General features: G+C 37.1%; 1 protein-coding gene and 1 long non-coding RNA gene across 2 annotated transcripts; both read right to left on the reverse strand.

Annotated features, from left to right (window-relative positions):
* Nucleotides 1-6,510: 6,510 nt before the first annotated feature.
* Nucleotides 6,511-8,591, reverse strand: LOC131695751 (uncharacterized). Its single transcript, XM_058984270.1, has 7 exons — nt 8,484-8,591; nt 8,264-8,424; nt 7,711-7,810; nt 7,305-7,640; nt 7,134-7,248; nt 6,905-7,029; nt 6,511-6,846 (listed from the first exon to the last, which is right to left on the reverse strand). The coding sequence occupies exons 1-7, from the start codon at nt 8,589-8,591 to the stop codon at nt 6,511-6,513; spliced, it is 1,281 nt and encodes a 426-aa protein (XP_058840253.1).
* A 13,022-nt stretch (nt 8,592-21,613) lies between these two features.
* Nucleotides 21,614-23,100, reverse strand: LOC131695753 (uncharacterized). Its single transcript, XR_009306712.1, has 3 exons — nt 22,912-23,100; nt 22,618-22,854; nt 21,614-21,727 (listed from the first exon to the last, which is right to left on the reverse strand). It is a non-coding gene; the product is annotated as an uncharacterized LOC131695753 (long non-coding RNA).
* Between the last annotated feature and the right edge of the window lie 31,043 nt (nt 23,101-54,143).

Genomic DNA, 54,143 nt, shown 5'->3' on the forward strand with positions numbered 1-54,143 from the left:
TATATATATATATAGATATATATATATATATATATATATATATATTATATATATATATATATATATATATATATATATATATATATATATATATATATATATTATATATATATATATATATATAGTAGGTTGGAAGCGAATATATTAGCTAGTGTCCGGGTTGATAGACTGGCCCGAGAATCAGCGTATAAGCAACGCATACATACTGATCTCGTCTGGGTGTATCACCAGTTCTTCCAGCGTATTCAGATCGTTGTGCCCAGTTGTAGGCAGGGACTCGTTATCGCAGAGTAATAACCTGCCTTCCATTGTTCGTTTCCAAAACGAGTATGCACCAACACGTTTCTTATACACGTTAGGTGAGTCAACCCAGTTAAACTCATTCCGGAACCGGTTCGGATTTCTGAATGGAGTCATTATGGATTCCAAATCAAATGCAACAACCGATTCCGACTCAGAATCGGTTGTTGCATTTGATTTGGAATCCATACTGACTCCATTCAGGATTCCGAATCAAATTCCGAATGGTTTGACGGGAAGCTGCGAATTTCTCTTCCCGAGTCACATATGGCAAATTGTTCCAAGATCGAGAGGTGTCTAGTCACACTCGCCAAGAGAAGTGTTGCACCTGTAAAATCAACCAGGACAAGAGAAAAATCAATTATCAGAATATGGTTGAAACATGTTGAAAAAGAATATTTCGCAGTGATATACGTACGAAATATTCTTTGTATATAAACAATTTGCCATTCACGGGACGGCAGTTGACAGTAAGAACTGTCATACGGAACGTGCTATAAAAAGCTCTGAGATGTCATCTGACAGAACGTCATGTGACAAAAGCTTCAAGTGGGTAACTTGAGCTTTTGCATATGGACGCCGCGCATGGATGTGTTGTTTACTATAGGCAGAGGGTATGACAGGGTATGGCAGTCAATAAGGGACTGTGATAAACAGTGCATGAAATATCAATCGATATCGAACTATGTTAGCATTATATAACTTGACGAACAAGAATCAAATAAAGTTATCTCAAACCTACCTACAGAAATACTTCGTGTTTTCTTACGGTATTATCAACAGGTTATGGGCCCAGTAGTTAACTGGAACTAGCCACCTGGACTATTGTAAAATAGTTGTTTTGGAAGATACACGTTTCGGGTAGAAACGGCCGGCGAGAACCATCGTTCCGGTAGCAGCGGCATCCAGCGACGACCAGCGTTTCGGGCAGAAACGGCATCCGGCGAGGACCAGCGTTTCGGGTAGAAACGGCCAGCGAGAACCATCGTTTCGGACAGAAGCGACATCCGGCGAGGACCAGCGTTTCGGGAAGAAACGGCATCCAGCGAGCACCAGCGTTTCGGGAGCAAGCAGAGGATGGCGACCCAGCAGCAAGCTGGAGGATCTGCCGAGAGGATGGCAACCCAGCAGCAAGCTGGAGGATCTGCCGAGAGGGTTACTCTCGAGGACAGAAGAGGTGGTGGCTACGAGAGGGGAACTCTCGAGCGCACCGTGCCGACGACGGCATACTTCGGTAGCGTCAACCGCGAATCGATATTCGACGGTTCGGAGTTGCGGTTCCCAGCCTGGAAATGGCGAATGGAACATCATCTTATAAAGATGAAACTCCAGCACACGTTGCTACGAACGCCCGAAGAAGAGGACTTCTACGAACCAGTAGTAGGTGCCTCGGAAGAGCTAGAAACAGCCAGGAAGACTAAGCTCAGAAAACGGCTTGATGACGACGTCGAAGCATTGGACGAGATTGTCATGATGGTCAACAATGATGTTTTGAATAAACTCATTGGGCTCAACTATGCGAAAGAAGCCATGGATACTCTGGTCAGAACGTACCAAAAGGGCGGTACAGCCGCTATGGTTAATATGCGGGACCGGTTGTATACCATCAAACAAAGACATCACGACAAATTGTCCATGATTTTTGATGAGTACGATCTGATTATTCGCGAGCTAGATCGTATGGGTTCAAAAATGACAGCATCGGAAAAAGTTCATGCTCTACTGATCTCCATGCCAGACAAGTACCGACACGTCAAAGGCGCTCTGATGGTACTGACGAATGAAGAACTGTGTGCCAAGCCGATCATGGAGATCAAACGAATGTTTATTGATGCTGAAGCTGGGGAAGAGAAGCAGACAGAAACGAAAAACGTTGCGCTGTCTTCAAAGTACAAGCCAAGGAGAGAGGTAACCCGATGCTTCGGTTGCAACGAAACTGGGCATTTTAAAAATAAATGCCCACTAATGAAAAAGTTTAACGCGAAGGAGAAAGATAAGTTCAAGAAGCAGCAAAAGATGGAGCCTAAAAAGAGCTTTGCAATGATGACCAAAGCGGATCGTGGTAGGAGAGTCAGATTCGTAATTGACTCAGGAGCAAGCGACCATATGGTTAATGACGAGAAGCTGCTGGAAGATGTCCAAGAATTAGAGAAGCCAATCACCATTTCGACGGCGAAAGCGGGCCAGAATTTACGGGCAACAAAAGTTGGAAAAATGCGATTAAAGAGTGTTGTGGGTAACAATACAATAAAAGAATTGAAATTGTACAACGTTCTTTTTACTCCGGGTCTTGAAGAAAATCTCCTTTCGGTTAGAAGGGTTAGCAAAAATGGTAAAAGGGTTACTTTTACGGATGAAGAGGTTATCTTTGAATTTGAAGATGAAGTAATTGCTTCAGGAATCTTCGTTGATGGTTTATTCCACCTTGATCTATTTCGGGAAGAAAAGTCGGCGGAAGATGGAACAAACTTAGCATTGTTCGGAAAGAAGGTGAGTTTGGAAACATGGCATAAAAGACTTGGCCATATCAGTGATACGAGTTTGGAGAAACTAATTAAGAAGGGAATGGTTGAGGGTATCAATCTAACTTCTGGAAATATTAGTGAAACAAATGTATGTGATGGTTGTATGGCGGGGAAGCAGGCTGCATCCAAATTTAAACACTTGCAGCTGCCAAGATCAAAACGACCACTGGAACTCATACATTCGGATGTTTGTGGAAGCATGGAGCAGGAAACCTATGATGGCTATCGTTACTTTGTAACCTTTATAGATGATTATACGCACTTTCTCGTGGTTTACCTCATGAAACAGAAATCGGAGGTTTTCGAGAAATTTAAAGAATTCGAAGCAATGGCGACAGCATTCTTCGAAAGACGTATTTCAATGCTAAGGTGTGATAATGGAGGGGAATATACAAGTAACGAATTTCAAGCTCATTGCAAAAGAAATGGTGTTAGAATGACGTTCACTGTTCCATACACACCGCAGCAAAATGGTGTAAGTGAACGTATGAACAGATCTTTAATGGAAAAGGTCAGAGCTTTGCTTTACGAAAGTGGATTAGCGAAAGATATGTGGGGAGAAGCATTATATGCAGCAACATATCTAATCAATAGATCTCCAACAAGTGGGATAGAAGAGGACAAAACTCCGTATGAAAAATGGTTCAAAAAGCGACCAAACTTGAATCATTTAAGAGTTTTTGGGAGTAAAGCATTTAAACAAATACCTAAAGAGAGGCGTCAGAAATTAGATTTCAAAACAAAACCTTTGATATTTGTGGGGTACGCAAATAATGGTTTTAGATTATGGAACAAGGATACGCGTTCAATAGAAATTGGCAGAAATGTAGTATTCAATGAATCTACCAGGGCCAATCAAGATATTGACCACACAAACATGGATTTCGTAGAATCATCTGGTCAAGATTTAATTAGATACACACGCTTAAACCAAGGAGAACAGAACGAAGACGAGAATGCTGCTATACATCCTTCTGATGAAGAACAGCATGAAGAATACACACTCATAGAAACAGAGCAAGATAATCTAGATTCACTTGAAGAATCAGTTGGCGAAACAGATTATGAAAGTACAAATGAAAATCCAACAGACGAAAGAGAGGACGTCGATGATGGTCAATCATTGCGTCGAAGCAAGAGGGAGAGAAAGATACCGGGTTGGTATTCCGATTATACAGCAAAAACAGCAATGATTTTCAACGAAGAGATTCCGCAAACTATTGAGGAATTGAAGAAAGTTTCTGATTGGCAAGAATGGAAGCATGCTATTCAAGAAGAGTTTGATGCATTACATCAAAATGGCACTTGGGCAGTGGTTAACTGTTTGCCAGAAGGAGTTAAACCGATTAACTCAAAATGGGTTTTCTCAATGAAAGAAGATGGAAGATATAAAGCACGATTAGTGGCAAAAGGGTGTTCACAGCGCCCTGGATTCGATTACTGTGAAACATTTGCACCAGTCGCCAAACTAGAGAGTGTTCGGTTAACCCTAGCCCTTGCTAACGAGCATAAATTGTTAGTACATCAAATGGATGTCAAAACTGCATTTCTACATGGGAAGATAGAAGAAGAAATATACATGAAACTTCCACCAAACGTAAATGGGCAAAGACAAACTGTTCGTCTACACAAATGTTTGTATGGATTGAAACAGGCAAGCAGATCTTGGAATAAACATTTTGATGATGCAATGAAAACACTAGGTTTTGTCCCTCTCAAAAATGACAACTGCATCTATAAGTCAAAATCTAGAGGCATTATAGTAATACTATATGTAGACGACATTTTACTACTTGCCAAAAACATCGAAGCAATTACGTGGATTAAAAAGAAACTTGGAAGGTTATTCCAAATGAAAGACATGTTAGAGATTAAGCACTTCCTGGGAATGGAGATAAATCGTGATTTGGAAAGCCAGACTATTGAAATTTCTCAAACAATATACGTGGAGAAACTTCTTAGTAGATTTGGGATGGCTGATTGTAAACCAGTGGGGACACCATTGGATATCAACACGAAATGGTCAAAATCTGAGGCAAAAATCACTGAAGAGCCATACAGAGAACTGCTGGGATGCTTACAATATCTTTCACTAACTTCTAGACCTGATATTTGCTCTGCGGTAAACACCCTAAGCAAATATGCTAACTGCGCCACCGATTGGCACTGGTCAGGATTAAAACGAATATTGCGATATTTGAGGGGAACGAGCAATACAAAAATAATTTATTCATCAAATACCGAATATCCAGCTTTAGTAGGATTTGCCGATGCAGATTTTGCAAATGATCCTGATGATAGGAAATCAGTTTCAGGATACGCATTTCTACTATACGGTAATCTTATTTCGTGGTCAACGAAACGACAACCGACTGTAAGCTTATCAACAAGTGAAGCAGAACTGATAGCACTTTGCGCTGCTACGAAAGAAGGAGTGTGGTTAACACAACTTCTCAATGAATTGGATGTAAACATAACACCATTCATCATAATGGAAGATAGCATCCCATGTATCAACATAGCACAGGAGCCAAGATCACATCAACGGATGAAACACTTGGATATCAAATACCTTTTCATCCGGGATCTCATCAAAAATGGTAGAGTAAAACTACAGTTCATCCCAAGCGTCGATCAACCTGCAGATGCCTTCACTAAGGGGTTACCTAAAAATATACACAGAAAGTTATTCGGTGTATTGAATGTGCAAGTGTTGAAAAAGAATATTTCGCAGTGATATACGTACGAAATATTCTTTGTATATAAACAATTTGCCATTCACGGGACGGCAGTTGACAGTAAGAACTGTCATACGGAACGTGCTATAAAAAGCTCTGAGATGTCATCTGACAGAACGTCATGTGACAAAAGCTTCAAGTGGGTAACTTGAGCTTTTGCATATGGACGCCGCGCATGGATGTGTTGTTTACTATAGGCAGAGGGTATGACAGGGTATGGCAGTCAATAAGGGACTGTGATAAACAGTGCATGAAATATCAATCGATATCGAACTATGTTAGCATTATATAACTTGACGAACAAGAATCAAATAAAGTTATCTCAAACCTACCTACAGAAATACTTCGTGTTTTCTTACGGTATTATCAACAAAACACAGAGAACAGACGTCCATCTTTAGCATTCAACTTGTGTAAAATCTCTAACGGTTTCGAAGGTAGTTGGGATATCCAAACCAGGTGCGCTACTGTTAATAACTTCTTCACCAAACCCCTCGTTCGCTGTGATCACCGTTTTATCTATTCAATGCGGCGTCGCTTGGGTATGCTGCACGGTAATCACAACAAACTTTATTATTACTATGAAGTACGCATTTTGGTGGGAAACTGGGACTACCCATAAAATGAATATATTGTTTTTACTCTCTTTTGCGTAAACAGAATATACGTCAGAATCTGCATACTTTCTACTCCAGATTACAAAGTAAAAAATGCATAGTTTTCACTCTTTCAACAAAGTATAAAATGGGCAATTTATACTCATGCCTGAAAAGTTAAATGCATAGGTTTTACTTTCTTAAAAGAGTACAAAATACATATTTTTTACTTCTTTTAAAAAGTCAATAATGCGTAAATATTGTACTACATTTGTATTTCCATTTCTTTTCGAGAAGTAAAAAAAATCAAATTCATTTTTATTTTTCGAATTTATTCAAATAGAGTCAAATTTATAGGTCATGTGCTGTAATTGACTCACGCATTTTGTGAACTAATTGATTGACCGAGAGTCTGGAGCTGTCATTTTTTACTTTATAGGACAAAACTTCAATTAGTTCCACCAGCTTTATAATTGTAGCTGGTACCTTGCAGTTGAACACACAAAAAGATTTAACGAATGTATCTATAGCTTGAACTGAGTTCGTACCCAAGGAAATGATGTGGCCCTGTACAAACATCATGAATACGTCTCCCTGGTTAACAATGTGCGGAGGCACCGGCTCACCATGCTCCACCGCGTACGCTGCATATGTTCCTAGTTGAACAGCTAAGGCTGATGGCGATTCCTGGTTAAAAAGGTAACAATTTTTTTTGCAAAATTGAGAATTTAAAAAAATAATTTACACCAATCCATCGAATTAGTGGCGCTGCCAACTCTTCCTCGACTTCCAATGGCATTATAATGCGCGGCTTTCTGACGCCTTTTCTGGAGAGTTGGGCCATGATTCGAAGACATCCACGGACATGATCTAAAATTATATTATGATTTTAGTTAACAAATAAGGAATTTGGGATTAACAAGAGTAAGATTAGGTATCAGTGGCTGAATTTGTTCACGTTGATTCTAACTTACCATCTTGAACTTTTTTAAACGTGCCGCCTTCAAGGATCAAGCCCAGGCATAAAACTTTTTTTAAGTCTGATTCCGCATCATAATTAGGGTTCATGCGTTCGTATGCCTTTCGAATCTAAAAAAAGAATAAACTTGATACTTAAAAAAATAACAAGAATGAAACATACGTACCATAGCACCATTATATGATTTATAATGAGGCAATACGTTAAGAATATCAGTGACTGTTTTCTTGCCATTTATTAGAAGGTTATGAAACGGTTGAGCATCTGCCATCAGTTTAGATATATTGTTAAAGTTGGCCGGCGTCGCTTCTAGTTGTGCACATTCTTCGGATAGCGAGATTATTTCGGATGACACATTAGATGCTTTGCTCGTTTTCGGCCGTCGAGAATGCTTTTTTTTGCTTGGCGAAAGCAATTTGCAAGCATTTCGAAGATGGGTATGTATTAGGCCAGAATGAGCATGTCCCGGTCCCTTACCGCTATTCTTCCAAAAGAACAAAGACTAGAAATTATAAGTAAATTGAGAACGATGAACAAAATTCAACATGGAATGAAAATTAGGAAATACTTACGTAATCAGGCGCGTTTTCTGATATTTTCGTCGACGTTAAAATAGGAAACACCGAAATAATTTTACAGGCCAGCTCTTTCTTTTCGTTGGTTGTAGGGTATCTGTAAATCATAAATGGAAGTCAACATTACACAAGCCAAATAAAGTTTAAAAATCAAAGCATGCCTGATGCAAAGGAATAATATTGCTGAACCAAACAACTTATTTTATTTATGTCACTTTCAAAATTTAAAATTTGTTTATTTAATAGTTGTTGAATTCTATCAGCACGGATAACGTTCAATTTACAGTAAGTGTTAAGCAGTTTTAACGTTCATTTTAAGTAACTGAATATTAAGCGAATTTTCTTACATTAGGTTATGGACCCTTTTGAAATATTCTCGTCGAAATATTTGACGTTGTGAAAACAGGCCCTTATGAAAAATGCCTGTAGAATTTTCAAATCAAAACAAAATATTTAACAAGTAGAAGAATTAAACAGAAGAGTGAAAGAATTTCACATTGTTTTGACCATTATTAGTGTTTTCTAGTTCTCAAATATATTCTCTACTTACATGTTATCGTTCAGCATGCTGGAAACCAAATCGTTGCAGAGAATAATTCGAATTATTCGTACCATCGAAAGCAATTCTGTATGCAAAGGAATTATATTTGCATCCAGCTTGGTGTAAAGAATCTTCCTGGATTTTGCATTTTGTTCTAGCAAATCACGGATCTAATTGGAGTTAAGAAATTCTATATAACTGAAGGTTAGTGAGCATAGTTTTGTATTACATGAGTCGTAGCTGAACAATCATATTTTATAGATGACGATGTTGGTCCAGGATGTTCTGATGAGCAACTTGGTATATTTGGAGCTGGTGAAAACTGCTTGTGCTTCATTTTTTCGATGAATGATAGAATCATTAGCCGAAGTCCCATTTCTACTATGCCGATGGAAGTAAAATGTGTATCGCTGAGCAATAACAGGGATTGATCTGAAATCTTTTGTGCTGTAAATTGTAAAGATGAATTAACTTTTAGCTAGGATAAGATATTTGAACTACGAATGAAAAGGCTGATTGTCGTTGGGATTTAGAACCGACTTGGTTCTAGCTTAGCAACGACGTGTTACCAAAGATAAACTCAAGATTACTAGGTCCTATACCAACCATTAGCAAATGATGGTACAGTAACCGTGAACCGGTGAACTGAATAATAGTATGCTTTTGCTGCCCCCTCGTTAATAGGCGTCGATATTATTCAGAATGCGTCGAAAAAATGCTATGGTTACGAAGCAAATCAATGTAGTAAACAATTTTTTTTATAAAAGAAACACGTTGTCTATATTGGCGTGTAAAATTATTATTATAGTCATACTGACTTCTAAAGGCCTCAAGAAAACCCTTAAAATGTATGCTTCTCAAATATTCAACCAAACTAGTACAATCGAAATCGGCATTAGTCACATCAATTAATTACCGAACTTTAAAAACCTCAAAGTTTGTTTATTTTCCAGACGAAAGCTTGCTTGTTATTTTCGAAATAACGCATAACAATATGAATGGGTATTTTGGTGTAAAAAGCAGAATTTTGGTAAACTTTCCGGTCCATTTTACCATGAGGCATCCTTAAATCCGGGACTGTTCCGCCTAATCCGGGACTGTTCCGCTTAATCCGGGACGCCTGGTCACTTTAACCTAGAGTGACACTAATCTAAAAACGAAATCGGCATTAGTCACATCAATTAATTACCGAACGTTAAAAACCTCAAAGTTTGTTTATTTTCCAAACGAAAGCTTGCTTGTTATTTTGGAAATAACGCATTGTCATAGATACGACGCAAATATCGACGTTGGTTCTATTTCGCAAAGCTTCGCTTCAATTTATTATTGAGCTGTCACACTGACGGTGAACCAAATTCATCGAGGGGTCGCATTTTGATGGTACATGGGAATCATCCGACCACTCTATCTTGAGTTTATCTTTGGTGTTACTGAGCTTCGCACTTGCTTCCTTAATGGATTTGATAAAGAATTTATTTTATTTTTGGTTTTTAAAATTTCTTTTACCCGGAGGGAAATCTAGCAGGTCATAAGCCGGAAGTACGACTTATGATGACTACGGTTTTCCTAGCGGGTTGTACCTTGGAAAGGAGAAAAAAAGAAATAGATTATATGATAAAGGATACTTCACTACCAACTCCTCTGTTGGTTTGATTGACGTCTGCTGGGCGCTGGTAGGGACCTCTTTAACTGCGAATCACTACAAAGGAAAAACGTGTCATCGGTTTCTACTTTTCTAGAAAAACGACTAAACACCTGCTATGGGAAAAAGCGACTGAACGACTAATTTAATTTCATATTCTTAAAACTATATATACAAATTCCTAATCTAACTATTCACCTACCTACTTAGTTCTAGCTATCCACCCTTTTCGCTCACTCCTACCGTGATGTGTTTTTTATTCCCTTCCGCCGTCCATTCGGTACGGCCGGCAAATTATGTTCCTGCCTTCTAGACTGTTTTAGGGTGGGTAAACAATTCAAATCCTAAACCCTTTGCGCTGGTAAACAAATCAATTCTATATCTTTCGGCGCGGGTAAAATTATCTATTTGGTATCGGTCTAGGCCGGATACCTTTACGTTGGATTTTTTCTCAGGACCGTCGCTAGATCACTTTATTATTATTTTTTTTTTCTTTTACGGCCTTCGTGGCGGTACTTGCGCCTCGCCGGGATCGCCTACGTACACAATGCTGTATTATTTGGCAACCGTCTGAGAGTTTTATTACTATCGTCCCTTCTAGACGATAATTGCTTTCTTCGCATTTCCTCATGGTCCTTGCCAAGTAACTTACTATCATAAATTTCACCAGTTACCTGGAGTCTCGTCCCTGGTGGAAGCTTAGACCACCGTATGAATGGTGCAATTAATGCAGCTTGGGACACGAGCGTCGATGAGTAATTACGGCTATCATGAGGCCTTTTGTTATTATTGGGTAATTCGCCCACTCTCAATATAGTGCTTCCTTGAGCAATTTACTGGTTGATACATGAAGGCTTTCAGCCAACTTCAAACGTATGCATATATGTACCGTGAAGCGATCCTGAGCTCGACATTCCCGGCCCCGTAAATCTTCCTGAAGGTTTACTACTGTTCATGATCGAGCGACTGTCGCAGAATATAAAAATAGTTATATTTTTTTTGTCTAAATTGTTTGTTAATTATAATAATTATAGCTCGTTATTATTGTTTACAATGAGCTTTCTGTAATGTTTCTAGAAGTGGAAACAGATGAGCCACTGTACTTCTGGTTTTACATTGTGGTGCCAGATATACAGACTTTTGATAGTCTGATACAGACGCGGCTAGACATCTACAGGATTTTACACTAGAATAACTGTATTTGAATATTTTGATTTCTTTAGTTTAAATCTAATTTTATAGCAATGTCCCAAGATATAAAGGCTTTACATAACCATCTAAAGACTTCTACATACATTTAATTATTCTTCTATAGTCACCTAAACATGTGGAATCCCTGATTGTAGCACAAGTTTTTTTTTTCTTTTTTTTTTTAACTCGTAATAAATGAAAACAATTTTTTTTTTCTTCAAATCTACATACTTCAACAATATAATTCTTATCAATTCTACATACTCCAAAATATGATACTTATCCATTCATTAATAAATATTCCAAATATATATAAATATAAATTCTACATACTTCAAATATGCTACTTATCAATCCTGTACTCATCACATATTTCAAAACAGGTTGATCTACATCTTGCTCTGTCAATCAGCTGGGGATACCTATCCATCTGACGAAGTCTTAATACTTAATTGAAACAGCAAAGTTTTATAATCTCTCTTTTAAATCAATAGGAATTTTCACGAAATTCGAAAACGTCTTCTTCTACAGTGAAAGAACGTATCTGTCAATTTTTCTTCTGCTAGCTCCTTTTGTATTTCACGTGACACATTCTGTCACGATTTTCTGGTAATTTTCTTGTTGATGAGAACTACCATTGTTGATGCTGCCATTGCTGGTGGAAGAGTAACTTCCGGTGCTGGAACATGTATGATACTGGTTCGTTATATCCAACTGCGGTACGGTGAAATCTGGGCTGTAGTAGGGCAACTGATCTCAGTGGCCTTTGCGATGCTCTGAAGTCCAATAGTGATAAAAGACACGAAGAATCCATCTCTCCATTGTTCAATTTTGCGACAAACGTTGCCTGTTGTATTTGCCGGCGGCGCTTCAACATATCAAGCTTGCAGCGGTGAGGATACGGTTGAAGATTTAACGGATCACGCCACGGAAGATTCCATAATACCGTCCGGATGAATCTTCTCTGGACACGTTCAATTATTTGGCTCCAAGTCAATTGGTACGGGCACCAAACTAGAGAGACGATTTCGGCAATAGGATGTACAAGCGAGCAATATAAAGCATATATCGTGTTCATATTGGTGCGCCATTTATCCTGTTTCATCAGACTCGTGCCTATGTGGTCGATAAATACTCCATCCTGGACGACTCTGACCAACAATGAATTTGCCATACTGAGAACTGTTGCCGCAGTTACCATAGCTGTGAATATAGAAATTGGAGAAAAGCGAATGAATGGCCTAATTACCTCATTTAATATATTACTTTTTCTCCTCTCTGCTTGAGAAATTCTCACAATTTCTCGTTTTATTTTAATTCGGTGATCTTTAAAAGTAGGATCAACGGATCCAAGTTCAGATGCATGCATTACACCATGCTCTGATTCCTGTCTATTCTTCGCCGATTTTGGGATTAAATCCTTTCCTTCGACGTCTAAAACTGCTAGTTCAGCAATCGCGTGTTCACAGATTGCCCCATTGCTTAGGGTCTCAGCCTGTCTAACTTCGCCTGCCATTCCTAAAATCGCATAGAAGGAAGTCAAAGATTGATCATTCACATCCTTCAATGTTTTATGGATTAGTGGTCGCGAACTGACAAACCACTCTGCTTGAATGAAGGTTGATCGCAACACTTCACTTATAGGTGTCTTTTTAGACATATCGTCTATCTTGGCACAGAGCACTTTCTTTATAGCTCTGCTCAACCTTTCCCAGACGGCTCTAAAATGTGGAGCTGCTGGAGGGTTGGAAATTTCAAACTCCGTCGGCTCTCCTGGTTTCACTGTTGAATTGAGATATTGGAGAAGCCGCTCTAAATCTCCTTCGGTCTCAACGAAATTGGTTTCGCTGTTGCTGTAAAGCTGAGTTACTTTACCACTATGCCACTTGAAACATAGGAAGAAGGCATTGGTACTAATATTGCCTGCCAATTCAATACGTATCTCACGAGTAATTATGCAATTGAAAATTACTCTCCATTTATTTTCTTTGACATTTCTAGCTTTTTGAAAATAGAAAGGTCCAAAATAATCCTTTCCGCTATATTCAAACAGAAACGCGTTTAAATTAGTTCTTATAAGCGGGATATGAGTCATCCCTGGAACTGTTACATGAAAAATATTCACAATACATTTGTATTCCAATCTACTTCGCGCTCTCATGACTCCAGTGTTAATGTCAATGAGGGGATATACTTTTTTAAAATAATCATCTTTGGGCACATAGTCCCTTATTTGCTTTCTTTCTTCATTATTTTGGATGTCATATTTTAGCATCCTTTTCATTTCTTTCGCAAATGCTTTTATTTGAACATTTACTATCTGTGCGCGTGACGGCGAGCTAATCGACACGAAAATCATTACTTGCATTTCGTATACATCACGCTCTTTGTCGGTTCGGCATCTCTGCCATAAAAATCGTTGAGCTTGCTGATCAACCGATTTTATATGGCCTTGGTGGAACATTTTCTTAATGTCTCCACAAACCGCCACCTTCAATAATACTTCGTATAGAGAAGCATCTAGTCCCGACAACAAATTGGAGTTAAACAATATACCTTGAACCTTTTGTGCCGCATCAAAATCTAATCTTAATTTTGGCGGAATTTTACTAAAATGAGGTATACAAAGTACTCGTTCAAACGGATACTCAATTTCCTCCTTACTCAATTCTCTAATGAATCTCTTTGATTCATAGTTATTAAAGGATGCCATTGCCCATTCCTTTTTGTTAACATTCAAATTTTGTTTCATTATGTTGAGTCTGTTCAAGGCATAAGTCTTTGGAAATTTGACATCATCATTTTTCCAAAGCTGTCCAATTTCATAAATGCTCTCCTTCTTTTGGAGAGAACTTCGAATTATTTCCTTTGAGCACTTAGGCTCTTTAGTTTCAGGCGTATTTGGAATTGCTGTAGCTCCGAAATACCCTGTGGTAAGTAAACTTTTTACTATCTTCCTACTCTGAAAGGAAGGTTCGAGAGGTGATACTGTCCTCTCGCTTGTTCGCATCAACGTCTCGCGTATTTGCGTCAGCTCAGCCATTGCTTCACTGTTTCTATCTTGCGCTTGGAGTGTCACATTTTTCATCTCCAAGTCTTTTGCTCTTATCTTATTCTGAAAAGAGTTCATGATGGATAACAAATTCCTCTCATGAATTTTCAACAGCTTAGACATAGATTTGCTACCATCTAATGCTAATGCTTGAAGTGCACTATCATTCATCTTCAAGTCTTCCATCCCTCTCTTATTTAGAAAGGAGTTTACGAGGGATAATGTTTTCCTCTCGTTCTTCTGCATCAGCTCAATCATCATTTCGCTGTCTTGGATGGACTTTTTAAACATCTCGATGCCTTTCTTCAGCTTAACCTCTTCTTGGTTGCGCTGCTGGCATTTTACACAGAACCAAACATCTGGTATTGCGGGTCGTTCATTCATCTTTACGCAACATTTATGAAAATATCTATCGCAATCGGAGCAGGTTACCATATCGACCATTGCTCGATCTTTCTTTGTGCAAAGCCGACACTGGCCGTTGGGATTCGACACGAATTCCATATTTGCTTAGAAGTATTTATCAATCAATCTTTCCAATTGTAGAAAACGTAACTTAAATACTCAATTTTAAATAGTTGAAAACTATTCAAAATACTTTTAATAAAATTTTAAGGAAGATTGTGCTCCGCTCCTCTCTGGAGCCACCAAAATGTCGTTGGGATTTAGAACCGACTTGGTTCTAGCTTAGCAACGACGTGTTACTGAGCTTCGCACTTGCTTCCTTAATGGATTTGATAAAGAATTTATTTTATTTTTGGTTTTTAAAATTTCTTTTACCCGGAGGGAAATCTAGCAGGTCATAAGCCGGAAGTACGACTTATGATGACTACGGTTTTCCTAGCGGGTTGTACCTTGGAAAGGAGAAAAAAAGAAATAGATTATATGATAAAGGATACTTCACTACCAACTCCTCTGTTGGTTTGATTGACGTCTGCTGGGCGCTGGTAGGGACCTCTTTAACTGCGAATCACTACAAAGGAAAAACGTGTCATCGGTTTCTACTTTTCTAGAAAAACGACTAAACACCTGCTATGGGAAAAAGCGACTGAACGACTAATTTAATTTCATATTCTTAAAACTATATATACAAATTCCTAATCTAACTATTCACCTACCTACTTAGTTCTAGCTATCCACCCTTTTCGCTCACTCCTACCGTGATGTGTTTTTTATTCCCTTCCGCCGTCCATTCGGTACGGCCGGCAAATTATGTTCCTGCCTTCTAGACTGTTTTAGGGTGGGTAAACAATTCAAATCCTAAACCCTTTGCGCTGGTAAACAAATCAATTCTATATCTTTCGGCGCGGGTAAAATTATCTATTTGGTATCGGTCTAGGCCGAATACCTTTACGTTGGATTTTTTCTCAGAACCGTCGCTAGATCACTTTATTATTATTTTTTTTTCTTTTACGGCCTTCGTGGCGGTACTTGCGCCTCGCCGGGATCGCCTACGTACACAATGCTGTATTATTTGGCAACCGTCTGAGAGTTTTATTACTATCGTCCCTTCTAGACGATAATTGCTTTCTTCGCATTTCCTCATGGTCCTTGCCAAGTAACTTACTATCATAAATTTCACCAGTTACCTGGAGTCTCGTCCCTGGTGGAAGCTTAGACCACCGTATGAATGGTGCAATTAATGCAGCTTGGGACACGAGCGTCGATGAGTAATTACGGCTATCATGAGGCCTTTTGTTATTATTGGGTAATTCGCCCACTCTCAATATAGTGCTTCCTTGAGCAATTTACTGGTTGATACATGAAGGCTTTCAGCCAACTTCAAACGTATGCATATATGTACCGTGAAGCGATCCTGAGCTCGACACTGATCACTGAAACATTTAGTAACATTTTATTCAAAGCAATGCTTAGTCTACATATTTTAAACTTATGAATAGTGTTTCATCAAAACCGTTACATTTCCACAAACTGTACGTTTTTTTAGTCGAAATAGTTTCAATTGGAACCCGCACGATTTGATCCATCAAACTTACTCCGTAACTGTTATACATTTCCCAGTATTGTGTTATTTCTAAAACCTGAATAATACAAATTAGGTCATTGTCGTTCCCAATTATCGCTTTTAAGATTCCATGTTTCAGAGGCATTTGACTTATACTTGACCACTGTGTCAGCACGCAGAAAAGTACCGTTGATTTATAAATTCTTGATGTGTCTGATGTTTTCAGGTAGATCGAATAAAATCAAATGAAAATCGAAAAACGCCTTTTTCTGGTTCACTGCTGACACAACAGTAGCTTTATCAGTATCGTATTCATGATGCAAAATGGAATTGATTTGTTTAAGATTAATCCTGCCAGTTAAACTTAATGTGATATTTTTAAAATTTCCACAAGTTTTTGATTGCGCCTTTGATATTTTGAAGTTAGTCTCAAACTGTAGACAATTCATCTTCCCTATCGGCCCATTATCTTCTATGATTTTAGGATAGTGGGCAATATGGTGGACTTTGTTAGTTGGCTTGATTGAAGGAAAACATTTCTCGAAATTAGAATGAAAATTACTTATAGCACTTCTGAAATCTTCGATCATATCTCTTGATAGTGAATTCGAGAACGAATAAAATGTAATTTTTAGAACATCGCGTAAAACACTAAGAAAATATTCATTTTTGGTCAAAAGGTCTGTGAAAAGGAAAGGGGTAGCCCTAAGTAAAAGCCAGGTTTGCGAGGCAGACTGAGCTATCGCATGTCCAGATGTCTTCAAGCTCTTAGCTGAGAAATTACCGCATGGTTTATCCTTACTCTCCGCAATACCGTATTCAAAGTTAGTGATTCTTGCGTTCAGCTCATCTTCAGATATAGATTTTGAAACATTGACAAAAAAATTATAAAATTGTTTGATGACTAACGGAACTATGCCTTCCAGTACATCGTGCATGGGATCAAAAGAAATGTTTTCTGAAATATGGTAGTATTTCAATGAACTGAAAACATTATCCCGAATGATGCCACATATTGCTGGTGTCGTCGAACCATTATTAACAGCGGCTACGTCAAGCTGATAACTTTCACGGGTTCTAGGCGTATGTTCTATTCCAAATTTTCCGCTATGGAGGTCTTGTCGAGATATGTAGCAAGCTCTACAGAACATTTTTGATTGAGGAGGCATTAATTGCAGTAGTTCATGGATGGCAGCAGTATCACCCAGGATATGAATCAAAGTAGCCCGCAAAGTGTAATTTTGACCGTTTATCTTCATTTTGATACCTTGATCGGATTGCAAGGATACTAAATCATTAATTAGAGGTTTCAAGATTCGCTCAATTCCGTACAGTTTTACCAGCTTTGCTTTAACCATCAGGCATACATATACGCGATCAACTGAACTGTTGATTTTGTCATCGTAATTTTGAATTTTAAATGAAAAAAAAACTAGGAGTGGGTAATGTCCGGGACATAACCGCGGTGTTGACGTAGGACTAAACTTGGGCATATCATATGACATTCATGGATAATTTGAGCCAATGCCAATTTTGAATGAATGTTTACTGGAAATTTCATGTCGAATGAGATTGCCACATTCACTGATTTTCTAGGACTTGCAAAAACCTTCGGGTTTGTGGATTAATTTGATAAACATTTGCTTATATGAATCACTGGTACATGTACAGAAGAATTAACAGGGGCAAACTCAATCCAAGTTATTAAATGGAACTTTCTCTATTATGTTTTCATCCTAATAAGAACGGTTTTCAGATAACTATTTTTGGTGATACCAGACGAGAATCCTTTCCAACAACTCGAACCTTGCCCGAATTCGCTTCTGCTGCGTACATACACGAACATTCCCCTTTTGCAGCTCACATCGAATGAGCATTGTATATCGCAATGCGATCTCTTTTATAAACTTCTTAGTGCAGATGGAAGTCCATCCTTTTGTGCGACAAATGGAAATATTTTCATCATTCTTTTTGGTGTGGCTTTCGCTTAGTAGCAGGGTTGCCACATTCACTAATGTTCTTGAAAGATTTGCAAAAACCTACGGGTTTGTAGATTAATTCGATAAACATTGGTTTATATGTGTCACTGATAAAGTACAGCAGACTTGACAGGCGCAAACTCAATCCAAGTTATTAAATGGAACTTTCTAATTCAATTCTTTCTCCATTATGTTTTCATCCTAAAAAGAACGGTTTGCAAATAACTATTTTTGGTGATGCCAGACGAGAATCCTTTCTAACGATTCGAACCTTGCCCGAATTCGTTTCTGCTGCGTACATACACGAACATTCCCCTTTCGCAGCTCACATTGAATGAGCATTGTATATCGCAATGCGATCTCTTTTATAAACTTCTTAGTGCAAATGGAAGTCCATCCTTTTGTGCGCAAATGGAAATATTTTCATCATTCTTTTTGGTGTGGCTTTCGCTTAGTAGCAGGGTTGCCACATTCACTAATGTTCTTGAAAAATTTGCAAAAAACACCAATCAAAGCAGGCTAATTAATGCTTTTACAAAATCTATCAAAATTTACGGTAAAATCTACGAAATCTACTACACAATTGTTTTGATTATTTCCCAACGAATCGCGCAAATATCTGTTTGTTCCGTACAGCACAGCGCAAATAATTGACGTTGAAAAACAAATCGGCAACTTCAGCTGCCAAACACTTAGACACGATCGAAGCATTTTTCCGTCAATGTCACTTTTCTGACTCAAATTTTTGTAGGTATTTTCTTGCTTCCGTCCAATTGGTCAGTTTATTAGTTTTATCGTACATTTTTCGGATATTATTATAGAAAATAACTAACCCGATAAGAGGGAAGTTATTTTCCAAAGCACGAAATGGAAATTTCAATTATGATTCTTCTGAGAACGATTTTGTGGTCCTAATAAGAACCGTTTGTTGTGAATATTATTTCGCCGTTTCCCGCTCGGCATGATGATTATTCGCTTGGTATGGATAGCGCACAGATTGGTATCTTCCAACAAACAAACCAGGCAGGCCTCGCTGGCTTCTTAGAGGGCCATTACGGCTGAGCTCCGGAAGAGTAGATCGGTTTTGAAATGCTGTGCAATCTCACAGACCATCACGGAAAACCCCGCAATCACAAAAAATGAATATTGCAATTTTTGATTTTTTCTTGATTGTTTCAACTAAAAATTGTTGATTCAACTAACTGTCCTGTTGATTTTCGCATCATCAATTGGCTGAATATATTAGTTGTTTTTGAAAGCTGTCAGTTTTCAGAAAATAAAGACAGCAAAAAGGAAACAAAAATTTGCAAATTTTATTTAACCATTTCTTTAGTTGAAAAGGATACGTCAGTTTTCTCGCTATGTTCATTTTGTAAAATTTTTGAGGCTAACATAAAAGAGCTTGATTTTGAAGTTTAGATTAATAAACCAGTTATAATACTTAGATGTGCCTACCTAATTTAGTGATATATATGTGAATTTATGGAAGTATTTTTATATAATACATCAGGTAGACAACAAATTGCATGATTCGACTGATGTTCGAACGTGAGCAAATCTTCTGGAACCAGGTGTGTATGTTTCATGTGCTTTTTACAAATCAGCCATCCAATTTTCTCACATGTTAACAAATGTTAGACATTAGAATAGGACATTAGTCTCCATCAGTAAATTGATCTGTATATTCTATCATTGCATAAATAATTGTTCCATGCAAATAGAGAATCTAGTGGAACATGGAACCATAATTCGTATAGAAAGTCAATGCTATATATTTTTTTATAAACTAGAATAATTGTTAACGTATTGGCGCTGAACAGTGTTAATATTTATATTTCCTAGTGATACAACGCGTTTGGATAAATCAAGCCATTGATATGATAGCAATAAACTTCTTCGAAGATAATTTGGCTTTTTATTACTGGGTAACAAATCCTCCTTATAATTAACAAAATCGTTAGCTGTTACAACTGGTTGGGATATTTTTCAATAATACAATTGATTGAAACAACCATCTTGGTTTTTAGTTTCAACACACACCAATCTTGAAATCAACAATTATATTAGTTGTTACAACTGGTTGGGAATTATTCCAATATTACAATTGACTGAAACAACCATCTCGGTTTTCAGTTTCAACTCGCACCAATCTTGAAATCGACAATTATATTAGTTGTTACAGCTATTTGATGAGCTGATTCGGATGGTGTGTGTCTTTGCTAACTGACAGCATCACATTTTCAACTAGATGATTTAGTTGTTTCAGCAACTGTTTTGTTCATTCAAAAACAAAAATGAAAGTTTAGAAAAATCAACAATCGTTTAGCTGTACCAAATTTTAACCAGTCGATTTCAGAAATTCGACTAATATATTAGTTGCTATGCGATCGGGAGCGTTTCCGTGTCCCTTTGCCTTTGCGAAAGCCAAATTGTGTATCTGACATTAAGCCATTTGCTTCGACCCAATTGTCGAGGCGGGATAGGATCATTTTCTCGAACAACTTCCGGATACAAGATAGCATTGCGATCGGTCGATACGAATTGTGGTCGGAGGCTGGTTTTCCTGGTTTTTGGATGGCGATGACCTTCACTTGCCTCCAATCGTGTGGGACAATGTTAGCCTCAAGAAACTTATTAAATAAGTTCAACAAACGTCTCTTGGCAGAGTCTGGCAGATTCTTCAACAAGTTGAATTTGATTCTGTCTGGCCCTGGAGCTTTATTGTTACACGACAAGAGAGCAAGTGAGAACTCCACCATCGAAAAAGGTGTTTCGTTCGCGTTATCGTGACGGGACGCGGCGCGGTAGATCTTCTGGGCCGGGGCGGAATCCGGACAAACCTTCTTGGCGAAATCGAATATCCAACGGTTTGAATATTCCACGCTCTCATTAGTACACGGAAACGCTCTCGATCGCATAGCAACTAAATTATTAGTCATAATTCTAAAATCGACTAGTTAAAATTTGGTACAACTAATCGATTGTTGATTTTTCTAATCTGTCATTTTTGTTTTTGTGACAACAAAACAATGGTTGAAACAACTAAAATATCTAGTTGAAAATATGATGCTGTCAGTTAGCATAGACACACACCATCCGACTTAACATATCAAATTAGTTGTAACAGCTAATATTGTTGTTGATTTTAGGAATAAACCTGAAAGTAACAGCTAATGTTGATATTGATTTTAAGAATGGTGCTGACTGTAACAGCTAATAATGTTGTTGAACTTAAGAATGGTCCTGACTGTAACAATTAAGGTTGTTGTTGATTTTAAGAATGGTGCTGGCTGTATCAGCTAATGAATTTCTTCAATCTAAGATGGATTCACAGTAAATGTTCCTGATTTATTTTATTTGTTTATTTATTTCTCTATTAACATCATATTTTCATACAAACAACGAAAATCTATGAAAATCTTAATTCTTCGCGTGTTCTGACCTCTCCTGAGTCTTCCTACTATTCTACATTATAATGGTATTGCTAGTATAGAATATTTCGATGATTATTGCATGTCTCATGCTGTATGGTGCGTTGCTATTTGGATACGTATGCTGAGTACAGCTGGTTGGATGCGGTATTCCCTCGAAGATACCTCTAATCTTGATAAGTTTGTACTATCATCCAGTCATTTTCAGAAACCTAATTAAAATTCGAGAATATATGCATATGAGTATAAATTATTGGATGACAATGTTCTGATTGCAGTTAAAATTCTATGTATATATACATATATATGCGCATCATAATGCGAATAATGTGCGCTAGTTGCGCACACATAGAATAAGATTTAAAGCTCTTTGCGCCTTGTGCACGACGGAATAAGTGTACTAAGCGTATGTAGTGTAAGAATATTCGTTATAAAAATATAATACATGCTTCTTTTCTATACAAGTTATATTTGAGTTGGAAATCCACTTAGTGGTGTCTGGTGTCGTATGCGATATATTTTTGCTTCATATACAATGTTGCCCATATTGCTAGCTTCACACTAAGTTCGACTAATATATAAAAAGCCAAAACAAACTTTATACCATTATGGAATCCATTGAAAACAATTCAATGACTTTTACAATTTCATACACCCCAACTTATTGTAGACCTAGGGGTAAATCACGTTAAACTTGGTCTCAATCCGACCCCTGCCATGTAAGTTTAGGCGGTATTCAAAAAAGTTTAAGCGAAATTGAAAAGATTAGCGTGATTTCGCAAAATGTTTTCGATTCAGAAATTACAGATCGTAAGAATGTAAACAGAAAACTTTTTTGTTTGAGAGCCAAGCACAACATTCGAAGTTTTTGATATGGCGCAAAGTACTGCGTCATATTGTCGCAGAGCTATAAAATCCACTCCTTTGCCCGAACATAGAAGTTATGACTAGTTTAAGCACCGAAGACGTTGGTGGTTTAAGCGCGACTGAGCGCCAACAAAACCAGACAGCGCATGAAAAAAGCGATGTGGCGTAGCATTGACAACATTATAATTTATATTGGTAAGTCAAAACATTACCTATAATAAAAATTATCACTCACCTGCATAATATTGTAATCGCAATCGCAATTTGCACTGCAAGTATGACTGAGGTCAATATCGGATGCTTCTATACCGATTCAAGTACTTCAAAAATTGTCTGTTTTAGCCTTTTAAATTGGTTTTTGACCATGAGTAATGGTAGAAATCAGCTACATACGTTAAGAGAAACTATCATTTCTTCTAATTGTCGCATTGTCGTCCTCGACATAAATAATTTTTCTATCATAACGAGTGTCCTGTAGAAAAGGAATACAAATTATATAGAACAAAACGCTAAAAATGAACTCGCCTACCTTATTCTTTTACCTTATCTTGCGCTCCAGTGCCTTTAAATTTAATAATTAAATAATTCTTATTGTTTTGAACGGATCCGAGATGCCTTATTTAATTTTTTTGGACGATATGACCTGGTGTCTATCGAAGGACACTGCACCGAATGTATATGAATGTATAAGATGTATACGGTCTTACCTCAATTCTTGAGCGTTTTCACAAAACGTCATATCTGCAATGAGTTACTCTCTTTGTTTACTTTCTCTTTCGATTTTTACGGTGTCACTGTAACACTTTTCACTTATTTTACAGTACAGATCGAAAGACGGTTGTTTTAACTAGCATATTATGCAAAGGGTTGAGGGATAAATGTCAAAATGACCGAATTATTAACAGAAGAGAAAGTAAACAAAGAGAGTAACTCATTGCAGATATGACGTTTTGAAAAAACGCTCAAGAATTGTTTTCTTCGACCAAAGCAGGGATGCCAGGTCACATTTCTTGAAATCTGTGCACAGCCTATGTAGAAATCTGTGTTAAGAAAAACGTACAAAATTTGTCAAAACGAGAAATGGCTTTCTTTTTTTTTGTTTTTGCTTGAGGCAAACATTGAGAAACCTGTTCCAGTCAGGAATTAAAGAACTGCAAAACATAAAGAGTTTAGCTGGTACTAGCCGGGATTATTTTGAAAAAGAAAAATTAAATAAATTATTTCGTCCAGAGTGTAAAGCGATTTCTCCCTAGTGTTTTCATTTTGAAGACATTTTACACTTTGATGACAATTTTTTTCGGAAGTCTGCCTAATTTCTTGCAGAAATCTGGCTCAAAATCAACAGCCGATTCCGAATACTGGTCGTTGAAGACAAATGAAAACATTTTTTATTAAATGTGAAGACATTTTAAAAATATATCTGGTATCCCTGGATATCAGGTATATTTTTCAAACGTCTTCACGTTAAATAAAAAAATGCCTTAATTTGTCTTCAAGGATTAGGATTCGAAACCAGTCGGATTTCCGAATAAAATTATCTTCAACGTGTAAAAATACTTAATACTTCACACCATTTCAAATGGCTTCAAAAAGAAAGTATGCCCTCACATCTGGCATCCCGAACCAGACATAGTGGCCCTTTAGTACTACAGTACTAAAAGTAAAGTTACTCTAGTAAAGGTCTGGACAACGGAATGATATATCAACGTCCCAGTTAAGCTCAGCCGGAAATGAATCGGAATTCTGGCTGGTTCTAGTTAGAATCGGTTGTGTCACTGGAACCGGAATACGAACTGGAACCAGCCAGAATTCCGGTTAATTTCCGGCTGAACTTTATCTGGATCAATAAACTTTTCTACACTGAAAATCAAAGTTACCTATTTTTTGGGTTAAATTTGCTCACTGGAAAGTTTATACATGGGCAACCCAAAATTAGGTAGAAATTTGAACATGGCGATTACCCATAATTTGAGTTGCTCGCTGTGAACTTCGTGTTGGGTAGGAATTGAATAATGACGTCTACTCAAATTCAAGTTCATCGCTTTGTACTTATATTTTGGGTAGTCCATTTCAAACAAAGTAGTAGGTAATGTTTTTGACAGCCATTGTTATTGTTGTGAATCAAATTGCATGAAGTGGCTCTGGAAAAGAATGGTAATTATAATGCATAATGCAATAATTTCAATTAAAATTAATGATTAATTTATTTCAGCCTAGAAACTTAGGATAAAGCAATTAGCGCTGGATCTAAAACATGAGTCGGTGAGTACTGAAACGTTGTTTATTTTTTGCTTGTGGGTTCATGTTGAGTTGCTCATAGTACTTAAATAGCGGCCACCGCATCATTCCGAAACCCGATCGGACCTCGAAAGACACATTGAACTCATGATGGGACGTTGATGATTCATATTTTTTGGAAATGTCTGAAATGCATATCGCTAGAGTTAAAATAGAATATAACTACTAGAGGGTAATGGCAGCGGCTAGCGGTGATTAAATATTTTCTCGTTCTTACATATGATGGGCCCATTAGATTGACATTTGTTGCCCTTGACACACGCAGGTTAAAGTAATGAGTAACAATAGCAGCTACAAAGCGATACAGTTTGGCAATTATATGCCAAATGTTCCAGGCTGCAACAATTCTAATTCGAGTCTATTGATCAAAAGCAGGCAAAAACCTCAAGCGGTGTGAATTTAGTAAACGGGGTAATTCTAAAAGATGCGACGAAATGTTGAATGATAAAAGGTCGAATATAGCAAATGATTGAAAATAACAAAGGTTCCAATGTTACTAAAGGTTTAATGAAACAAAAGTTTAAAATTTAAAAAACAGAATAATGTATTCTCACCGTTATGATGCGTCACCTCGCCTAGTTTGGTGAGGTGAGAGCGAAAAAGCGATCACCGCAGTCACTTAGGTGACTATAGTCACCCAAGGTGACAGAAGTCACCTGGCAGAGCGATTCCAATAATCATTTTGAGTGACGACGGTCACCGTAAGATGGGAAAAAGTGACTAAATGCACGAAAAAGAATTATCTATGTTTAATTCCACAAATTATTTCTTCACTTTTAATCAAGATAAAATTTTCATTTTAAATCAAGGAATTTATTAAACTAAAATGGATTTTTGGGTTGGATCAACCAAAATATCTATTACATTAATCTTACAGGTTTTGTTATCTGTGTTTTTCGAAGATCAACCAAATTATTGTTTATTTCAAATAAATCAGTGATTGAAGCATAAACATGCGTCTGATTGATTCCAAAAGTCTTCCTGTATTAGTTCGACAATCCTTGCTGGATTGAAACAAAGAGATAAAAGTTTGTTCTAACTAATAAGAACATTGTTTACACGTGCGACAAACAATCGAATTCTGAAGCGATCGAAAGTAATTTGTTTTTGATGCGTTACATCGAAAACAAAATCCCAAAGAAAATATACTCTCCAGCGATTTGTTGGATTCAATAGCAACAAAGGTCAAGTTGGCATTACTCCCGGATTCGTTGAGTCGTTCGAAGTCGATATCAAGCGAGCATTTGACCGAGGAACTAACTGAGTAAAAGCATCCCGCGGAAGTAATGGTCTTACGCGAGTAGGCCGTCGCTATGCCGAAGGTTCTAAACATAACAAAATTCTTCAGTGGTAAGTTACTTATCATTTAGTCTTGCGCAATGAGTTGAGAACAATTTATTCATTTGAAGGTACAACGAATGCTACGAAAAATCTGCTGTTGGATTTTTCGACGCGTCAAAGAATAGAACAGAGACGATCGCATCCATAGAGTCTTGCTTGCTTTCAACTTCATTTTATAGAATAACTCTGCAGAAGACACAGTTCTAGTAGTACGAGATATTCGTCAGGCTACAGCGACAGTGGCGATGTTTTTTCACGCTTAAATAGTCCTTATAGATGCTACTGAAATTGGCCCAGAATAAGTGAATTCTGCAGATGAACAGGAGACACTCGATAGTGTCACGGAAAATATACCGATTGTTACTACTGAAGTTGATGCGAATGTACCAGGTGAAGGAGCGATGGTTGAAATTATATACCCTGCAACAAATATAATTACATTTTGCAACAAAATTGGTGTTGACTCAACATTTCAAAACCATTATTTTGAACGTTTCTTATATTTAAAACAACGAAATGTACAATTTGAATTGATAAAATAGTTTTTTTTTCATTTCAATGTTTGATATGTATTGATACAAATATTTGTATTGTTTAAAGCAACCAAACGGACTTATTGAAACAACAAATTTGTATTTTTGTTTCGATTGTTGTTATGATGAGATCAATAAAACATTTTTTTGATTCAACTTTTTTTCATGTTTGACCCAATAAATTATTCAGAGTTATTTCAACAATTGTTTTATTTAAATTAACAAACATTTTTTATTGAACACTGAACAATTTGATTAATTTGTTGCTTTAACCCTCATTTTATTCGACTTTAATAATTATTTTTCTGCGTGTGCTCACCTAAAAAATGTAGGTGATTAGAACCAAAAAGTGTTGCGTTTACTTTCAGATTTTTTTTTTAATTTTCGGGTAATATTTCCTTTTGGATAATGGCAGTTGGGAAGTTTCTGAATGACGTAAATTGAAGATAGGCGTTTTTTGAAATTCAAGAAGGCGGCTTATGGTTACAACCAAACACTTAAAACCACCGCTAATATAGGTGCCATTTGAAAGGTAGTGTTTATTAGAAGGCAAAAAATGATGATTGGAGCCATTTAAAAATCCAAGATGGTGGATTCCGATTATCACAAAACACTGAAAACCACCATCAGCATGGGTGTCATTTGCAAGGTAGTAATTAGTAGATGGCAAAAATTGATAATAGGGATCTTTAGGGGTGTGCGGGTTAAGGCATTTTCTGATGCATATTAGTACCGTGAGTTAATATCTCAGTCCTTTTTCAATTTTAGGCCCAAAACTATTGAAAAAACATGTTTTAGTTTGTTTCCTTTTACGACAATAACACATCCAAACCCATGCGACTTGCACAGCTCTATAGGTTGCCTTATCAGATCTACCATAGTTTGCAGATGGGATGGCAGGCTGCTAGCGGATTGCAAAAGTACCAGATCATGCCGTGTGGGGTGCTGACCCGGTTGACAATGAGGCGAACGAAATATTTGCAGATACGTCATTTAGTAGAACAACTGTCAGTTTGTTGGTTGAATTTAATTTGGTTTTTTTAAATTTAAAAATCAGAAAAGAATAATTAAGGTTTAAGAATGATATGAGTGTACTCGTGAGGACACCCGCTATCAGTACATATGAAACACTGACATAATTTTTCCAAATTAAAGATCCCGATTGGCGCCATTTTGAGTTCCATGATGGCGACTTCCGGTTACTACAAAATATTGAAAACCATCATCAATATGGGTGTCAATTAAAATGTAGTGTTTAGTAGAAGGCAAAAATTAATGATTGGTGCCATTCCGAAATCCAAGATGGCGGCTTCCGGTTGCCACAAAACACTGAAAATCACACCCAAAATGGTAGGTAGTTATTAGAAGAAGGCGAAAATTGATGATTGGTTCCATTTGGAAAACCAAGATGGCCGCTTTCGGTTATCACAAAACACCGTAAACCACCATCAATATGGGTGTCATTGGAAAGGTAGTAATTAGTAGAAGGCGAAAATTGACGATTGGAGCCATTTGAAATCCAAGATGGCGGCGTTCGGTTACCACAAAACATCAAAAACCATTATCAATATGGTTGTGATTTGAAAGGTATTGATTAGTAGAAGCCAAAAATCGACGATTGGCGCCATTTTGAAATCTAAGACGATTGACTTGGTTTGTTTGATAGAGCCCATCAAACAAATTTTCATGCAAGAGGTGACAGAATGGGGTCAATGCACTTAAAAAATCGGGGGTAGACTGAATCAGGCACAGACAATATCGGTGGCTGATAATATCGGATCTTCCCTATATTTCTAAGTACTTCGATAGTACCATTAAAAATAACTATGTTTCTAGAATCATCCATTTCGTAAACTAGCATTCGGTGAAATGGAAATCATCGTACTGACGCTCTTCCTTTTTTCAAATCATCTATCTATTGCTTTTAACCCTTTCATTCCCAAAGTTTTTCTTGTGCATGTAGGGTTTCAAAACTATTTTTTCTTGAAAACAGTGATGTTAAGAAACACGAATTCTTTTTTCATAAAGATAGGAGCTTCCCTCGCAGCACTAGAAGCTGCTCAATTTCTACCTTCTAATGGTCAATACAATTCCCCTAGAATATTCGATTTGAAACAGATTTTGCTTAGTGACCGCACCCCACAACCCATAACTCTGGAATCGGAAATCGGATCGAGATGAAATTTAATAGCCATTTAAGGGGATAAAACACCTTTCATTTGAGACCAAGTTTGGTCGAATCTCCGAAAAACCAATGAGACTGTAACTCTTAATTTGGATACTTCCGCCGGGGCTTCCGGAACCGACGATGGTGGCCAATGTGACCAAAGAGACTTTGAATGGCTGTTAGTGACCTAGTACTACAAATCTAAGTAGATGTGGCACCAGTTTGAAAAAGTTTTCACCTTTATACATTCATTACAGAATTTTTTAAAATCAACATTTTCTGCGTGATCGTACTCTTCACTCTGTAACTCCGGAACCGGAAGTCAGATCCATTATAAATTCAATAGCAGCCTACAGGATACACGTTTCATTTGAGACTAAGTTTATGAAAATCGGTTCAGCCATCTCTGAGAAAAGTGAGTGAGATTGTGGTCACATACACACAGAGAATTGACGGACTGAATCGAATGGTATATGTCACTCGAGCCTCCGGTTCTCCGTTGAAAAGACGGTTTTCAGAGCAGTTTTTCTATTGAGAAAGGCAAAACGTAAATCGTACGAACAAGTTATAGCAAATAGTGATACATTTAACACTTTTATAATGAGTGGCTCATGTCCCTTCAGATTTGACCGCACTTACCGCTTGATGACGTCCCAGTTTGATATTTCTTTTGAGTGGTTTGAGAAAACTGAGAAAACGAAAATCGTCAACGCAGGCCTGGATACGGTTAAAGAAATATAAACAAATTTTGGTAGCCTCGCATCGTTTTCCGGAGCAGTTGGATATGTAAGGATATTTATTATTTTAAATCTAGTCCTGTAATTTAATTCTATTAATCGAATCGTATATTTAAAGCATTGTCATCAATACCCCCAGGGTTGCAAAATTGATTCGGTTCTGTGACTCCGAATCTAAAGAATATGGCGTGCGACATCGAAGAATTTATTCCGTGCATTTTAGGTCGTCTTGTTTCAAACACCTATTAAATCTATCTAAAGGGAAAATGTTGCAAAATTACACAAACTAAAAATTAAAAATTGACGCGTTTCGTTTTGCAGATGATGATCGAGTTGCACTTTTTGTTGCCAACGAACGGAAAACAAATAAATAATTGAAGAAATTTTTCTCCTCAAAATATTTGGTAAGTAAATAAGAACAGTTTTGCATGTAATATAAGTTGTTATCAAGGGCGTGGAAACGACATTTATTCACTATTACTTGTGGATATACTGGAAGATAAACTAATGGCGTTTTCGTTTTTGACTCTGCACTACACCAGTGTAGTCGGTGCTACACTCATTCAAACCTGAGTGTAATCAGTCTATCTCTTTTTTTGCACTACACCTGTGTAGCACCAAGAACAAACGAAAGCGCCATAAGACTAATTTAATTTCTACCACTTTTTATAGATTATTTCTGCTGCCTCTGCACTCCTTGCTGTCGTTCGATTCCGTTCACGTGGCTTCGACGTGCTGCCTCGAGGATCGGCAACTCGTTGGTAGCGAGCCGCGTGGCTTGTTTCGATATTCCACCTGTTGCTATGGGCCTTGGTTGCCTCTAGATGACCTCGCATCTGCGTGGTGACTTCAGGTATGGTTAAGATGATCGGTTGTGATATAACGTATATATAATAACATTTTTTTTCAGGAAACTATTCAGTCATGTCAAACTGAGGCTTCCAATAGTCAACACCGGTGAAACAACGTCATCTCGGTTATTGACTTCAGATACATCGAGCAATACGGAACATTTGAACAAGACTGTAGCTTACCCGAGCTCCGAGCCACTACAATTCCATTTGACTTCAGTCATACCGGCTGGAATATAATATAGAATTCTGGCTGTCTAAGAGACAAGTATTTTAATTGTGCATTCATTTTTATTTGTTTTTTGTTGATGATTAATTCATTTCAAATATATTTGTAGTTGGAACTGTGGCCACATTTGCAATTATGGTGCCACTGACATATGAGCAAGCGTATGGGGGATAGACCACTAGTGAATAATTGTTCTTAAACCTGAGGGGTAACCTCCCATATTGATGGTGGTTTTAAGTGTTTTGTTACCAGCCACCATCTTGGATTTCAAAATGGCGCCAATCATCAATTTTCACTTTCTACTAATTACTACCTTTCAAATGACCCTCATATTGATGGTGGTTTTCAGTGTTTTGTGGTAACCGGAAGGCGCCATCTTGGATTTCAAAATGGCACCAATCATCGATTTTTATCTTCTACTAATTACTACCTTTCAAATGACACCCATATTGATGGTGATTTTTAGTGTTTTGTGGTAACCGGAAACCGCCATCTTGGATTTCAAAATGGCACCAATCATCAATCTTTGCCTCCTACTAATTACTAACTTTCAAACGACACCCATATTGATGACGGTTTTCAGAGTTTTATGGTAACAGGAAGCCGCCATCTTGTATTTCAAAATGGTGGCAATCATCAATTTTCGCCTTCTAACAATTACTACCTTTCAAATGACCCTCATATTGATGGTGGTTTTCAGTATTTTGTGGTAACTGGAAGCCGCCATCTTGGATTTCAAAATGGCACCAATCATCGATTTTTATCTTCTACTAATTACTACTTTTCAAATGACCCTCATATTGATGGTGGTTTTCAGTGTTGTGGTAACCGGAAGGCGCCATCTTGGATTTCAAAATGGCACCAATCATCGATTTTCATCTTCTACTAATTACTACCTTTCAAATGACACCCATATTGACGGTGATTTTTAGTGTTTTGTGGTAACCGGAAACCGCCATCTTGGATTTCAAAATGGCACCAATCATCAATTTTTGCCTTCTACTAATTACTAACTTTCAAATGACACCCATATTTATGGTGGTTTTAAGTGTTTTGTGGTAACGGGAAGCCGCCATCTTGGATTTCAAAATGGCGCCAATCATCAATTTTCGCCTTCTACTAATTACTACCTTTCAAACGACACCCATATTGATGGTGATTTTCAGTGTTTTATGGTAACCGGAAGCCATCATCAATTTTCGTCTTCTAACAATTACTACCTTTCAAATGACCCCCATATTGATGGTGGTTTTCAGTGTTTTGTGGTAACCGGAAGCCGCCATTTTGGATTTCATAATGGCACCAATCATCAATGTTTGCCTTCAACTAATCAATACCTTTCAAATGACACCAATATTTATGGTAGTTTCAAGTGTTTTGTGATAACCGGAAGCCGCCATTTTGGATTTCAAAATGGCACCAATCATCAATTTTCGCCTTCAACTAATCAATACCTTTCAAATGACACCCATATTTATGGTAGTTTCAAGTGTTTTGTGGTAACCGAAAGCCGCCATCTTGAATTTCAAAATGGCGCCAATCATCAATTTACAGCTTCTACGAATGGCTACTTTTCAAATGATACCCATATTGATGGTTGTTCTTAGTGCGAATGCCAAGCATCCATATAATATATATTGGAAGCCTATATTTTGGGTTATCCGAACGTTACAGAAATTTTGGGTTATCCGCTCGTTATAAATTTTGGGTTATGCGCTCAGTACTCAAACTTTGGGTTATCCGCTCTTTACTCAAATTTTGGGTTATCCGCTCAGTACTCAAATTTTCGGTTATCCGCTCAGTACTCAAATTTTGGGTTATCCGCTCAGTACTCAAATGTTGGGTTATCCGCGCGTTACTCAAATGTTTGGTTATCCGCTCGTTACTCAAATTTTGGATTATTTCATCGTTACTTAAACTTTGGGTTACCCGCTCTGTACCCAACGCTTGGGTTATCTGTAACCCAAACTTTGGGTAGTCCTCACACTACCCAAAATTTAAGTTCAAAGCTTGTTACCCAAAAGTGAGGAGATGCACTTTAGTCCATTTTGGGTAGGATTCTACCCAAAATTAGGTAACGGCCGGTAAGCGTGTACGTCTCATGTACGTACACGTCACATGATACAAATACTACACGCAAACGAAAAATTACCTAAAATTGAGTTCCTTTGACTCAATCTCGGGGTATCGTGGAGGAAGGTAAAATTAGGTAAACCGTGTTGAAGGTAGTTTCCATTTAACCACGGCAAAAAATTACAACTCATTGATAGGTTTTTTATACTAAAATTTAGGTTGAATTTACCTAATTTTGAGTATACCTCAAACAACTCAAAAGTACCTTCCTCCACGGAAGACCTCGACTGAGTCAAATCTCTCGTTTTGTTTTTGACTACACTAATAAGTGCGAAAGCACCACTCGAAAGTAAGTTAAAAAACTTATTCTGTAGTTTGTTTTATTTAACCGTGTACATCACGAGCTGGTGGGAAATAATAAAAAAGACGGCAAAAGCAAATGGGATTGTTTTCAACCAGGAAGCTGCATTAGTGTTCGTGAGACCGGTCGACAAGAACTCAATTAGCTCTTAAACGAGAAATTTATCCGCTCGACGCTCCAACTTGATTTCATTCAAATGATGAAATGATTTTCATGCAGTGATAATTTTAATTATTTTAGGATGAACATTGCATAATTATTTCAGAGTAAACATTGCATAATTTCACAAATATTTGAATTGAAGGTGACTCCTTTTTCGCTTGATACCAATACATTTACAATTTCTTCATTTGGATGAAAACCGGGTTTCGGCGAATTGGTCACCAGCAACCCGAAAACTGGTTTTCAGCGAAATCCGGTGTTTATCCGATGAAGAAATTGGCCGTTAGTCAAAATCGATATCTGGTCGCGAATTATCGAGACCCCGAATGATTTTTGGTATTTTTCAGGTTAGGTTAGATCTCGACAAACATATGATTTAGGCCTCAAAGCCAACTGTCAAAATTCTCTTCGAATGGAAATTCCGGACAAACCATTACTGGCTAAAAATAATCCATAACAGTTAATGAAAGAAAAACTTCACTTTCGTTTACTACCAACATCTGTGATTGGCGAGTAACGGTCTGTCCGAAATTTCCTTTCAAAGAGAATTTTGACAGCTGGCTTTTAAGCCGTAATCATATGTTTGTCAAGAGTTGTTTTAGATACTTCCAGTGATATTTACCACTATCGTGTTCTCTATCCAGATTTCAATTCAATATATATTCTTCATCAAAATAACTTGTCATTAGAAGAAAAAATTTAGTAGAATATTGATTAATATTATAAAATTAAAAAATTTCTTTTCGATGCGCTTTGACAGATGAAAATAAAAATATCATCATAGCAGTCTCGTGCCACCTGATGGTCGACATCCAGCGTTGTATCGCGAATTGACTAATCCATATGCAGTTGTGTTAGTGCGAGATTGAGCTTAAATCGGGTGGAATTTTTTCCAAATGAGGTTAAATCAGATGGCGAATCGTAAACATCACGTACCAATACACATTGCAACTGTGTTGGTGTCCGACGACAAATAAATCAATAGTAAGCAGGAAACAAGTTTCGCTTGTGGGTGTGTTGGTCTCTCGCAAGCAAAATTAATCATGGCGGCCGCACCTCTGTATCGTGACAACAATAAAACCAACAAATAATATTTGTTTGAATATTTGTTATAAGCAGTGAATGTTTGAAATATTATTCGATATCTAACGGTTATCAAATAATAATTCAAAATATCGCAAAATATGCTAGATGGAATCAATTATTCTTTGTGCACGTTTACACTAGAGTAAACTAGTTCGTTTGAAAACCTAAAGATAGTAGAAATGTCTGAAATGGAATCTTGGGGAAGCTATTGAATAAAAAAATCTAAGAACTTTTGATATATTTCTAAAATTTATACTACTTGACAGACAAAAACTGTTTCCCAATAGAATATAATTTCAAACCAAAAGACTGATCATAAATGTAAAATGTTCATCCCTTAAAACTTCATAATCCCTTAAAACATTAGAGCGATGTTTAATTGATTTTCTACGAAAATATGAACTTGTCTTGCTTGACAACGGTTTGAGCTAGATGGGTTAGTATCTTTGTTAATCAACCAAGCAATTTTGTAAAATAATTTTTTATACCATTTTACGTAAAACGTTAAAAAAGTTCGACTACGTACCTTTAACGTAAGTTGCCGCTTCGAAATTGATTCCGAATATGAGCGATGCAACTTTGCCGAAGACTCTTATTTGCATAAACGAAAATAAGCTCAACAGAAACTTGGAAAGACTAATTCTCGACAAACATATGATTACGGCCTAAAAGCCAACTGTCAAAATCCACTTTGAATGAAAATTCCGGACAAACCGTTACACGCCAATCACAGATGTTGGTAGTAAACGAAAGAGAAAAGTTTTCTCTTTCATAAACTGTTGTGAACTGTGTTCGACTAATAACGGTTTGTCTGGAATTTCCATTCAAAGTGGATTTTGACAGTTGGCTTTTAGGCCGTAATCATATGTTTGTCGAGAATTTTAACTGCTTTGGTTCCTAGTGTGATTTATTTATTTGGTTACTAATACAATCAACTATCACGGTTTTCATCACCTGTTCGATATAACTCATTGTTCGAGTTGTACTAAATTGGGACATATTACCAGAGATGCCAGATTTGCAGACAAGTCTGCAAATTCGCAGACTTTTAATTTAAGCTGCAGATTTTTTCGATGACGCAGATAGTTGCAGATTTTTTAGTATGGTTGCAGATATTTGCAGATTTTTTAGTTTGGTTGCAGATATTTGCAGATTTTTGAATATAAAGGCTTTTGGTTACACTAGCTTTCCTGACATTTTTTATTCTACCCAGACTTTTAAAATTACCCCATAAAAAATCCTCCCGATTTTCCCACCGATTAAATCGGTTTTGGTCGGCTGAATCGCCAGACTTTGAAGTCGACGAATTTATAGTTTGTTGCACCGACGCTTATAGGAGTTTAACATGAGTGTCTGTCGACGCAACACCAGACGAAATAGGTTGACGAAATTTGTCGAAATCTGTTGATGGAAAACGATTAAATAGGTAGATCTGTCGATAGTTTTGATTTATTCAAACCGGTGTCCCTTACCTTCACTGGGAATTTCTCAAAATAAGTAGAAGACATATTTTCGCAGAAAAATGTTTGATATATATCGTCGTTTATATTGTTTTATTTTATGTAAATGAAAAAAAATATGTAAAAACTTACCCTTGGAACTTAACATGGCTTGTCGATTTTCCGGATCTTCGTGTTGCTCTTAAAATGTGAAGTGGAACTGTAGTATTCTTGAACTTCCTGGTTGCTTTTTTAACGTACAGGCAGTGATTTTATTGAATCAATAGGTCATCAATTGAATATGATTAAGAATTAATAAAAACTAACTTGACAAATATTAATTACACTTACCCAAATCAATCCGAGCAATAGTCGAATATACGATCACTTCTTCCTATTTAAAGTGCGGAACTGTAATTTTTTTACCAATTTTACTTTTAATTTTTTAAAGATATAAGTAAAATTTAAAAAAATTATATTTAGAACATAACATTTCCGACATAAGTGTTTGTCAACAATACGAGAACCGATTTCGTATGTGGAATAATATGACTATTAAATCTTGTTCCGATGCAACAAAATTTTTCCAACCGATTTTTCAGTCAATTAAGTCGGGTACCAGATTTAAACGTATAAAATCTACTGATTAATATGGTGACAAAAATTTTCCCCCGACGTAATTCAATTTAGTCGGTAAATTAGTAGGTCGATCTTGATGTCACCCGATTTCGACGGTCGAGTGCACAATTTCGCAAATGTCAAATTTTTTATGGGGTATTATTGCAGACATTTGAAAAAAGTACCTGGCATCTCTGCATATTACTTTCTTTCACTAGCTATTCTTATTCTCTATTTTACACCTCCCATTGCAGTCAGCCGCTGGACACAACAGTCATAACTCGGTCATTCCCTCCGCACCGCTGCTTGCTCCCCTTCTGGACAACAGTACATCCTGCTCTCCCAGCGTCAATCGTGGTTATGCTGATCATCGAACTCGCAGTCCTGATAATTGGTATGCAGCACGACACCTCTCACATGACGCTGATGGTTTGCGGATCTACTATCAGAACGCGAGAGGTCTTAAGACGAAAATTGATGACGTGTATTTAGCTGCTGTGGACGGTGACTACGATGTTTGCGTCTTCACCGAAACATGGCTTGATGCGAGGATAACATCGGTGCAGCTTTTCGGCGATGCTTACACCGTGTACCGTGCGGACCGAAATAGTGGCAACAGTATTCGCGGTCGTGGAGGAGGAGTTTTGATAGCTGTTTCCACCGCATTTGCCTCATGTGAGATTGATGTGGGTAGTTTAACCAGTGTTGAGGCTGTTTGGGTTAGAATTACAACTCCATCGAGGAACTTTTATATTGGTGCTGTCTATATTCCTCCTGAAAAGCGACTCGACTGCAATGTCATGCAACTTCACATTGATGCTGTGAATAACGCTTCTTCACAAGCTGGCGCGGATGGCGTGATGATTGTCCTTGGTGATTTCAATCAGCCAGGGCTCATTTGGGTGCCGTCACGACACGGATACGCTTACCCTGACCCGATTGCTTCGACAACCAACATCGCCAGTCGTATGCTACTGGACGGATTTGCTTTCAACGGATTAAGTCAAGTAAGCATGATTCCCAATCACCAGTCACGCTTTCTGGATCTCGTCTTTGTTAGTGAGACTATTATACCTGTATGTTCCGTCAATGAAGCATCCAGCGTGATTGTTCCACTTGACAACTTTCATCCAGCGCTTGAAATCTCAATTGGCACTATTCGCTCAGTTCAGTACGTAGAAACTGTTTCTGTCGACCGTCTCAACTTTCGCAAAACTGATTTTGTAAAACTACACAGTTCTCTGTCGCAAATTAATTGGAGTGTACTGTATGCCCAAAGGAGTGTTAATGCTGCAGTTGCCCTCTACAAGCTGTCGCATTCCTTGCGAATCATTTCTCTGCAACCGCCGGCCAAAACGTCTTGACCCACCAACTGTGCTCGAAAAACTGCCTAATAATCGCGTGCTTACTTTCTTTGCCACATTCAATACACTCACACTTGCTCACAAAACCGTAGGATTTACTATTCCCTTCTCTCATTTCCAACTCTCACAACTAAAAACATATACGTCGACAAAGCTTTCGCTCAGTTGACAATATAAAGCACGCCACCACTCCACCAGTCTCGCATCCATCAATCTTTATTTTTCTCTCGGTTTCTCCCTCTCGTTTCCCATAAGATTTCAAACCGTCAGCCACACACTTTTACTCACGGGACAGCTCGCTTAGGTAAATATGTTCAACTGCAACCCACACCGTCGCACACCTATCGCTCTGTCGTTTTATCGCTCAGTTTCTCCCTCTCGTTTCCAAAGCTTCGAAATTACGCTTTATAAAGCACACACATTACAACGGGACAACGTCTTGAAGTTCTATTCTGGTGGCATCTTCGTACTTTATGCTCGAATCGTGTCGTTTACAAATAATAGAGATGACTATTTTCTTTTTTTTTTGCCAGCCATATTAAATGAAAATATATTTTTGTATGCTCAATTTATATATTTTTTCTATGCAGGTCTTATCTACTACACAAGCGACTACTACTGAACTGTGTTGAGACCTCAGTGCCTAAATGTCAGCCTCCTAGCAAGCCGCCCTGGTCAAACAGCTCTCTTCGAAAGCTAAAACGTACTCGAGCAAAAACTCTACGTGCGTACACAAATCGACGGTGTTCTCTTTCTAAGCGCATGTTCACTTTTGCCAGTAATGAGTATCGTTGTTACAACAAGCTTCTGTATAAACGCTATGTAAACCGCATGCAGAATAATCTACGCCGAAACCCGAAGGGCTTTTGGTCATTTGTCAACACGAAGCGAAAAGAAACTGGACTTCCATCAAGGATGCTTTACGACGGCGAAGAAGCTACGACAACTGTGGCGAAATGTACGCTGTTTGCCAGATTCTTCTCAAGTGTTTTTTCAGCTGACTCGCCAACCGCAATCGAACTCGAAAATGCTTCTCGTGACGTTCCTGCTCGTGCTGTTGATATGGATGTGTTTACTGTCTCCGAACAAATGGTTATATCTGCAATCCGGAAAACCAAGTCATCTTATGCACCCGGCCTCAGTGCTATACCTTCAACTGTATTGAAAAAATGTTCGGACTTACTTGTAACACCACTTGCATATATTTTTAACCTATCGCTTCAGCAGCAAACGTTTCCTGAGGATTGGAAACGCTCAGTAATGTTCCCGGTATTCAAGAAGGGTGACAGATGCAACATGGAGAGCTATCGCGGAGTCACTTCGCTTGGAGTTGAATCTAAAGTATTTGAATCAATCATCAACGAAGCGTTATTTTCTGCTTGTCGACACTACATCAGTACATCCCAGCACGGATTTTTCCCCGGACGTTCGGTCGATACGAATCTCGTCTGCTTCACGTCATTTTGCACGGAACAATTGTCTAAGAAATTGCAGGTGGATACTATCTACACTGATCTAAAGGCAGCTTTTGATAGAGTTAATCATGAGATACTGATAACAAAGCTTGATAAGCTAGGGTGTTCTACTAGATTCTGTCATTGGCTTCGATCCTACCTTGTACACCGTGAAGTCGTTGTTCAAATTGGCGATATTGTTTCAGAATCCTTTATCAACACTTCCGGAGTTCCTCAAGGTAGTACGCTGGGTCCACTGCTTTTTTCACTGTTCGTGAATGATGCAGTTTTCGTTCTAAGGCGTGGAGGAAAGCTGTTTTTTGCCGACGACTTAAAATTTTTTCTTGTTATACGAAATGAAGCCGATTGCCGTGAGCTACAGCATCTTATCGACACCTTCTATAGCTGGTGTGTAAGAAACATGATGGTCCTTAGTGTTGCAAAATGTTTTGTCATCAGCTATTTTCGAACGAGAAATATGCTTACCTTCAACTATAACATCGCAGGAACTCAGCTGCAACGCGTTGACCACGTGAAAGATCTAGGAGTCATTCTTGATGAAAAGCTAACGTATACTCATCACGTCTCTGCGTCCATCGACAAAGCCAATCGATTACTAGGATTTATTTTCAAAATTTCCAGTGAATTTCGGGATCCTCTGTGTTTCAAGGCTCTTTATTGCTCATTGGTGCGCCCGCAGTTGGAATTTGCAAACGTCGTTTGGTGCCCCTATCAAGCAACGTGGAGCCTTAGGATCGAAGCAGTCCAGCGTAAATTTATACGATATGCGTTACGTGGATTGCCGTGGAACGATCCGTTAAACCTGCCACCGTACGAGGACCGTTGTCGTCTTTTAGGACTTAATACTTTAACGCATCGGAGACATGCAGCGCAGGCTACTTTCGTGTCAAAGATTCTGCTGGCTGAATATGATGATCCGGAGCTACTAGCGCAAATCAGCCTCTACGCGCCTACCCGTTCTCTTCGCCCACGAGCCCTGCTGCATTCTGCAATGCGCAGCACTAACTACGCTGCCAATAGTCCGATTTTAGCAATGAGTCGTCGCTTCAACGAGTTTGCTGAAATTTTCGACTTCGTCGTGAATTCTTCGCAGTTTCGTCGTCGTGTATTGTCATTAGTTTAATTGTGTTTAGTTTAACTTAGTTTAGTTTAGTTCATTTAGACAAATTGTCAGTTGGACTTTTTTTTATACAAATACAAATACAAATACACGCAAAGCCATTTTCTTTGATTTTCTTTCCTTGTATTAGGCATTCCATTAGACGATTATTTGACAATTCACAGGTAGGTTTGACGATTCATTTGTTTTTCATTGGTCTGATATGTTGATGTTGGACCGAATTTACGATTTTGTTGGACGACGAGTTATCCACCCACCAGAGAAACGTCAGAAGATAAACTTTAATATCCGATCAGAAACGATTCATGGAACGCCCAATAATTTCGTGCTTAATTTCCATTATACGTGAGAGCAGGGTAGCCAAACGGACAAATCAGACAAAACTACCTATCTCAGCTCGGTCTAAAACGCAGATGTTTTATGTTTGACTGTGGTGTAACTGGTTCAATTTTTTTCAATTCACTGCCACAATTTAGTTTGTGGAAATTTAGTTTTTGTCAACCAGTCTTTAGTTTACTGATCCATATTCTGGAATACAAACTTTATCCGGGAGTCCAGTACTCTAAGGTAACAGATTGTTTTAAATTTATAGAATAGTTTTCTTTATTTAAAAGTAATACTGGGTCACACATTTGTTTCCGAATGTTTCCGGTTAGTATAGAATGATATTCAATATCAAAAGGGCTAATGTAATGTTTTTTTGTAAACAAACTTATTTCGCTCATTATTCCTCTGTCGAGTTGAATTTCATGAAAGATACACATGAATCAACACCCAGGTAACCAACAAGCATTAGTGTATGCAGTAAAGTAGCGTAAAATTTGCATTCCGGATGCTTCTTGCAGTATGCTGGCATTCGTTATGCATAACTGTTGGTAATCAGCATTTGAAAAACTGTTTAAAAAATTCTTGCCAGTAAGCAGCATTCTGAGTGCACAACAGTAGTAAAAAAGCATTTTCATAGCACAGCAGTAATGTAGCCGTATATTTTGCCAAAAGCGACTTTTAAATAGCATTTAAAACGACTTAAGTGCTTATCAAGTAGCCGTTAAGACGCATTCAGCATGCTTATTGGTTACTTGGGCATCTTTATCCTTAGTAGAATCAATTTCAAATGCCTTCTGTGTTGACATTATAACAAATTAAGAGAAATCAGCAAAACAAAAGTTTGTTTACAAATCTTATTAGCCCTACCCAAAGTTGTTATGGAATTGATTTTACTGACTTGATTTAACAAACCATAGATTCGGTAGAAACGAATAATTCTTATCCAACATTGTTGCAAAATTGGAAACATACATCTGTGTTCAGATTCGAGAGCACTGATGAATTAAGTATTTCTAAATAGTGCCCGAAACTTTTTGTCCCTATTCATGTTGGATCAACTCCGATGAAGACTTGAAGTATATACAATTTGAATCTCTTTTCTGGGTCATTAGGCTTTTTAGTTATTCTGTATATCAACGAATTAACACATTAAACTGTGCATAATCGTAAATCCGTTCCATGTGACTTCATCAGCAATATATATGGGGGACTTTGTAAAACTCAACCAGCAAAACATCTCAACGATAAACCCCATGATGAAACTAACCGCAAAAGAGTTCCATTGAATAAATTCGCGCTTACATCCTTATTTTCATTTGGAAAAATTGGTGTACCTTAACACAGTATTGTTTTTTTGTATCAATGTTAATAACTAATTTTCATTTTATAAGGGCCGTATCATAGCTGATGAAAAGTAGATTTTCTTTACTTGCAGATACATACTGCCGGCCCGTTATACGTATAACAGTCCCATTTGCAGTGGATATCCAAGGCTGTTATGCGTATCAATCGCAACAAGATAATATGAAAAACGAGCCATTAACCACATTAAGTCATACACAATGGGGATTTCGTTCTTGCTTGACCTGCAAATGTAAGCAGTATTTTATAGTAAAACCAAATATAACATATACAAATATTGTTTTGAATATTTGCTTTACGCAATCTTGATCACTCGTACCATACTACGTATACTATTTTTTGAACCAGTGAATACTTGAAATATTCATCAGGGAAGATTTCAAAATGTTTTATGTTCGTGGGGGTCCACTTACACTGAAAACCATTCGATGAAGAAAATAACAAAACAAATTCTTGTTTTCCTAATTAGTTGATTTTAACAGAAAAATGAAAAACGTAACTAAATTTTCTCTTAATTTTGCGAGATTCTCAAATAATAGTTATTAAAAATTATTATTGATTTTGATTCAAGACGCATATCGTACGAAATGACAGCAAAGTAGCCAAGATGCACATCTTACTGAAATACATCAAGGTAGCGACAGTAACTATGTTCATACACGCTGGACATAACGGTTATGCAGGTAGGTAGTTGTCTCAGCTTGGAAAGCTTGTTTTAGCCCGGACGCAACTACCAGTGCACAAAAATCAGCAATTCAACTGACCTCATTTTGGTTTTACCTAGTTTTTCTTTAGAAAACATTTCAATAAAGGAATGATTTTGATTGACATTTTTTTTCAACACATGTAGGTATACTGAAAGTTGAAAGTACTGTCGAAAATTGTCAAAATCATTCTATTTCGGATTTAGTCGATTATATAGTAAAATTTCAATTATTAACAAATGTAATATGCAATATGATAATTATTTTTCATCTTTTAAGATTCCAAACTAGATCTGGAATCAGTAAGAAGTTTTATTGCAGTGCTGGCTGACTAAAGAGAAAAGAAATAAAAATTATTTCTTTCATCTAAAATTGAAATCATCAATCAATTACCAACAATCCTTAAATAGCTTTGGCTATTTCGTCTCATTTAAGAGTGCAGTTTATAAAAAGATAACATTATGAGAAAAATAACTCTACATTATATTTACGTGTGAATTACTGGCATACAGAGTATTTCAACAATTTAATTCCATACCTTCATCCGTCGGTCAGTGAAACAAAACGTTTGAAATATCCTATGTTGTATTTTACGATGAAGCAGTTTAATTCAACAATGAGATTAGTTGAATTCCAGTCGTATGTGTCTTCGCTAAAAAGGTACTGTAACGGCATATACAATTGAGTCTGAACTAAAACAAGCGTTACAAGCTGAGACAAGCTTCTCAAGCTTCAGCTAAGGTAGGCTTTTTAAGTTTTGTGCTAGGCTGAAACGTTCATGTCCAGACTGAAACTGACAGCATCAAACCAACAACGTTGGATTATTGCTTTCAACAAAAATTTAGTTCGCCCAAATATTAACTAGACGAAACCAAAAACTCAACTAATTTTTTAGTTGAAATTGTGATGAATCGGTTTTCCGTGTTAGGGGGTGCGTTTTACCCCATCTTCCCCTAGATGGTGATGATGCAACTATGTAATCTGTGTCCGTCCAAGTTCTTTTTAGGAATTCTTTTCTGAACCAAGCGCTGCAGAGTGTGTGGCAAACCATTATCGTCGTTATCTTCCACTTACTACTGGACCTGAATTAAAGACTTTTGCACAAGAAAAATTCACGCATTGTCTTTCTTTTTTAATCTTACTCTCCACAGTTCCATTTGTTCGCAGCGTTTCCTCATACATTCCATGCAGATTTTTGGTTTTTTGATTTGACCCATCAATCTGATCCTGGGACACATCATGACAGCTTGACATAATGCTACATCTTCCAGTTCAATCCAAGTTGCTTCGATGCACTCATTTTTACTTTCACGCAGTAAACATACAGCATGATCATAAATATGTGTTATTGAATTGAAACAAATACTGGGAATAGAAAGGTCAATAGTCATCATGTAGCTCATTTGGCAAGCGAGCTTTGGCTGATCAGAGCGGACAAGCGGCAGCTATATTTAAAAACTACTTGTATATTGCCCGTTTCGTCTGCCGATACACTTTCGTGCACATTTTAAAAGCAGCAAAATTCTCACGTTAAACTGTACGGGGGACAGCAAATAAACAAACCGAACATCTTATGCACAATCCTAGAGAGGGCGTTAAATGTTGTTTTTGTTAGCCACTGCAACGGGTTGTGAGTTAACTGTGGTAAATGCGGTGTGAGCATATTTTCGTGTGACAAAACTATTTTGCTGTGAGTCTATCTGGGGGTAAAATTCGCAATACCAAGCTAGGCGTTTCTGGATCGGCTGATCCATCGAGTATTGCGAATTTTACCCCCAAATAGCCTAACAGCGAAGACTTCATATCAAGAAGACTGGTAAGTCTGTCCAGAATCTGGAGCCAGTAATAGCAACGCCACTTGCGGGTAAAGGTAGTACTTCCCATAATGAGGCACACACACGTGTACACTTTTACATTGAGCTTCCTACCTTCCTCCAATAGAGGTGATGTAACCCCTGTCGCTTCTGGTTTGTATGGGGGAAGGAAAGAGATATCAGTCTTCGCTAACAGCAAAACAATTTTGTCACACGAAAATATGCTCACACCGCATCTGCCATAGTTTGGTTGTTGCGGTGGCTAACAAAAACAACATTTAATAACGCCCTCTCTAGGATTGTGCATAAGATGTTCGGTTTGTTTATTCGCTGTCCCCGTGTAGTTTAGCGTGAAAATATTTATTTTGCTGCTTTAAAAATGTGCTCGAAAGTCTATCTACAGATGAAACGGGCAATAATAGCGAAGTGAAATGTGTGGAAATCTTACATGGGAGATATTTTAGATTTTAGAATGACATCTAGCCCCAGATAATGCAGTAAAACATTTTGTTGTCAAGAAAACTTGAAAAATCGAACCCCGGACATCTAAAAACACTTCTACAAACTGGGAGCTATACGAATAGTCCCAAGTTTGAGACATACATATTGATATGTGTCTGTTGGAGAATAGCAACTCAAAATAGCGTTACGTCTAATATCGTAGTGTTCGATCATTTTGTGTAATAGGTGCCACTAGATAGCGTCCATCCATAATCTGGGATGAACTCACTTGATCGCCATCTAGTGGTATTTGTCAATCTCGCAGCGAACTCTAATAACGCTGTAACATTTGATACACTGCATACAATGCAGTTACATGATATTGCACAAAATGGTAGGAATTTTAAAGAATGCAATTTACACACCTAATTACCATTTACCAAATCTTAACTTTTTTCGAATCTCTTATTCAGACGAGTTCTCAGCATACAAAGCTTTTACCGAGATTATGTGACGTTTGTTTTGTCGAATATCGGAAAATATACCGCTGAAAATCGTTTACATTGCTGAGATATCAATTGAAAGCATTTACGACCATTCAAATGTGCGGAAATAACCAAACTAAATTAAATGTATACAATACGTACGTCGAAAAGATGAATTTTTTCACCTCTCTATCACTAAAAATACACGTCTAATAATTTTGTAAAAGAATCATATACAAAACATTACATACAATAAAGACAATAGCCAATTCAGGCATGTTCAAATTAATTAAAAATAGTTTAGTTGAGTGCTCAGGAAGGTTATAGTGAGCCGGGGGAAATATAACATGTTATTACTTGGTTTGTACAATAAAGATGATATATATATATATATATATATATATATATATATATATATATATATATATATATATATATATATATATATATATATATATATATATATATATATATATATATATATATATATATATATATATATATATATATATATATATATATATATATATATATATATATATATATATATATATATATATATATATATATATATATATATATATATATATATATATATATATATATATATATATATATATATATATATATATATATATATATATATATATATATATATATATATATATATATATAATTTTCAGAAGTTCATGTCACTTTTGCATTTTTAAGGAAACTGACCATATTCGTATACAAAACTGAAACTAATGTGGAAGAACCGGTATAAAACCACCTCGCAGAAATTTGCATATGCTCGATATGAGAGCTAATCGTTGTCAAAAGTGAACTTATACTCGTTACGCTTCGATGGGTTGTTTAAATATTTTTAAATCGGATGGTTATGAACCCTAACCTAGACGGGCAGTATTCACACTTTTGAAGATTTCTTATGTTTAACTTGAGTGTATCTACCAAAAACTGTTATTATTAACTTCCAAAACGTTTTTCTTCCCCTCTGAGTCCATTATTCACCATGATTGATGAGTATTTAAGGAAAAACATCAAAAAATGTATCAAATTACTTAGCGTAGATCGTCGCTGTTGTGCTATCTTATGACAAACGCCATTTTGGGGTGAACTGAGTTAGATATGCCATATAACTAAATTTTAAAATCTCTATAAAGTTGCGTTTTCAGAATTTTGAAATTCTGCTGGGTTACTGAGATATAGCGAAACACGATTATGACAAGCGCCAGTTTCTCGAGTGATCGAATTGTGCTATCTTATGACAAAGAAATATCAGACAACATACCCAGTTTGTTGGCTTGCTATAAACCAAAAAGCTTATAGCAAGCCAATAGATGTCTCTCATGACATAGATAATTTCTATGCAGATAAACCATAACTATTAGCTAGGTTTTTGTCTCGGGAGCAAAACTTTTCCTACCATAGTTTTTTTTCTGGGAATGGTTGGCTTATATTTTCAACATTATTGAACGAATTTCCTTTTGAGATTTCCACTAGTTTTGGAAAGTATACCAAAATGTAGTGATGGATTATGCAAGAAGACTATTTGTTTCGTCTAGTCGCCTATCAACACAAACATTGTTTTATATATATATTGTCTCTAAATTGTTAATGGAACCATCTTTTGTTTATTGTTTTTCCTGAATAAAGGAGGAAAACTGGGAAAACTTTATGTTCCAATACTATCATTTTATAACCTGATATTGCTGCTATCGCATGGAAAAGTATAATATCGCACATAGCTATCTATAGCGCATAATTTCACGAATCAGTTATGATTCATTTTTATATGAAATCTTCTGTGCATATTTGTGACACGCCATACATATTTTATCATCAATACACACTTATGACACGTATGCGAGCGACTTTGGTTTACATTTTAAGCAAAAACTGTAAGTGTAGTCAACCGATCTTCACACAAATCGAGAGATTACTTCAGAAAAGATAGAAGCATCGAATGTTTTCTCTGAAAAGCTTGTAGCATTTATAAATTTTAAGATATTCAATGTCAAACTTTAAAAATCGTTTTTCTCGAAAAGTGCTAAATGGCGCTTGTCATAAGATAGCACAACAGCGACGAGATATGAAAATCACGCAACATCCACCTTATCTTGTTTATGCTATTAATCTGTAGATGTCGCAGCAGCTTTGCAGCAAAATGCCAATCATAAAGAAAATATATACTAGAGACCCTATGTTTGATTTTCTAACGAACAAGTGACACTTCAGCGCTATCTGGTGACGAATGGGTGTGCTAATGCACCTACAACAAAAACAATCCCTGGTCATTTCACCCACCATAGTAGGTATGGATGAATGCGCACGGTTGTTTCCAGTACACCCGAACGCCACCGTATCTGAAGAATCGCGCTGATTCAGTTTAACTGGTGATTCGTTACGTGGGGTCTCTAGTTTGTATTTTATTTATGACGTTATCCTCCTGAGACGTTACGTTTTTTCACTCGGCCAAAGCCAAGCGTTACATATAGCGCTACTGCAGTAACGTTATCAAATTGGCTCAGAGCAAAAAATGAACACGTTGAATCCTTTTTAATGGTTTTCTCTCCACCGCTTCGCTTCGCTACTCATATATGCAACCAAAAGTTCTTTTACTCAAAAATATGTAAATTAGGTCTGCTTCACATGGATTCAAATACAATTTATTCTGTGGCATCGTATTGGTCTGTTTTAGAATCACAATTTCAAAAAAGTTTTGCTGTGACAGCGATTTGTCTGGCAAATATATAGGTACGTTGATTCAGTGGTGAAAGTTTCGATATGTGCAGACTGAAAAAAGTTGTGCAAGATGGAAAACGAGAAAAGAAAATGAATCCTACCACTTATTTTAAAAATTAAACACTGGTCTGTCAACCTGAGCGGTATCTTATTTCAAATGTCAACATTGCAAAAATATTTGTGCAATGTCCTGAGTCGTTTTTCCAGCTTTCTTTAGCTAATAATTGCTTGATAATTGCTCAATATTTTTTGGCGGGTGGATTGTTGGCTATATCCATCTTATTATCACGGTACCACTCTAGTACTTCCCGGCTGTAGTGGTAGATTGCTAAATCTAGTCAGAACTTCACTGGGCCTTATTTGTTCTCGCCTAACTTTGTACTGATCGCATCAATACGAAACTTTCATTACTTTCAACACGTGTGTATCAGTAATGAAAGTCACTATCAGAACTTTCCAAATCCCGCCACTAGAGGGACTGCTAAAGCATTGACAGTATTCGAATTATTGCACTTAAAATTGCTTGGTTCTGAGACTTTGACAACCGCCAATGAGAAAACAAGAAATTGTAACGAGTTGGGCTTTCTTGTGACAACAAAAAGCCAGACAGCAATCCCAGTATCAAATGCACCTTGAAACCAAAAGGCTTCTAGTAAACTAATAGATGACTCTGATGACATACATAATTCCTGTGCAGGTCTACCATAATCATCATCTGGGGAGGAAAAGGTAGCTATAAGGATTAAGGCTTGTGTTTCCACTATTTTTGCAAAGTATGGCAAAATTAAATTATGGATTATTGCTCGTTTCATCTGATGATAGCCTTTCGTGCACATTTCTAAAGCAGCAATATAAATATTCTCACGTTAAACTGCAAATAAACAAACCGAACATCTAATGCACGTCGTTAAATGTTGTTTTTGTAAGCCACCGCAACAACCAAACTATGGTAGATGCGATGTGAGCATATTTTCGTGTGACAAAATTATTTTGCTGTGAGTCTATTTCACAATATGAAAAATGAATTTTTTCATCTAGTCGTCAACGATACCCTAGTTTATTAATATTGCCTTTAAATTATTAATGAACACAACTTTGACTGATTATTTTTCCCGATTAAAGGAGGCAAATTGTGAAAATTATGAGTTCCATCATCAATTTGTAACCTGATATTATTGCTACCGCATGAAAAATTGAAAAAAATTGAGAAGGTGATCGCATAATTTCATTATCATTTTTAAATAAAATTTCCTTTGCATATTTGTGATACATCTTTTGTCATCAACACCACACACTTATGAAACGTGTTGAGCGATTTTTGTTCACATTTTAAGTGAATACTCTCAATGTAGTAAACCGATCTTTGCGTAAATCAAGAGATTTGAAAAATATAAAATCCTCGATTGTCTTCACTGAAAAGTTTTCAGTTTTAAAAGATATTTTATATCAAGCTCTAAAAAATTTTTCTCGAAAAGTTCTAACCAGCATTTGTCATAAGATAGCACAACAGCAAAGATATGGGATTGAATAATAAAGATGTCGGCCGGTGGAGAAATACGGACCAGCAGCAACTTTGCATTAGCAACTGTAAACTTGATAATTGTTCATTTTATGCGAAGTTTAAGTTGAATAATTAATTTGCACAAATGTAAATTAATATCATATGCCATATTCTCACAGTCACATCACCTAGCGATTAGAAAAAAATCCTTCTAGTATTTTAGTGGCGGGACTGTAAAATAGAGTCCCTTATCCAACAATATTAAATTATTTATGTACAAAAAGTAAACACATACTTAGACGAAATAAATGAAGGGATAGATTTTTGTGTTGAGCTCGACATTGAACATGATGTTTGGTCTTGTACTGAATATTGGGATGCAAAATCGTAACTAGTAGATTCGTTAAAAACTCATAATAACATAATAACTGCTAGTACAGGCGCCATGAATATTGAAGAAAATATTAGGAAGATCAAAAGGTATAATTCAGTTAGTTTTTGAAAGAAATCATTATGTAACAAAATGTACAAAAGCATTTTTAACAACGTAAACAAAGAAACTCGGGCGTAAAAAAGTTTTTGCGAATTCCGCCGAAAACGTTTTGAACATTCGAATTTATTATCTAAATTGATTGATTTTATCGACCTAGAGACAAAAGCAATTCGATTGCTTCGAATTCCATATTACTCGATACTACGATAACCACAAGAGTACGCTTGTAAAGATGAGGCACAAAAGCCACCAGATGACGTGCATAATCCATGGGCTTTTCGATTGATATGTACCGCTGTAGTGGTTTTACACCTTTTTACTTTTTCGTAAACTTCATTGAAGAACCCTCGAGGGATGTTGCATTTTTTAGCAGATAGACATGTTTCATTCCCGCTACTGTTAGAAAGTGCAAAACCAGTGCAATCCACTAACCCGGTGTTTTCCAATGAAAAATGCCATGACACTTCTGCTCGAAGGGGTGCTGCCATCGAAAACGATACCCAGAAAAGTTCAGTCGGAAATGCGCCGGAATTCCGGCTGGTTCCAGTTAGCATTCCGGCTCCAGTGACACAACCGATACTAGTTAGAATCGGTTGTGTCACTGGAGCCCTGAAACCAGCTGGAATTTTGACAGCAGACTCTGCTACTGGATCCCATACATCGCAGTCGGAATTTCAGCGCAATTGTGACAACCGATTCATACAGTATGGAACTGCAATATGAATCAGCCCACATTCCAAATCTCATTCTGAGCGTGTTGTACTGGGAAGAGTTTATTTTGTAGTGCGGACATTTCACCGTAAAGAAGTTCTCGTTTCACGTATATTGCCGCAAGATGTCCATAATATGGAAAAAGCGCACCCATTCATATAAGGCAAGCAGAAACGACATGAACTACTTAGCTCTGTGTTACGGTTTTGATCCCCTAATATTGCGAATTTTACCCCCAAATATATTGCGAATTTTACCCCCCAATAGACTCACAGCAAAATAATTTTGTCACACGAAAATATTCTCACACCGCATCTACCATAGTTTGGTTGTTGTGGTGGCTAACAAAAACAACATTTAGCGCCCTCTTTAGGATTGTGCATAAGATATTCGGTTTGTTTATTTGCTGTTTCCCGTGCAGTTTAACGTGAGAATTTTTATTTTGCTGCTTTCAAAATGTGCACGAAAGTCTATCTACAAACGAAACGGGCAAAACTCACAGCAAAATAATTTTGTCGAACCAAAATATGCTCACACTGCTTCTATCATCTGCGGTGACTAACAAAAACACCGTTGAACGCACTCTGTAGGATTGTGCATAAGGTATTCGGTTTGTATATTAGCTGTCGCCCGTGCAGTTTGATGTGCCCGTTTCGTCGGGGACAGCAAATAAACAAACCGAACATCTTATGCAGAATCTTAGAGAGGGCGTTAAATGTTGATTTTGGTAGCCATCGCAACAACCAAACTATGGTAGATGCGGTGTGAGCATATTTTCATGTGACAAAATTTGCTGTTGGTTGTTTCGGTGGCAAACAAAAATTATGGGATGTGTGCAGGACACGACCACGGCGACATTGAAAATGTAGTGTGCAATATAATTCGCGGCGTCGGCGGTAAAACATGATGATGAGTTATGTTCTATCAACGACCATGCGGTAAACTTGGATGGAAAGCTCTACCAGCAGAATGCAATGTCGTCGCTGTTGTGCTATATTATGACAAGCGCCATTTAGCACTTTCGAGAAAAACGATTTTTAAAGTTTGACATTGAATATCTTAAAATTTATAAATGCTACAAGCTTTTCAGAGAAAACATTCGATGCTTCTATCTTTTCTGAAGTAATCTCTCGATTTGTGTGAAGATCGGTTGACTACACTTACAGTTTTTGCTTAAAATGTAAACCAAAGTCGCTCGCATACGTGTCATAAGTGTGTATTGATGATAAAATATGTATGGCGTGTCACAAATCGTCGCTGTTGTGCTATCTTATGACAAGCGCCATTTAGCACTTTTCGAGAAAAACGATTTTTAAAGTTTGAGATTGAATATCTTAAAATTTATAAATGCTACAAGCTTTTCGGAGAAAACATTCGATGCTTATATCTTTTCTGAAGTAATCTCTCGATTTGTGTGAAGATCGGTTGACTACACTTACAGTTTTTGCTTAAAATGTAAACCAAAGTCGCTCGCATACGTGTCATAAGTGTGTATTGATGATACAATATGTATGACGTGTCACAAATATGCACAGAAGATTTCATATAAAAATGAATCATAACTGATTCGTGAAATTATGCGCTATAGATAGCTATGTGCGATATTATACTTTTCCATGCGATAGCAGCAATATCAGGTTACAAAATGATAGTATTGGAACACAAAGTATTCCCAGTTTTCCTCCTTTATTCGGGAAAAACAATAAACAAAAGATGGTTTCATTAACAATTTAGAGACAATATATATCAAACAATGTTTGTGTTGATAGGCGACTAGACGAAACAAATAGTCTTCTTGCATAATCCATCACTACATTTCGGTATACATTCCAAAACTAGTGGAAATCTCAATAGGAAATTTGTTCAATAATGTTGAAAATATAAGCCAACCATTCCCAGAAAAAAACTATGGTAGGAAAAGTTTTGCTCCCGAGACAAAAACCTAGCTAATAGTTATGGTTTATCTGCATAGAAATTATCTATGTCATGAGAGACATCTATTGGCTTGCTATAAGCTTTTTGGCTTATAGCAAGCCAACAAACTGGGTATGTTGTCTGATATGTCTTTGTCATAAGATAGCACAACTCGATCACTCGAGAAACTGGCGCTTGTCATAATCGTGTTTCGCTATATCTCAGTAACCCAGTAGTATTTAAAAATTCTGAAAACGCAACTTTATAGAGATTTTAAAATTTAGTAACATGGCATATCTAACTTAGTTCACCCCAAAATGGCGTTTGTCATAAGATAGCACAACAGCGACGAAATATGCACAGAAGATTTCATATAAAAATGAATCATAACTGATTCGTGAAATTATGCGCTATAGATAGCTATGTGCGATATTGTACTTTTCCATGCGATAGCAGCAATATCAGGTTACAAAATGATAGTATTGGAACACAAAGTTTTCCCAGTTTTCCTCCTTTATTCGGGAAAAACAATAAACAAAAGATGGTTCCATTAACAATTTAGAGACAATATATATCAAACAATGTTTGTGTTGATAGGCGACTAGACGAAACAAATAGTCTTCTTGCATAATCCATCACTACATTTCGGTATACTTTCCAAAACTAGTGGAAATCTCAAAAGGAAATTCGTTCAATAATGTTGAAAATATAAGCCAACCATTCCCAGAAAAAAACTATGGTAGGAAAAGTTTTGCTCCCGAGACAAAAACCTAGCTAATAGTTATGGTTTATCTGCATAGAAATTATCTATGTCATGAGAGACATCTATTGGCTTGCTATAAGCTTTTTGGCTTATAGCAAGCCAACAAACTGGGTATGTTGTCTGATATTTCTTTGTCATAAGATAGCACAACTCGATCACTCGAGAAACTGGCGCTTGTCATAAATCGTGTTTCGCTATATCTCAGTAACCCAGCAGAATTTCAAAATTCTGAAAACGCAACTTTAAAGAGATTTTAAAATTTAGTTATATGGCATATCTAACTCAGTTCACCCCAAAATGGCGTTTGTCATAAGATAGCACAACAGCGACGATGTATTCTTCACATTTTCTTTCGATCATGGCCATATGAGCCTGCCTAGTCCTAGTTTTCCGTGTTATGTTTATAACTGATTCGCTCTAGAATACCTATCTTTCAATTTCATTGGTTTCGTTTCTCTTAGTCTTAAATTTGCCGAAAACAGCCCTCAAAATTGATACAATAATCGAAATATCGCACGTTTACTATCTTCACGGATATTGTCGGACAAAGTACACATTTTGTCGAGTAGTCGTTGACAACCGGGTTGTCAAGCATCAATTGAGTAATTTGATGCCAACGAAACGTGCACATATTTTATGTATTTGGA

This window comes from Topomyia yanbarensis, unplaced genomic scaffold (genome assembly GCF_030247195.1).
Source record: "Topomyia yanbarensis strain Yona2022 unplaced genomic scaffold, ASM3024719v1 HiC_scaffold_51, whole genome shotgun sequence".
Taxonomy (NCBI): domain Eukaryota; kingdom Metazoa; phylum Arthropoda; class Insecta; order Diptera; family Culicidae; genus Topomyia; species Topomyia yanbarensis.

What these genes read in the sequence shown, in the direction of transcription:
- LOC131695751 (XM_058984270.1), bottom strand. Translation starts at nt 8,591, where the DNA reads ATGAAGCACAAGCAGTTTTCACCAGCTCCAAATATACCAAGTTGCTCA. An exon ending in ATTGTTCAGCTACGACTCAT is followed by an intron (nt 8,425 to 8,483) that starts GTAATACAAAAC and finishes AACTCCAATTAG; the next exon opens with ATCCGTGATTTGCTAGAACA. An exon ending in CACTAATTCGATGGATTGGT is followed by an intron (nt 6,847 to 6,904) that starts GTAAATTATTTT and finishes CTTTTTAACCAG; the next exon opens with GAATCGCCATCAGCCTTAGC.